Source organism: Amborella trichopoda, chromosome 13 (genome assembly GCF_054954075.1).
Source record: "Amborella trichopoda isolate Santa Cruz 75 chromosome 13, AtrichopodaSantaCruz75HAP2 v2.0, whole genome shotgun sequence".
NCBI classification, from domain to species: Eukaryota; Viridiplantae; Streptophyta; class Magnoliopsida; order Amborellales; family Amborellaceae; genus Amborella; species Amborella trichopoda.
The window spans coordinates 24933433-25005521 of NC_142348.1; the positions used below are offsets into that span (position 1 = coordinate 24933433).

The 72089-nt window shown below is 35.4% G+C and overlaps 1 protein-coding gene and 1 pseudogene across 20 annotated transcripts; one reads left to right on the forward strand and one right to left on the reverse strand.

Annotated features, from left to right (window-relative positions):
* Window positions 1-319: 319 nt before the first annotated feature.
* Window positions 320-25563, forward strand: LOC105420645 (uncharacterized). Of its 20 annotated transcripts, none has more exons than XR_016047592.1 (12): window positions 320-545; window positions 4706-4815; window positions 4990-5032; window positions 8805-8894; window positions 14833-14927; window positions 15138-15191; window positions 15936-16079; window positions 24070-24127; window positions 24225-24339; window positions 24544-24613; window positions 24969-25040; window positions 25317-25563. XR_016047592.1 is itself a non-coding variant. In XM_088855909.1 (12 exons), exons 9-12 carry the CDS (start codon window positions 24242-24244, stop codon window positions 25425-25427), a joined length of 351 nt encoding a protein of 116 aa, XP_088712035.1. In that variant the 5' UTR covers window positions 436-545; window positions 4990-5032; window positions 5569-5626; window positions 8805-8894; window positions 14833-14927; window positions 15138-15191; window positions 15936-16079; window positions 24070-24127; window positions 24225-24241; the 3' UTR covers window positions 25428-25563. The 20 variants fall into 20 exon arrangements, 15 of the variants coding, with proteins under 15 accessions (XP_088712032.1, XP_088712031.1, XP_088712024.1 ...); XR_016047594.1 differs by having other exon boundaries at window positions 15952-16079; XM_088855909.1 differs by lacking the exon at window positions 4706-4815 and adding an exon at window positions 5569-5626 and having other exon boundaries at window positions 436-545.
* A 34039-nt stretch (window positions 25564-59602) lies between these two features.
* Window positions 59603-62577, reverse strand: LOC148779128 (pectinesterase/pectinesterase inhibitor PPE8B-like; annotated as a pseudogene).
* Window positions 62578-72089: the final 9512 nt, after the last annotated feature.

Sequence of the window (72089 nt, forward strand, 5' to 3'; positions counted from 1 at the left end):
TTGAAGGTGGGCTCTAATTTGATTGTTTAGAGCCTCGACTCTATACAAACTGCATCCAATTAAAAATTTGTAATAGATAAAGTTTTAAGTAGAGAAATACGAATAGAAAAAAAAAAGAAAGGAGAAATATATGAAAAATTTTAATACACTAATTAGTGATTTGCACTTATCGACTGATTTTTAGAACAAATCACTAATTAGAGCACAAATCTCATTAATCAGCCAATTAATCTAATTAATGAGCCGATTAGTGCACTAATCTCATTAATCAGCTGATTAATCTAATTAATGAGCCCATTAGTGCACTGAAAACATTCCCAACGGTCCAGATCGGGGGTTGACGGTTTTCGGACAACCTGTATGGTACGGTTCGGGACTAACATCTATGCGCCAAACAATCGCCATTTGTGATTTGCGGTTAGGGTCATTTCAGTCATCTTCCTCGTACTGTAAAACTAGTGAGTTGGAAAGGCCTGCAGATTTCCCTCCCATGGAGAGGAGAGAAAGATTACAGAGAGAAGCTGATGAGGCTCTCAAGCTTCTTGGTTCGATCCTTCCTCCTGATAAAATTTACTTTGAAATTTTGATTATTGGTTTTTGTTCCAGGGGTTCGTTTGAACCATGGACTGTGTTCTCCCAGACCCCTGTTTATGTTTTTGATTGTTGATGGCTATCTGTTTTTGGGGTTTTGGGTGTTCTATTCAACTCCTATTTATATGTTTTTGTGTATTATTCTGAATGTGGCCATGGGTGTTGAGCTCTTGCTGATTTTGTATTGGGTTTTTGCTGGGTTTGACTCGTGGGTGAATTTTCTATCACATTTTGTTCATTTATGGAAACTAGGTTTGAGTTATCAACATTATTTTGGGGCTTGAGTGTCATAAATGTCTGATTTATTTCCATTTATGGGAATGTAACAACAAATACGGTGAATCTCTTTTGCTCTTGTTTCTTCTTTTGTAAGTTTTTTTTGTAGATTTTTGGTCACATTTGAAGAGATTGGCCTCCATGGCGGTTAGATAAGTGTGCTATAGAACTAATGGGATGTTAATACTAACTGCACATACCACTTAGTCATTTTCTTTGAGAGAGAGGTGTGTTTTTTTTTCCTTATTTATTGGTTGATCATGGCAAAGAAGGTGTGCACTTACCTCAAGGAATAAATAAGGACTTAAAATGTTTATGAGATGACATAGTGGATTCTTTACCTTTGTGTTTGATCTGCATCAAACAAGATGGACTGGGTATCCCTGTAACTTATAATTGAAGAACTTGACTGGGCAAGGGATTTCTTCCTCTCTCTTAGCCAACGTAGCGCATTTAGTTTTCTCCATTGACAAAACAATGGCGATTCAAATACCTGCATGTATCAACAGTCCAGGGGTTATCATGTTAACTTCATTAGATCATGCAGATGAATGATTCACCTTGAGGTAATCTTGTGGAGTACTCATTTGCATGCATGGATCCCCTATATCTGAAGCACATAAATTTAGTGGTTGCCCTCTCAAAAACCTTTTGTCAATTACCAAAGATTCTTTGAAACTTCAATATTAAGACACGATGAGTGAAGTTTTTAGTTGACAGAATTTTCTTTTTCTCACTCTCAGTGACAAAATATTTATTCAAATGTGTCATACCTCTGTCGTTGTCTGCCAAACATGGATGGATCTCCTCAGCGGATATGTCATACCTCTGTCGTTGTCTGCCAAACATGGATTGATCTCCTCAGGGGATATGTCATACCTCTGTCGTTGTCTGCCAAACATGGATGGATCTCATCAGGGGATACTGTAACTCATGGAAAGAAGATACTTCCCAATTTCCTTATATGAGCCATTGTTTTTTCCTTTATCCGTTGTGGTTTTGTCGACCTATTTGGCAGCAACAAACATGCAAAGTAATGTGGAATTTGATTTAAATTCTCTTTTAAGTGATTTAAAGTAATGGGGAATTAGATTTAAATTCTCTTTTAAGTTATTTTCTAGGCAAGCATGCATCCAATTCAATTCCTTTGCGAAGATCATGTGAAGTTTCTGCATCTTTAAGACCTGTAGATTTCATTTCGCCGAATCTAAGAGTTCATAATGCAGATGCTATGCCTATGCTGGTTTCATCATTTGGTGCCTATTTAATCCTCCCTATTGTGGAAGTTCAGATGATTGTTCCTATTGTTATTACATTTTCCTTGTCAAGAATTACTTATATCTAAAACTTCTTCAGTTCTCAAGTTTGCTACTTGGAATCATTGACTAGAAATGCCAGTCTTCCTTCATATTCATGCACTTTTTCAAGTGACTCTACCTTGTCTACAGATAATGGTTGTTATATCATATTTGTGAATTTTCTTACTTCTTTGAAATCTTTATAGCAATTACCCTTATTTTGGTTCAATATCCACATCATTGAAAAGTTTATTAGTTCATCATAAACATGTCATTTTATTTCTGCATTGTTTGTTATATTTCATGATCTCATAATATAAAAGTCCAATATCTCATTTTTTGCTGATTTTTTGAAGTATGGTGGCTGAAATTCCTGATCCGCAAACCTTGCCATTTACTGCCCATATATTTGTTACACCATCCGTCACCAAGTTAACCTTCATATTTGTATGAGCTACCCTTGGGATGTCAAAATTTTAGTTAAAGTTTAAATGAAATAAATTCTCCATGGGATCATTCCATCCTTTTGTAGCCTTATGTTATTCTTAGACAGCTCTCTTCAAACTATAGGAGGAAACTTTGAAACTTCAATGTGCTTCTAAACACGTGCTGGAGAGATGATGCTACAGGCCCGGGGGTTCGGAGAATTATTTATTTATCTCTGATGAACTTCCCTCCAATTTGCTAGTGATCCAGATTTCATTTATGATCCAATAATATGAGTATTCCTGCAGTTACAAAAAAAGAAAAAGAAAAGAAAAGAAAAGAAAAGAAAAGAGTGTCTATTAGACATGGGGATGTCAATATTTTGTATTCTAGCTGCGGGCTGGTTCCACTCAAGCTGTGTCAGTTCCTATTCCATTAACCCAAGAAAACAAACCTTTAGCCAAAGGTCCCAATATTAAGGGATTTGATGCCTTTCATATGCGGTATTTTAATAATATAACTTATGAGTCCCGCTGGGTCTACTCCATCACCTCTCTCTCATTACATTGTATATTTAAGAAGATACTTCTTTTTTGCAAACATTACACCATATGATTGGGCCTCTTGTGTTTGCATGGCATGGAGTACCTCTCATTCTTAGACATGATTTTATTAATAGCCGGTGAGCCCCTGACAATATGAAGGCTGCAAGAACATCAAAAGCTTTTATGCTTAGTTTGGAGGAGAATGTGGCAGCTGCTTTTAGTTAAAACATGAATTGCTGTCTATCGTTAAAGAATTGACTGCATTGATTTATGCTTGAATAATGTTGTGTCTAGTTTATTTTGAGAATTTTTAACCCAATGAAAGTACTCGACTTTCATGCATAAATTACAGAACTCTTGTCTTGCAATTTTGCCTTTCCTACTTTTTTTTATTTTAATATCATAAAGGTTAAAATATTGTTTCAAACTGGAATGAATTGAAATCTAGGGATATCACACAATATAAAATAAGAGAAACAACTACTGTAATAGCAGGGGTAAGATCAAGAGTTCATTCAAGAGAGAGTCCCCCTCGAACTACCTCCAGCCAATGAGCCTACCATGTAATTGGCATTTTTTGTACATGTTTGAATTGGATACAGACTTGATTCCCCATTGTTGATTATATCTTTCACGTTTTAGCAAGTACTACATCATCATCTAATAACACTGAGCATGTCCCATCCCATCTACTATCAAAGGTCTCGGAGGTGTGAAAGAAAATTTGAGGCCTGTCAAAAATTTCTTACTTAAACCTCCTTTACATCTTAACAAGAAACATGCCTTGTAAGGGTCATGAGAGTCTTACTGAGGTTCTTTGGGCCCCCTGCATTATGAGGCTCAAGATTCCTACAGAGATCTACAAATTCATGCTATAATAATTCCTTAGATGGCTTTCTCAGAAAGCCCTTGGTCTAAGATTAGCAGTGGAAGTAATCATTTGTTCTGTGGGACTCAATCCTTTGATTCTTAGGTTTCTTTTGAAAGAGAGGCCACCAATCCTATGGTGTCTCCTCTCCATGCTAGCTATCCAATGCCTCATGAACAGTGGTTAGTTTATGTAAGCATGGGAAATGGATGTTCAACGCCTCCTCTACGAAAATCCATCTGAATAATGACTCAGCCTCAATCATGTTTCTTGATTCTGATTCCTGTTGCACTCTATGTTTACGCAACATATTTGGCCCCTATTCACCTCCCAACTCATTCTTCTTTCTATGTTATCTAGCCTTATACTCCCTTAGCAACTTGAGCCACAAGGCCTAAGGCTATCGTTAGGACCATGTGTTTCAAAAACTAGCTATCTATAATAATTGTACGGATATAACTGTCATTCCATATTTCCATTTAATTACGAGAATGTGACAAGCTTTACCTAACATGTTGTTTGCGTCCTAGAATTGTTCTGTACTGCATGGAGCACTTTATCTCAACCTATTAGTTTTTGGCTAAATCTCCCAAATATTAAAAAAAAGAAAAGAAAAGAAAAGAAAAAGAGTGATATGGAAGAACATTTATGGTCTCGTGTATATTGGACTCTTGATACATTATGTTATACCTCTTTTGCAGAAAAAAGAGTCTCTTCATTAGAGCGAGCTACTTATGAGTATCTAAGAGGGAAGATATTGGATGTATTTCCTGAACATTGTAAGGAAGTAGAAGATCATCTGTCAACAGCTGTACGTTATTATTATTTTTTCTTTTTTATTGATATTGTAAATAATGAAGAAAGCTGTATGGTATTGTAAATAATGAAGAAAGCTGTATGGTTGTTAAAGAGAAGTTTTGGCTGTATGTCTGCTTAAAATTCTGTTCATGGAGCTTTTGTAATTTTGTTTTTTTTGTTGCTCCAGATTACATTGAATTCTTTTATCCAAGATGCATGGCTCTGCTTAGGTAAGTGCCTCTGGAAGAAGGCGAATTGGCTGCTGCTCTGAGTTGTCTCTTGCTAGCTCTAAAGAGGGTTATTCCTTCCTCTTCCCCCCCCCCTTCCCTTTTCTTTTTTTTTCTCTTTGACTTACTTCTCTGGGTTTGGGTTGGGTGCAAATGGGCTTGGCTAGTCCGATGGGCGTAGAAGGCCCGGGTGAATTGTTTGGGCCTCTTCTCTGGGCTGTGCCGGGCCTTCAATTTAAGGCCTATTAGCTTAATAATCTGGGCCCAGGCCGTAGTTCAACAAGCCCTTACTATGTGAATTTCCATTTTAATAGGGTGTGAATTGGCCTGTCCAGTCGGATGGGCTCTGAAGGCCCTGATTCCTGGTTCGGGCCCCTTCACATGGCTTGTCGGGCCAGGTGGGGCCTGAATTTAAGGTCCCTTAGTTTAATGGGCTGGTCCAGGTCTGCCGATCTTGAACCCTGGTTTGGGGAACATTTTTGTTGTGTTTTGACCAGTCTTGCTTCATGCGATCACAGTTTTCTTTCTCTTTCTTCCAGGGTCGGGAAAAGAGGATATTGTGTCTTCTGTCAATGCTTGAAAGAAAAATAGCTGAAGGCAAGGAGCCTATTCCCGTCCTCATGATGCATAATTGCTTGAGCTTTTGGTCTTGTGGATAATATTGGCCCATTTCCTCTATTTATGAAGAAATTTGGGCATCTCGTTGGTGTGATTCCAACAAGTTCCAAAAATTTGATTGAGTTCCCAACTTCTTATTACCCTTGACATGGGGAGGTAATTTGTGTTGGATTCTTGATCTGGACTTTCTGTTGAGAGTTCTATATGGAAAGTTATTTTCTGCGTACTTGCATGCATAGCCGAGTTTTATTGCTTGCCGTAGGGACCAGCTGATTTTTGTAAATTTGGCTTGAACCATGATCTAGATTGATCCATAGACACTTGGGAGTTCTAAGTGCTTTAAAATGTCTGCAAGGAATTTCAGTAAGTCAAGTATGAAATTAGTTGAGAAGAAAATGAGATTAAAAACTGGTCCAAACAGCGTTGTTATTTTTTACAAAAAGGGATACCCTTACAAGATATTTGATTTGAATTCACCTAGCATAAAACAACGCGTGTGCTTTTTCTCTTTCAAGGAGGAAAAGTTTTATGTATGTTGTTTCAAGTTCAAATATAAATGAGGATCTACAACTGACATCATGGCCAACTGCTGTCTATTTGAATGTAATAAAACCTCTCAAATTGGCATTGCAAGATCTAACATTCACAATGCACTAATAAGCAACATTTCTTTATCTCTTCAAATTCAATTGGGCAAGTTATCTGTGAGCTATTAATGATTTGGCCCACTGGAAGGGTAATAACTCTTCATATGAACTTTTCTTATGAGATGGCAGTACCCATCAATAAATTCCCCATAGTGGACAATATCTGGAGGGTGCTAGAGTATACTTGTTGTAACGAGCTTTGAGCATATTTACAGTTGAGAAAAAAACATGTTCATGATTTCAAGCAGATATTAGGTTCCCAAAAAAATCATTATTTGACATAATTTTTTAGCATAAAATTGTATGAGGTAGACCTTATACTTTTTATGTGAGAAGTTGAGAGTGCAACTGGTATATCTTCTACATATTATTAGAAAATGGCTCTGCTCAAATCCAATGATCAAATAAATATATGGAGTGTCTGCTTGTGATTTGTATGTAACTAGCTTCAATTGTTGCATTTCTAAATATCTTTGTGCATGAGTTGCACTGTTGCAGTTATTTGTTTGACTTCTAGTCAATCCTAAACATTTCATGGAATCTTTAGTAAAACTTAGATGTATCTTCAAGAGCCTTGCCTTCTTCCCCTTTAGGTAACCAAAAGGATGATTTGCTTGACTCTATTACATTGGATTCTTCTGTTTGGGTGCTGTAACCCTGTTATATTCATGTCAACGTATATACACTAACACAGATACTTCTCGATTCTTTTTCTTTCCACTAACCAGTGGGCACATTATCGTAGAGATTCGATCTTATTTTAGTTTTGACACGAATAAACTATGAAAATATCTATGGATATGAAAATATCTATGGATATGTAAAAATATCAATGGATAATCCATGTTCCACATGGCCAAGGAAACTTTTGAATTCTGACTAGGTGGAATCTTTCTCGATCAGAATAGTGGAATGGAAGGCATGACAAGGAGAGGGATATACTCCTTTTCAAATCCCCCCATCATTTTATTGTTGTGAACTAATCTCTTCAATGTTCGATTCTATTCTATGTTACAAAATCTAGAAATATCTATGGATTCAGCCAAGTAAGGTATAATTGTCTTTTCGTTGCTACAGATTATGAAATGGGATATTAGTAATGCATGGTTGGATTTATTGTCTCTTGATAATATAGCTGTGTTGTTTTCATGGCTTCAAGAATCCGACACGCCATACCTGTCTGGCATTGATGCACATACCTGTGTCCATGCAACTTGCTTTGACTCAATTCATTTCATAGTGTCCCTTGTGCTTCTTTCCCTTGTGCTTCTTTCCCGATTGCAAGCTATCTTTGCCCTTTGAGTCATATGACCATACCTCTTGTGGCAGCTGGTGTATCAAGGTGGATGTGGATGTTGTTGGAACTATCCATTGGTTCTCTCGTGCCGCTCACAGTTAATGTATTTCCCTCTCTAACCTTGATAGAGGTGAGGAACTTACCAACTCGTGCCAGTACTGGCACTCCATAGGTTCCTAGCCCATGTGAACAACACTCTGCCCCACAACATAAGAAAAAGTCACTAACCCTGCCCCACAAAATAAGAAAAAATCACTAACTTATGCTGATATATTATGAAAACCTTCCCTTGTTGTCACTTGATTTCCCCCCCTTCTCCTCACGAGTACAGCGGATTTGGAATTTCGTCCAACACATCTGCTACCCTCCAAATGCTCCTAAAAGATCCCAGGAGAAGCCTTACCCCAAAGTTTCGGGACTAACAAAAAAATATCTCCTCCTTCGGCAGCCAACTCAAAAAACAACTGGAGAACTCTCTGCACCTCCACTCCTATTCAGTGATCTCCCATCCCACATTCTAGAAATAACTCTCTGCCAACCCTTAAGACACTAGAACTGCACAAACTTGAAAGTCAAAATCTTTCATCCTGAATTGTTGGACCATAACTGCATTCATTTATTTTAACTTGCAGAATCTTTAGCTTCCATCCTGTCCTCAACCTTTATTGGCACCCTGTCATTTTTATGATATGATTTGACTTAGGAATTTGGTATGTATGCAGGCAACATTTGGTATCTTAATATGTAATCTTACTGCTCTTTGGGTTAGGATTTGTGTATTAGTTACTGGAAACAGGTGATGCACTAGTTTGGTGTGATTTCAAACAGATTTGGTGAAAGGGAAACATATATATTCTGCATTTTTGATGAGATGTGGTTCGAACCTCTGATGATAAGTGATTTGAAACTTCTAATATTCAGAGCTGATCATGCTGTGGGTTACATCAATCACTTGAGGACATGATTTAGATTTTAGACACGAATGAATTACATTGAATGCTGTGTATTTGGGGGGTTGAATTTGACCCTGTACATATTGCCTTGCACATATACTTAGTGAAGGCTCTCTTTATATGTTGATATGAAATCTGTAAAGTTCCCTCTAAATTTACCCTTTTGACTCACGTGTGCACAACTTGAGATGGTTGGTTCTCTTGGATATAAGAATTTGTATGCTTCTCATGTTCATTTTTCTATTTCATTTTTCCTGCAGGAACTGAAAATCCATTGGGATTTGTTGAAATGAGCATTTGTCACACAAAAGAAGCAGTCATGTTGGATATCTAGGATGGAAGCTCCTGGCGTAGGATTCCTTTTTGGCCATCTTTAAACATTTCTTTGAAAATGTTAAAAAGGATCGTTTAAATTGGATTGATTAAACTGCATTTAATGTTTTTCTTTATACATCTTCTCTTACTATCATTTCATGGTGCCCTAATGTATGTGCGAGTCTTGCCTGAGAAATTTTTGAAGTGTAGCCTTCCTATGCTATTTGTCTAGATAATGTCCACCTTTTTTATCCAGGAATTCATCAATGCATATTTATGTGGGATGTCTGCTAATCCTTATACTTCCATATATCCCTTTATCTCAGTAGTTGCACCTTTGAACAATCCTAACTAAGATCTGGAACCGATCTTATGATTATGATGTAACCTGCCTGGTTACTGCTACCAACTTAAACTTGCATACATGTTTTGCTATGTAAGAAAATGGGTTTTCTTGGACACAGTATATGCTAGTGCATGAGAAAATTGTATTTAGTGACAGCTCCCTTCAGTTCCCCTTAGAGTGATTTACACATTTCCCTCAGAAGAGCTCAAGACTCATTTCTGTAGTTAGAGGGCATCCAGGATTTGAAGTTGTTTTCTTATATGCCTTTGTTCTAGCCTTCCTTGGTACATTCAGGTCTCTCAAATGATTTTAGAAGTAAGAACATCAAGTTCTTTTGTCTCTCCTTTTGACCTTGACTTTTACGTCTGCAGTTGTGTGGGATTAGCCTTTTGGTAGATTGATATGTCCAGCTTTTTGCAAGTATCTCATAAGCCCTTAGATTCTTTTATTCCTTTAACAAACATCAGTTGACTATCTCCTTTGATTTTTGTGTTCTGAGTAGAGTCTACATATCCTATTTTCTGTTCACCAAAAGCTAGAGTTAGACTATGTTTGATAACAGGAAATTGCAGATCTAGAAACTGGAAGCTCTAGTTTCCTGTGTCACTGCCTTGTTTGTTAACAAGAAGTGCTACGGGAAACTGAGTTTAGGAAGTTTTAGTTTCTAAAAAAATGTAAATCTATTGTTTCCAAACGCCGCATTGAAGTATGCTTAACCTGGTTTTTTAGGAAGTTTTCCTCTTATTTTTTTTATGCTTCCTGAATCATTTTTCTATCTCCCTAATTCGTTTTTTGTAAAGAGGTTAACAATTCTATAATATTAAAGACAGAGAAGTACGGTAGGTAAAAAATGAGGCCTTTTACAAGCCGGGAGCTCTTTACAAAAAATTTCATCCCCAAGAAGGGGAGCTTTGTACAAAAATAAAGGGTCCCCCCTAAGGGGAACCCTATAAAAAAACAACAGTATAGAGGTCTATGTAAGTACATAACAAGGTCCCATGGAGAAACTTGAGAGAGGAACGAGGGGGTGTCTAAACAACCGACACAGCCTCCTTCGTGAGAGAATCAGCTTTGTGGTTTTTTTCTTGCCATATATGCCTCCAAGAGATGTCGATACCCCAGCAAATGTGCGCTATCTCGTCAAATATATGAGCAAGCGTCCAAGGCTGAGGAGAAAGGCCAAGGGCGCCCATCGAATAATATTCTTGGAATCCCTCTCAACCACTAAAGAAGAGCTCCATAGGGGGTTAAAAAGCCTTATGCCCTCCAGGAGAGTGAGGCCCACTGTCGAATTGGAATTTGTGTGGCCTATGTACTTGGAGAAGGAGACGAGGATATGGCCCGCATGATCCCTAATGAGACCACCAATCCCTGAAGGGCCAGGATTACCTAGAGAGCATCCATCAAAGTTCAATTTAGTCTGCCTTGGGATAAGTGGAATCCAAAGGGAGGCACGGGGAATACGAGTTTTTCTTGAATGGAGTAAGGTTTCTCAGTCTTGGAAGAAGGCGGATTGGGGTAATCCTTTAAACATTTTGTGATCAGTCGCTCAGAAGATAACCGGGGATTGAATTTTGTCAAACATTTGACCTAGCGAGGACCTTTCACCATGGAATATTCTGCTGTTGCATTCATTCCACAAGGTCCAGAGGCTAGTAGCAACCGAGGCCTTCCATAGGAGAATACCAGCTTTGGGGCCACGGGAAGCGGTGGAGGGAGCGAAACAGAAGTGGACTGAGTTGGGGCGTAACCCATTGGCATTTGAAGAGTTGGAGAAGGGCCCCCCGTTTCATCATGCACCTATTTGGGACAGAGAAAAAGATGGGCGTTGCTTTCTTAATCTGCTCAGCACATCACGCACCTATTTGGGATGGGCAGACCCCTCCTTTGTAGCTGGTCAACAGTAAGGGCGCTTTTGGAAAAGAGCCAACCAAAACCATAACTTTTCTCTCTCTAACATGTCTTTCAAATCATGCGCTGTCTCTTTAATTCCTTTATTTATATTATTCTCTGAATGTGCCATATCTCTTTTTGGCACCTTTCCTGCTCTAAATCTTCTCTGTAATTTTACCCATTCTCTCACTTTCTCTCTAACCATGCCCTTTCTCTTTATAACACGTCTCTCCAACTGCGCCCTCTCACTATATTCTCTCCTTTTCTAACTCTATCAAACTCCTTTCTCCTACTAACCATGCCCATTCTCTCTCTAATAGTGCCCTTTCAAACTCTAACCGTGTCCTTTCTCTCTTTAAGTTATCGCTCTTTATTTGTGCCATTTCTTTCTAACTTCGTTTTGTCTCTAAATGTGCCGTTTCTCTCTCGAGCTCCTTTCAATCTCTATCCTTATTCTCTTTAAGTCCTATTACTAACTGTTCCCCCTCTCTATAACTCCATTCTCTCTCTAAATGTTCCCATTCTCTATTTAAGCGTATCCCTTCTCTCTCTAAGTCCCCTCTCTCTCTCTCTCTCTCTCTCTCTCTCTCTCTCTCTCTTCTTTCCCCCCTCTTTGTGAATCCGTGAAGCTTTATTAGTTCAATGTGAAGCTTGATTTCTATATTCGAGAACTTCCAGCAAGTGATCAATCAAGTTTCAGAACTTCCAGATATCAACTTCTAGTTACTACCGAATCCCTAGCAATTAGTTACCAAACTTCCCCTTAGAGAAAATGGCAGGTGCCTAAAAGTTGCAGTTACACAATGTACACACTTGCAGTAGTCTCATATACATTAATATCTCATTACAAGTAATGGTTTCAAGCTAAAGTTTTGTATACATTAACAATACTTTTGGCCTTTATAATGTTAAACATTTCATTAAAACCCATTTTACCATTGTCAAGAACAAGCTCCTTCAAGGTCCATTATTTTGTGGGGATAACAATTTCGAGCAATGTTATCAATATAGTATTGCGCACTGAGCTGGTGCGGGGCTTGGTCTAGTCAAAACTGGTTTAACCGAATGTTAAAAATATAAAGAAAAATATAAATTAAGAATTTAAAAATGTGTAATATCATCACCTTCATCATAATCTGAGTCTGATTCCAACTATTTGGGGTTGGTTAACATGATAGAGATGTGGCAAAAGTTTTCCACCGGCTGCCAACCTAACACAATCCTCATTCTTTCTCATTTGGGCTTGGGACCGATAGTGGTTGAGTAAATATATGTAATATATTAGAAAGAAAGGTTGCCCACTTTGTTTGGTAAGTCGAAACAGGCCAGACGGACATGCTACAACTGGTTAAATACTGGTTTTGACCAAACTTGATTTTTATTTTGGACCAGACTGGCCTAGGCATCGGTCGACTGTCTAACCGATCGGACTACCAGTCCGATCCGGTCTTGATAGCTATAGTTCCAAGCTTAGAGAGAAGTCCTAGCACCATGTGCCATTGGACTCTCCCTCGATCGTTCTAGGGTCTCAAGTCCACACAAAGGTCGGTTCAATGTAGAGCCTATCTAGACTAACGACCAATACTCCCTCTCTATCGAGTGATTCGGCAAGTACGTGAACAAGTGTTTTCAAAGTATATCCCAATATACAACCCTCCTTTCCTTGAGTCCTTAGGCTCATAGAGTGAGTTCACCAAATGGTTATATAACTTCCAGGAGGTCCTTTATCTTTCTTGTCAATCTTGGAGACAAGAGACACTTGGTCCTCCTTGTCCCATATAAGAGACATATGCCCTCCCCTTGCTTCATGCAAGTGGCTCCTGGCCAACATATCTGGCCTCTTGTCATACTAATAGCCACTGACATAGTGACTTCTTTTTCCGAAGGGATTGTTAGTTCTTGACTAGTCACCTTCGATAGAGATATTCACTTTTGAGGACTAAGGGATGACACACTCAAGTACTTGGGTCGAGGGTTGATTCTTTTTCTTTTGGCAGAGAGGAGAATAGGCAAAATAAACTAGTGGTTTCGGGTTACTTTTAGGTATGTTCAGGGGTCTACTTCAACGAGACTGCACATACTAGCACTTCCAAATGGTAAGGAGTTATTTTGGTCAAGCATCCATCGTTCTTGGTGAAGATAATTTGGTGAGGCTACTTTTGTCACCTAATTGGGTGAAGTTAACTCGGGCTGTCTTCTTTGACCTTTTGGTACTCTGTCTTTGATAATGTATAACGTTTTGCTCTTTTATCGGTTCATTATTGTGACCACTTGTTGGAAAGGTCTCTTACAACTCAACAACACCCAAACCAGCTTCCATCGGATTTACCTGCTGATTTAGCCAGAATCTTCAAAGTTTTAGTGTGGTCAGGGATCAAACATTCATAGTCTCTCCCGAATAATCTCTACAGGTTACGGATTCTAAGGTGGCTAATGGTCCGAACTCTTCACGATTGCTCATGAAACCTAGTCATTTGAAAATTGTATCCTTCACAGGGAGAACTGATGTGCTTTTTATGATCACAAGCCATGTCATTCAGACTTGCACCTATCTTGTTTTCAGCCAAGTTGTCTTGTGGGCTTACCCAAGGCTCCTTAGGGTTCAGCTCAAAGATGATCTCCTCTTGGCTATAGGTGATTGCTTTTCCATGTTCAAAGACATGATGGCCATTTGTCTTTTCACTAGCTTAAGCAAGTCATGAAGGACATAATATCCACCCTTCCACTATTGGCTGGATATTGGCTTTATGAATCCACCGGCCTTGGAATACATGGCAACTTTTTGTGGATGACACATAAGTGGCTCTTCTGGTAGACATTGAATTGTTCTAAAACCCGTTGCTATTCGCATTTCTTGGATTGTCTTGATTTATCACGACTCCAAGAGCATTTGTATTTCTTTTTACATTGATTTGGTTTCCTTTGAGGAACCAGGCTTGAGATTGAGTAGTTAGCGGTTGACCTTTGTTTGCAACAGCTATATCTCAAGTTTGATTCCTACCACCGAACTGCCCAAAAAGAAAAAATGGTTTCCTTTGACTTGCCCTGTCTCTCTAATGTTTGCCTACTCCTTCATCCTTTTAACATGCTTCCCATGTTTGAACATGCAAATGCAACTGCATCTACTTCCTTTTATGTTTTATTCTGTATCTATTTCTTGAATGTTATAAATTTGTTATTGCAAGGTCTTGCCTTTTTCTTTGTATTGGAACTTCGAAAATGTTATCGGAGTCCTTGATGGGGTTTCTCTTAATTTAGTCTGTACTCTATTCTTGTTCTTGATCAGTCAATATAGAAAATATTAAATTGTTGTTTAGTTGTTTTCTTGAAATAAGGCATTATTGTTTTCTTTAATTGAGGCAAGAGTTATTTAACTCAAGAGTGATCAATACCCCTAGTGGGAGGAATAAATTTCTCATTACCGCTTCTACCTTTCTCCTATTATTCATGGAGGCATCATCTCTTTATATGATATTCGTTGCGCATTCTACATTTTCTGGCTCATCTCCAATTACTTGCATTTTGCAAACAAAATATTGGACATATATTTCTTTTTATACCTAGATAATAAACATTTCCATTGAAATCATGGAATTTTTTTCGTTAGTTCTTAATGTGTTCTATTTGTTTTGGGAACTACCTTGCTGGGTGTAGTGGTGTTTTTTATTTATAGTTGCATATTCTCTTTGCAAACTTCGCTTATAATTCTGCTAAATTCTCTCTCTTTATAGCAGACATCCTAGGCAATTCATACTTTGTCAGCTTTTCTGTTGGTGGATCCCAGGATGAGGAAAAACTGAAGTATGCATTGAAAGCTTACGCAAATGATGTAAGTTTACACAATTTTTGGCCATGGGGTTATAAGGTAACAGATTATGTGGTTGATTTGCTGCTTGGTCTTTACTTCCCTGTCGTTATAATTGATTAGGCTGCAAAGATGGACTCAAGGGTTGAATTTGCAGAAATGCATGTTCTGCCATTTGTTTGGAATTTAAAATAAGTTAATTTTTTCATTATGTTTTTTTGGGGGAAATTTCAGGAGAAGGATGAAAGCTTGAAGATCAATTCAGATCTTCACTTCAACAAGGCCATTGTGAGACCTTAGCTCTGCCCACCTTTTTGAAGTTTTCTAATAGTTGTTATTTTTGTTAAGAAAGTTTTCACAGTGTTGTCATTGTAGAAAAACTAACCAATGTTACTTCCTGGCCAATTCTGTCATCTATGTTTCCACTTTTGGGGCTTCTTTTTTCAACTTAATTGATACACTTTGTTTCAAGATTTTATAAATTTCTTATCTCTTTTATAGTTCTTACACGTCTCGTATAGACTGTACAATGATTTTGGGGATCTCATTTTTCGTTTATTTCTGAGTTATAAGATGAATTGAACAACTACTATCTTTCCCATAAACATAAGTAAAAATAATCCGAATATTAGAATTATGGTGTTGTTTAGTTTTTTTTAATTGGTAACTAACCATGCTTTTTGAGTTGGAGGTGTGTTTTATATATAATTGGGAATTTATTCAAATGCCCATGGGACATGAACTATTTAAATGTCTACCCATATCTTTTGATTGAATTTCAAAATATGCATGAAAAGACACATGATCATAAGTTGGAATAGCTGCAAATTTAAAATGTTAAATAGTTGAGCCTTTTATGAGTATGTTAATAAATTTCCTTGTATAATTAAACTTTATTGCGATAAAACGTCAACTTTATTTTTTTCGATTTGTTTATTCTATTCAAGTGACTGGACTTCATCATCTTAATTCAATCTGTCTCATCTCTTTTATTTTTTTTAAGTTGATATCTCATAAGAAGGTTTTATTCAGTTGAACAAGTTAACAGAGAAGTATGATGCTGCTCTCCGTGGATTTGAAGCTGCTGCTTTACAGAATCCTAGTCTCAACACTGACAAGATTATTGAAAAGATTATCAAGATTCTTGACAAGCTGAATGATTCTGTAACTAACAAGGTGATATATTTTTCCTTTGCTTTTATACTCTTGGACCAGGAACTATGGGATGTAACATGTTTTTATTTTACTTTGTATGTTTGACATGCAATATGAAAAAAATGATACATGGAAAAATTAGCTTAAGGTTAAGCTTAGTTATCAAAAGAAAGAGCAATACAGAAGAAATGATACATGAAACATATTAAGCGTAACTATCAAATACTACATTCCGTCCACAACTTCAATGAGAGAACGATTCACTTCTTTCTGCCAAAATTACAAAATCCTAACATCACAGTTACTGCACAAAATCAACCTTAATGATTTTGTTCCTGTTCCTAATGCGTTGGTATAGTAATGGTAGGTGTTGGCAGCAAGCATGAAGGAAATGACATTTTTGATTTGTTTCTTGCCTTCTAAGTAAACTATTTGATGTTGGGTTTAGTAGGTAAAGCATAAGCTGAGATTACAATGGATTGTTCCCTAGATGATAAAAAACGAAAACAGGATTGCTTCGAGATTCATTAGTACCTAAGGTTTAGTATGTCCTTAAGCATGACAGTATTTTATCTTAGTGGGTGGGTCACGATGACAAAGAACTTGTATACTTTTTGCTCAGGCATCAGTCTAAAAGAGTCTGCTTGTGAACTTACGGGGAAAATCATCATCATTATCATCATTTCAGCTTTTTTCCAATTAATTAGGAATGACTACATGAATTTTGGTTTTCTATTCTGCTCTATTAAAAGCCATATCCTTGGTGAGGCTCTAAGTCCCCATACCTTTTGGACTACTTCCAACCACTTCTTTTTGGGCCTACCCTTTGCCCTTTCCAGTCCTTCCAATTGAACTAATTCACATCTCCTAACAAGTATTGTACGTGGTCGGCACCACACATGGCTAGCCTACCTAAATCACTCTCTCTCATTTTATCGCCTATTGGTGCCACGCTTAAATTCTCTCGAATAGATTCATTGCGAATTCTATCCCTTCCTCTCTTTCCACTCATCCATCTCAACATCCTCATCTTCGCTACACTCATTCTATGGGTATATCGTTTTTTGTCCGCCCAACATTCTGCCCCATAGAGCAAAGCTGGTCTCACCGCTATCCTATGGAATTTTCCCTTCAGCCTCATTGATATGCAACGATCACATAAAATTCCAGTTGCACATCTCTACTTTGTTCACCTAGCTCTAATTCTGTGTGCGACATCTTCCTTGATCTTTCAATTTTCCTTGAGGTGTGGTCTCAATTTTCGATCTCTCAATATCGAAAGTGTGGTCTTTTTTGTACTTACTGATTGACAATTTTTACTACTTCCTCGTCTTTACTCCTATTATTACTAAATTTGTACTCCATATATTTTGTCTTACTCCGACTAATTTTAAACTTTCCCTTAACCCATCCCATGTTCGGGTAAAAAGGCATGGTTGTGTTAGGTAGGCAGCCAACGTAAATTTTTTCCAAAACCCATCATGAATCCTGATAAACTTATGGGGAAAATGTATTTCTTAATTGAGATTTAGATAATAACTTTTACATGCTAATGCCCATTTTTGTGGCTTTGATTTCCAATTCTAAGAAGTCTTCTTTAAAACAGTCTTATCGTCTGAAGCAATATGTGAGTGCTCCTCGTTTAATGTACTACAAGCATTATTGTCATAGTTTGTGTGGATGATATTGTAGCGATGCTACTACTTGCTTTGACATGAAAGATTTTACCCTTCTTGGGTACGTTTATGTATTAATTGTTTGATTCCCCTATCTGCTTTCGACAAAAGTCTTCCTAAGATTCAGCTAACCCATTTTTTAGATTGCAAAATAATCTACCTGAGTTGATTGTGGAAAGATTATCTTTCCTCCGATGCTTCTGATTGTTCCCCATGCTACTTTCGTTATGTGACTAGTTTCTATTGCATTTTTTTCATCAGTTATGTGAAAGACATCATGATGTTGTTCATGTAGTGACTTGATGGTTTCTCTTTTGAGTCTTAATCTTTTAATGTGCAAATATGTAAAATAAAATAGCTGGAAACACCATGGAAATGCTTAGTAATGAGGGAGCAAGAAGTGACAATCTTCCACTAGCAACCCTATGGTAATCACCATTAGTCTTTTGGTCAATGATGCCTAAATACAGGTTCCTGCATTCACATTATTCCATACACTCGTCCTGGACCTGGATGTGATCTTTTATTCTTCTCACCCATTTCTCTTTGGGATATAGTGTATTGTTGCTGGGCAAGTTAGTGATAGTCTGTATCTTTTTATTAATCACTATTCTTCTCTGCGTTTTCCATACAAAACTAGATTGTAATTTAGTTTTATGAGGATGAAGTACATTGAGGCTGTTTGACACTTTGTTTGGCATTGAATGTGGCTAAAGAATATGCTGTCCACACAAATCTATACATTAGTTCCAATTGGGCGTGGTTACTAAACTAATCCTCTGTTGTGATGCTTTTTGAAGCATGCTGTTGCTGACCAGTGCGTGAGGCTATTATGATGTATGTTACCCACTTCAATGGAACATTGCATGGATAAAGATGCATATCCTGTGAAACAGGAGGGAATGGGAAACTATATCATGTGAAACATGACCAACATTGCTTGATTTCCTTCAGTAAGGGATGTGTTCTACCTAATTGCGTTAGATGTCATGGCCTTAGTGAAGCTCGTGCTTGGACTATGCGGCGCTTGCTCTTTGGTCCGTAAGGACGAATCAACTTTCCCAACCATGGCACAAGTGTGCACTAACAAGCACAATAAGATGACCAACACTAGTGTGCGCCACCCACACACTAGCACAACCAACACAAGTTCACATTATGCACAAGAGAGAGCAGCCACGCTCACATACAAGAGAGGGACATAGTAAAATAGCAAGAGCTTTGTATTCCACTAATGCTCAGTAGCTTACAAGGTCTGAAGTATGTTACAAATGAGTGATCTTCCTCTTTATATACACTAGGCCTTATAACCAATGGGTAAAATTAATACACATGGCACCAATCCAACGGACAGAAATCTTCTCGCCTCTACATTTTTTTAGAATACTATTTTCAGGCCTTCCTTTATAAAAGATCGAGGAACCTTTTAGACCTTCCATGAACCCACTAGAATCCACTAGATTTCTTTATAATGTTCCAGGCCAATGTGACAAAAAAAAACGTCTATGTACATAGTGTACAAGCCTTGTAGGGACGAAGCGTCGCTTAACTTTTGGGGTGTAATATTCTCCCCACCTAATCTGGCAACGCTCTAGTTGTGCTTCTTCCATAACACAAGGTTTCTAGATCTTTCCTAAGGAAAGATCTAGAAATAGTATTCTAAAACAATATAAAGCCTAGAAGGTTGTTGGCCATTGAATTGTTGCCATGTATATTAATGTTAGCCATTGGTTGTTAGGCCACGTGTCTATATAAGGGAGAAGACCTTTCATTTGTAACATACCTCAGACTTTGTAAGCTATTTCGTATTAGTGGAATACAAAACTATTCCTATTCTACTATATCCCTCTCTTGTGTATGTATATCACTACTCTCTTTTGGGTGTGGTGTGTACTTGTGTTAGTTGTACTAGTATGTGGGTGGTGTACACTAGTGTTGGTCATCTTATTGTGCTTGTTGGTGCCACTTGTACTGTGGTTAGGAAGGTTGATTCGTCCTTAACAGACCAATGAGCGAATGTTGCACAGTCGAAACGTGAGCTTCACTAAGGTCGTGATAGATGGTATTAGAGTAGGCTTGAAGCGTGGTGGTATTAACGGATTTGGCCATGTACCTAGGATTGTATACACCACCTTGAGAAACAGTAGAAGCAACTTACCTGAGGGATCCAGGATGGTGACTTGGAGCAGAATCTAACTGTCTTGGAGGCCGAGATCAGACGCATTTCGTTGAAGGCGCAAAGCTCATACCAAGACCCAAGATGAGCACTTGGAACACATCCTTGGGGCCTGGTCACGAACCCAAACACATGATGGTGGCATGCAGAACTAACCATGCGTACAACGAGTGGGACGTGGTGGCAGCAATGGAAGTGGCCACGGACTCAGACACATGGTGGTAGCACAAGGATTGATCGTGTGTGTAAGCTAATGAGACTTGGTGGCAAGCTGTGGATCTGACCAAGTGAAAGGACATGAGCGTTGGTTGGAGCTGCGATTTATGGGAACCTTGCGAAGGCCAAAGATGGGAAGCTTTCATAGGCAATACTTCTCAATCTAGGGTTTAGAGAGCATCAAAAAACAATTAGGATTTTATTAGAACCTTGTAGAAACAAATTTAGGGCATGCCAAGAAAAGCACTCTTCATTTCTTGGGTTGGGCGTGCCTCACTCTCTCACCAAATCCTATCTAGGGTTATTTTATATAGCGTGCCACCCTTATATTTTCTTTAGGGTGGTGTGTCCCCTTAGAGAGTAAGAGGAGAGAGAAAAGGCAACAAAAGATGAGAGAAGAGTTTCTTGTTTGGGTGTGTGGAGTGAGAGAGAGAGAGGAGAGAGAGGCTTAATTGTTTGTAGAATTGGAAGAGGTTCACCTCTTTTTATAGCTTATATGTCCCTCTTTAGGTATGCCTATCAAATGGCATAGCTTGACTAATAGGAATTTAGGAAATCTGTGAGGTGATAGAGAATAAATCTGGGCCATCCTTCCCTTAGATCAGCCATCATGATTTAGGTAGGAACATAGGAACTTTATCCCCTTAATTTTTGACCTATATCCACTTCTAGTCCAATTGGGATTTAAAGCTATCTAAATCCTTCTAGAACTTCTTAATATCTTTTTCAAAATTTGTAGGAATTCAACGATAATATAATCTTGGTCAAAACTAACTCCCAAAAAATAGGGCACATAATCGTTTCTTTTAAAAGATTAGCTTTTTCAACTTAAAACATCTTTTAATTAAAACATAACTTAAAATTAAGGAAGGGGGGCGCTCCACCCCTATGGGTGGCATGTGGGCCCCATGGGGTGTGGCACACATGTGGGTCTGGATCTGAGAGCCCCACATGTACCATTCCTTTGTCACATAATTATGAAAATACACTTTCTAAGGATTTTGCAGCAGAAATAAATTTAAAAATTCTTAAAAATTTATGAAACTCACATAAATATTTGTAATACTAAAAATAAAATATCTAGAAGTGGATCGGTACCAATCACCATGATTCACAACTGTCTTCTCAAACCGACCCAACGAGACTATAACCCATAGTTTCATGCAGGGGCTCATAATTGGCTTGTCAAAGCCGACCAATAAATAGTAGAACTACAGTCGTCGAATGTGGATCATAGTTCCCCCTCTTAAGAGCAAGTCAAACACATGTCACTACAGTGCAAGTGGGATTCTCTATGCGCATGTACACATGTCTCTTTATAGGGATACTTCCCTGAAATGTGGCCATCATATGTACATGCCATGCGGAAGTTTGTTGAAGATTTGACCCTCTCTCTCACAGGCCTGCAACCACACTGTTCTCCTAGCCTACAAACCATCCTTGGACATGTCTCCTACCTCAACAAGGGATGACCCTCTGTAATTCTTTTTGGTAGTGCCTTGTGCTCATGGGTAAGTAATTTGGACATGAATAGGGCTATAAACTGCCGAACCCTAGTCAGGTAACAAGACACACTCCCACTGAAATGTATAATCCACTATAAATGTCTTTTTACATGCTCTCACAACGTTTAAAGGCCACAAACCCCAACAACCATGGCGGCTCCAATCGGGTTCCTGCTAGGGGTTGGTATTGTATAGAAGTAATATCCCATCTAATCTATAATCTCAGACGTTTTCTATCCTTTCTCTTTCGTTGTCATTATCTGAGCCTTTTTCCAACTACTTGGGGTCGGTTAAATAGTTGATAAATAACCTCATCTTTCTTTGAGGTGATAAATAACCTACTAACCTCAGTGGATAGAGTATTGCTTTCATATGGCCGGAGTAATTGGTTCAAATCTAATAGTAGGTTGAACTTATTAGGTACCACAGTCAATGGTATCATATGATGTCAACAAAAGTCTTCCTAGGATTCAGCTCATTCATTTTTGAGATAGCAAAAATAATCTACTCGAGTGAAACTCTTTCCGCAGATGCTTCTGCTTGTTCCTAATGCTTCCTTCTTTATGCGACTAGTTTGTATTGAACATTTTTTCTGTGAAAGGCACCATGATGTTGTTCATGTACTGACATAGTGTTTCTTGGAGTCCTAGTCTTAAAATATGCTTTGCATTTGCAAAATGCAATTGCTGGAAATACTATGGGAGTGCCTTCTGATGAGGGAGCAGGAAGAAACAATATTTCATTGGCAGTCATATTGTAATCACCATTTGTTTCTTGATTTGGGAAGTCTAGTGTTGCCTCAATATAGTACACAGACTTGCCTTGGACTTGGATCTGATAATATCACCCATTTCTCTCTAGAATATACTTGTATAATTGTTGGGCAACTTAATGGTAATCTCCATTTTTTTATACACTGTTGTCCTCTGCAATTTCCATACAAGACTAGACTTTAATCTGGTTTTTTATGAGAGGATGAAGCACATTGAGGCTGATTGACGTTTAACTTGGCAATGGGTGTATGGCTAAAGACGATGCTATTTGCATACATCTAGTGTTCGAAAAATCAGTGATCCGATCCAAAATCAGGTGATCCGAATCGGGTATCGCCCAGGCCGTCCTAGATCCAAGGAAAAAACGGGATTCGGCTGATTTTTAGCCTTTAAATCGCCATGCTGATGTCACATATCATTGGGTCTGGCATGTTCGTACCATTTTATTATTAAAAGACCTTTAAATCGCCATGTTGACGTCACAAATTGTTGGGTTTGGTGCGTTCGCCATTTTTTTTATTAAAAAATTCGTACAAATTCCCACCTACCATTTGCTTGTGGACCTTGCACGTAGCCCTACTCCCAAGCAACTGATTGGTATTGATGTTGTTGCAATATATTTTATATGCCTTTTTGTCCCACATCTCTTTGATGTGGGACAATTCTCATAGCCCAACCCAAAAAATGATGCCGTTGTTGCATTGAATGAGCATATAGATTAATACTATTAGGTAGGGATGGGTGAGCCATCAATAAGAGGGGTGTGCGCCCGGCACTAAATGACATGATAAAAAAAGGAATAAAATTATTAAAAATAATAATTGGGTGATAGGGCCCACCACCCTATCTTTCACCAAAAAAATTTAAATTTACTTACCAAAAAATCAAAATAAAGAGATTAGTACTATGAGGCTATTATCTCATGGGATTATTTTATTATATGATTAATATTAAGTTATTAGCTAGTTAGGATTAAAAAAAATTAGTACTAGCTCATAGGATTTTAATAAAAGCAAAAAATAATACTAATATTAGTTGAGAATATTAAAAAAATATTAGTTTATCGGATATTTTAAGAGAGGAAAATAATACTAATTTATACCACTTAAGAATTTTTTTTAAGTTGCTTTATCAATTATCCCACATTGCAAGTATGAATTTATTTATTTATTTATTAATTTATTAAAATATAATTGAAAATTTATATTTCTAAATTCTATATTTCTAGCTATACTAATTATTGCATATTAGATTTATTTATTTGTGAGGGTCATACCCTTGTTTTTTGAATTACGTTTATTATAATATTGTAATTAATAATTATACAATTAGAATAATAACCAAGTCTTATATTTTATTTATTTTAATTATATAGACATCCATACAGAAATACAACATCTCAGTATTCACCTATTCTTACAAAGTAATGAAAATACAGAATGCACCACTTCTAAATTCTTTTATAATATGACTTCCCATCATATTCCTGGTCTCACTTTACCAGTGGCAGCATTTCATTCTTATGTTTCTTTTGAGTTGTTCTTTCTTTTTTACTCGTCCACAGCTAAAATTAAGCTCATCTACAAAGACCCTTAGCTTTGTTGGCTCCAAAATACTTTTATTAGATACATTGGCATCTTCTGAGCTTAAAGTGCTGAAATTCAGGGCCATCTCAAGCCACGATGGATTGCCTCAATAGTAGAAGCGCTGCGTAAGACTACCGGTGAGCATCCTATTGTTCTACTCGGTTATGCATGATTTATTTACACTTTTTCTTTCATTTTGGCCTTGGACTCCTTTTTGATGATAACTTCTTCTAGTGAATATCCCATACAAGATGGCTACATTAAACCTCTTGAGGGATGGGAGGAATAATGGCATGGCAGTATTGGGAAAAGTGATGGTCTTCATTCGGTTTCCCTTTACTTCCCTCCCGTAAGTTCTTACTCTGTTTTTCTTTCTAGTGTCATATGTTTTATTGCGTGTTGAAGGAAGAACTTGGAAACTGCAATACATGCATTTAATCAAATTAATATTACGAGGACATTCCAAATTTTCATAGCCTATTTTGCTTTGAGGTAAGTTACCGTTTTGAAAGAACACATCAAATAATGTCATGATTGCTATGTTCTTTTACAGATACTTTTTGCTGTGTGATTCGGATGGGACATTCTTCATTATCCCATTGTATGCACTATCTAGCAACGGGGTGAGGCTAGATTCAACGAATGCTATATTTCACATTTATGAGGCATGTATTGCACGAAAAATGAAAGAAAAATAAGGAATATTTATAATTTGAAAAAAGTTTGGAAAAAATTAATGCCAAACAGATGATGAATATGAAATAGACAATAACGGTAGAAAGCAGTATAAGATGTAACAAAGCGTATATTTTAAAATGTTAGGAATCATATTTTATATGAAACTGATTTGGGAATCTTGAATTAACTAACAATAAAAGATAAAAATAAGGTTAATTTGAGAAAACAGCTATTATTGGTGGGTAACTACACAGATTTATCTGGTGTCAATAGTACTAATGGGATTCTTGTCTCTTCTAGGTTATGAATGGAGCCACCGTGAGACTGCTCGATCCTAATTGTAGAGTAATTGATTTTTCTTGGAAGGGCAAGGTATGGCCTAATTTTGCTTTCCTTTTGGTGGAATGCTGATATAATCCTGGAACATTAGGGTTCGAAGAGGACAATATATTGTGTTCTAAATGAAAGAAATCATTCAATATGATATAAGATGGAATTTATGGTGATTATTGGCAATAAGGGAGTCCAACATGGGATAAGGAAATCTTGAATCTCCATGATATGTAGCTCTTGTTAATTACTGTAGTTGCTACATAATTTTCATCTAAACAACAGTTTGCTATCCTTTTGGTGTCCAATGCAAAACAGAAATACGACTTCAAAAGCATACGGGTGGATAGGTTGGGGAATATTCTTGTGAATGGAAGCCCACCACATTCTGACCATAAGCAGCCAATGGCCTTCCATGCACATGCATGAGTTACAGTAATTTCTCAGGAGTTTGTGCATTGTGAATGTGAGCTACATGAAGAATTAGTCAATTTTTGGTGTACATAAGAAGATACCATGGCAATTGTCACTTTGGAATCACCATAAATGCAATATTTCACAAGAATTAGTGACTGGTTATGGATATATTTTTTAGTTCTATACTGTTAATCATGCACGGGGTATTGATATTGGTAATGTTGTATCACACTAGTTAATGAACTTGGTATCGGGATGGGAACCACCCAAAAGAGAAAATGATGGGAATTTGAAACCAACTTTGTTGAACATCCCTTGTCCGTTAATGGATTGGCTATGCTAATAGAATGGTATCCAGCAACTTTTTCAAAATAAAGAATTGAGCTCGGGGTTTGATTGGTTAGCGGTTGACGTTTAGTAGTACTACATCTCAAGTCCGATTCCTACTGCTGAATTACCCAAAGGCATTTTCTTAATAACTCATCTGTGAGATGAGTGAAACCAGTTTTTTTGTCAAGAGTTCTGAGCTTTCAAAGGCATTTTCTTAATAACCGCAGGAGAAAGTAAACAGACATTCTTCTTTAGAGTGTCCATCCAAACGGGGCCGTAATATAATTCAAGTCTGCCTAGCCATTCTGGTTACAGGATCCAAAGACAAACCGTTGGTCACTCATGTTGTAAGCTATTGAAAAAAAGTTTATCGTCTTTGGTTAGAAATAAAACATTATTTCTGCAATGGCAGGTTATTGGTACATAACGCTATTTATTGCTATTCTTTTTATTGTCAATTGCATTGCTGTTTGTTAAATTACCCTCCTTGCTACTTTGTTCTTATGACAACGAGAACTCTTAGCTATTATCATGATGAATAACATTATTTTGAATGGTCAGTACAAAAAAGGCCGTACTTTTGATATTTTGGGTCGATAATTCAAAAAAATGAAGAGATTGAGGAAGATATCGCATACATAATTAGAGTTGGGTGGGCGATGTGGAGATGTAAAATTGAAATTTTATGTGATCATCGCATACCAATGAAGCTGAAGGGCAAATTCTATGGGACAGCTGTGAGACGACTTTTGTTCTATGGGCTTGAGTGTTGGGTGAATAAAAAACAATAGTCCCATAGAATGAGTGTAGTGGAGATGATGATAGTGAGATGAATAAGTGACAAGACAATAAGGGATAGAATTCGAAATGAATCAATTCGGGAAAATTTAGGTATGTCACCAATAGGCGATAATACGAGAGATAATAGATTTACGTGAGTTGGCTATGTGTGGCATCTACCAAGTACAACACCTGTTAAGAGGTGCGAGTTAGTTCAAGCGAAAGGACTTAAAAAGAGAAAGTGTAGGTTCAAAAGGACATGGTTGGAAGTAGTTCAGAAAGATATCGGGACTTATGGCCTCACCAAGATTTGCGTAGTCGGTTCCAATTAATTAAAAAAAATTATAATGATGATTTTAAATCAAAGTGTCAATATCTCACAATCTCAGCTGTGTACAAATTGATTTCACTTTTAGTGGTCTTCTCTACTTTCTTTTATCTCTTGATTTTACTTTTATTCCTCTCGAGTAAAAGCTTGGATATATCGAGTACGTGTGATTGGGCTAAGTTTGGACGGACCACCAAACGCGTTGAATTTTATTTTGAGAAAATATCATTGTAATGGTTAAATCATCTCAAAAACCCATTGAAAAGGTCAATTCAACCAATTACAAATACAATGATTGCTTTGGAAAGATTATTTCATTCAAATACCTCCATTTTGTTAAAATTAACCTGGGACTTTATGAACTGGATCTTTTGATGATGGAAGCCAAATGATAAAAATGCTATCGATTGTTCTAGTCTACATACCCAAAACATGCTTATTTATTTAAGGGCACGCTTTTTATGAGCCCTATAACTCATCACGTTAAAAAAAATAAAATAAAATTTTGGACCAAAATTTTTAGGTATATATATTCTCTATCATAGAGATCATTAATACGTAAGAAAACTAATTCTCAAAACTTAAACTGATGATTTTTTAGAAATGCTTTTAAACCGTTGGTTTTTATTTTTTCTTGGAGGGACAACCACTCTACAAGATGGGTGTTTCATGCCTTAGGGGAAGGAAATGTAGTCATGCATCTCCCGAGTCCCAACTTGCACAACACTTTTCCATTATTAAATTCTCTTTTTCTAAGTTTAGAGAAAATGGGGGTTTATATATTGGAAATAGTTTATATAAGTGCGAGGCTCTAAACAACCAAATTAGAACGCACCTCAAAAATTTCACTAGAAAGGTTGTTTTGATTCCTAAATATCCTCAAATTGATCATCTCGACATCAAGATGCATGGACATGAGAAAAAAATAGATTTCAAGTTTTGGAAATAGTGTATCTTATAATGCATTTTTGGACCATAACTTTTCAAGATTTTGAAGTTTTCATAAATTTAGTCAATCGACACTATTTTTCGTTTGTCCAAACAAGGTTTTAAGGTCCTTGTGTTATATATGGTATAAAAGCCAAGACAATAGAGAATTGGGTTGGGGTTGGGGTTGGGATTGTGGTGGTAGCACCACTTGTGCGCCAGCTAAGGCTTAGGCTTCAATTCTCACCTTACGCATTTAGAAACCACTAACAATTTGATAAAACAGGTAGGGGCTCGCCATCCCCATTGAATTACCTAAAAAAAAAAAAAAAGCCAAGAAAGTACATAACATTAGTGGTGGACCAAACTAGGAGGCTTATCTTTCTCAAATTGGCGGATGTAAGAAACAATGTTGCTGCTAAAATTTCATGAATAGAAACAGGACCTAAGATCATTTTTTTGGTATAAAAGCCAAGTACATTTCTGCTTGACTCAAAAAATGATTAACGTGGACTATCAAGGTGGTTACTTTAATAAAATCATTTAACTATAGTACCTCTTCAAGTATTCTTTTAAAAAATTACCCAAAGTACCCTTACTTCAGGCTATTAAGCTAAGGCCAATAATATATAAGGGTGTGGTTTGTATAGAGTCCAGGCTCTAAGCAATCAAAATAAAACACACCTTCAGATAGTATTGAAAGATGTGGTTTCAATATTGAAAATATTTGTGATAGTCTTAAAATATATTTTCATTTTGAATTATAAATTTCAAGTTTAAAATTCCATTTTCTTCATCTGCCCATTCAAATGGGATAAGCGTCCTAGTTTGTCCTCCACCACTCAAAGGAGAGCACATTTTAATTTCAAAATGCTGCCAAAATATAAGACCAAAAAAAGAAAAACATGTTTTCCCTCTATTTTGACAAAAATGAGTACACTCTTTTTATTGCTCGAAAAGGAAGCAAGAGATCATCCATTGTCCAAACGATTCAATTGGCGATGAGCTGATTTCTTGATAGACAAGGCAGAATTAAAAAGCGAGAGAGCAGCTTATCTCCACCGTGCACTTACGACAAGAGGCGATGGATATAGCCAGTGTGTATCCTATGTTATACCAGTGACAAGTATAGATAAACGAATAAAAGGGGGAAAATTACATAAACCTCTATAGACGCACTTTTTGCACACGCTACCCTATTTTTTTTTTTAATCATACCATTGACTTATTTACTGTCGGACAATTATGACCGTACGATGAAGTTTGGAGGGTGATGAGGGTAGACGAAATCACTGTTCATTTTTACGGAAGAGTTTTCATATATATATATATATATATATATATATATATATATATATATATATATATATATATATATATGTGTGTGTGTGTGTGTGAAAAAGCTGGCATAGACCCACTACTCTACAGCTATATATGAGCTCAACGGCCTGGGCAGATCTAATGATCACGATTTTATTTTGTATTTGAATTTTAAAATTATTATTTTTTTATAAATCCAAATCAATGGAAAGTTTGAATGTGTGTTATTTAAAAATAGGTGAATTTAATAAAAATATCAAAAAATAAATTGAAAAAAATATATTGATCAAAATACCCGTAAAACTTGTTAGGGGTATTTTGATCAATTAATATTTTATAAATTATTTTTTAATATTTTTATTAAATACGTATTGACGAGAAGAATAAATGTTTAAAATTTCATGTGATTTGGATTTGTAGAAAAAAATTAAAATTAAAATACGAAATGAGGTTGTGATCGTCAGATCGACCTAGATTGAGTTTTATAAAATTATCATGGTGCTTATATTTCATTGCATAAATCTTATAAAAGAATTTCAAGAAAGCTGTGTTTGACATTGTTGGAGTACAATGCCAGTGTAGAATTCTTTTGGGCTCCATTTCTAGCTGATCTGGACATGGAACTGGTTCTTGGCCAGCCCAAAAGAGCTCTCAAACCCTCTGAATTTGGAGGAAATGGCCAAGCATGGAGTGGAGAGGAGTAGACATACTCACCTTCAATTTTGCTCATCTCTGGAGACATCAAATAGTAAATCTCCAAAACCTTCAACTATTTTTTCAAATGTATGAGAATGGGCCATATGAAGGCCTAGACAAGATGTTTATACATAAAAGGGCATGGAAATTCGCAAGCTGGATTGACTCGAATTTGGATCCCCAAAAAACCAGAGTCTTCTTCAGGAGCACTCCTCCTATTCACACAGAGTACGAAAAAAACACAATAACTCACATTATACTTTTCTATACTGGTCAATAAACAGAAGAAATTTATCTTGCCATCCATCTCGGTTTAACTATCTAGCTATCTATGATGGCTATCACCTTTCTTTGCCATTTTTTTGTTTTTAATTGAACTGTGGTCATGTAATTGAATACCATATTAAAAAGGAGTAATGACGATGAATCATGGTTACCGGGAGCGTCCAACTAGGGTGGCGCTCCCTCTCCGGAACCTAGCTCGGGTGCTCCGCAGCCGGGATCTCAATCGGAATTCGTTCCCTGCTTTTTGGGAGCTCGCTCCAATTTTTAGGATTCTCATTCCCCTCTACAACGGAGCTCGCTCCCGATACTATACGGAACATGTTCCTTAAATTTTAGGATCTCATTCCTGAATAAATTAGATTCCCGCTCCCAGAGTTTTAGGAGCGCGATCCTTACATTTTCGAAACTCCATTCCTATTTTACTGAAACATCCTAAAAGAAATTTCTTAAATAAAAGTAATTTTTAAAATAAAATAATTATATTTTTGGCCAAATTTTCATAAAAGTGGAGTTCTGTGATGGGAGTGCGGACTAATCATGCGTAGAACGTGATCCTTTCTTGAATGGAGCTCGATCCTTTCTAAATAGGAACACGATCATTCTTAGATGGGCGCACGATCCGTCGATGGGAGCATGATCCTAATGAATATGGGAACACGATCCCATTTGACATGAAAAGCATTATCGATAAATAGGGATCTCGATCTCGATGATTGGGAATGCACTCCTTGTTCATACGAGATCTCGATTCGTTATTTTTACCCTCACCGGAACTCGTTCCCCGAGCTTTGCGCAGATGTCGCTCCGACGCTCCCGCTCCCGGAACCAGAGCCGTTCCCACTCCAGCTCCTGGTAACTATGAGATGAAACCAAAAGTTTTTGCCAGCTCCTGGTAACTATGAGATGAAACCAAAAGTTTTTGCAGCCTAAGTCAATGGGATGAACCTAATGGGAATCGGTGCGTGAACGAAACTAAACTAATTGCACATGGTGCATTCTTGAGCCTGATCCCTCCTGAAGTGACCATCATCGAGATTGTTTTGAGAGAGATAAAATTTTCAGTCCATTTCTTCAATCTCACGAGTTTTTCATATTATAGGAAGGATGCTCACCCTTCTATATAGACCTCGGGTGATGGACAAATGAGATATGATAGTGGTTGCCCTGCGGATTGCAGCCATTAGCGTGTCTCTGGGCTGCCTGATATATGGAATGAGCTGCTCGAGTTTCTTCTTTTCTTCTGAGTTTCCTGTGAATCTCTTTCTCTCTCTATCTCTCTCTCTCTCTGTGGTAGATGTACTAACTTGCAGCTAAGGGTGACTTGAGTTGCCATGCATTTGAAATGAGCTGCTTGCTTTTCTGCTGCTCTCTTGAGCTTTTGCACGCCCCTCTCTCCCTCCCTCCCTTATACTTGGCATGGTTCTACAATGACCATGCTCCCCTCAGAAAGAAAGAAATTTGAAAGAAGTTTTGATCATAATACATTGACCATGCTCCCCTCAGAAAGAAAGAAATTTGAAAGAAGTTTTGATCATAATACATTGTTTGTATTCTTCTTTGTTGTTCCCATTTTTTGTATTCTCCCTTTGGGATTTTCATTTTTTATGTGGTAGTTTTCTTGTTATGGTTCATCTCCCTCTGTTGTTTTTTTTTTGACAAGAGTAATTAATTTTATTGAATCAAAAGGTACAATACCCCCATACATTACTAAAACCAAACATGAGAGATTGCTAAGGAATCACGAGATGCCCCTTTCTTTGTTAGATTATCCGCCATAGAATTTGCTTCTTTATAAACATAGTTGGAAGAGACTATTCTGCCTGCAATTAATTCCTTGATTTGCAACCATAAACATCTTATTCTGCCAGCAATTAATTCCTTGATTTGCAACCATAGACATCTTAATCTACAAGGAATTAATTTGCAACCATAAACATCTTAATCTTCAAAGTGGGGTAGCCTTATAGTTGCACCAATCAATAATATTTTTTAAATCTCCTTCAATGATAAATGAACTCCCCAATTCTTTATCCTTCCAAAATTTTAGACCTTGAAGAAGTGAGTGAAGTTGGCAGTGGCTTCTCCACATGGTGCTACATAACAAAAAACCAAATCCCCACTAGAATCCCTACAAACACCACCCAATCATGCCCCACCCCATTTCCGAAAGAAGAGCCATCAAATCATTTTCGTAATCTCTTATATGTTTAGCTATGATTAGTTCTTCGTAAACTCTGATATGTGTAGCTATGATTAGTTCTAGATGGATGAGTCATTCTCTATACAATTTGATGAAAGCAAAAAGCCAATGGTTTAAAAACCGGATCGGTGACCCGGATCGGGCTTTTCAAAAACCGATCCGAATCGGCGAATCGGCGATCCGGATCGGCGAATCGGCGATCCGGATCGAAATCGGGTGAATCGGTCAGAATAAAGCTTCAAAAAAATCCGAAAAAATTATTAAAATTCATTATAAATATTGGTTTTTAGGAATTCAATAAAAAATGAGGGTACTCCATTAAGAATTTTCATGTTTTTGAATGAATATGCGAATATTGATATGTTCATTCCCTGCATGAACCGCCATTCAGCATTTAATTTACAGTATTTCGTGCTCATCCCTACACTGTTGCTGTTGGGACTCGATATGTGAATAATATGGCTGGGATAGGGTGACCTCAGAATCATCATCTCTCTCGTTTTCTCTTTGAATAATATGGATTAAAAAAAAAAAAAAACAAATTTTCAAAAAAATTGATCATGGATTAAAAAAAAAATCACAAATTTTCAAAAAATTCTATCATGGATTACAAAAAAAAATTCGATCATGGATTAAACAAAAAAAATCACAAATTTTCAAAAAATTCAATCATGGATTACATAAAATTCGATCATGGATTACAAAAAAAAACAAACAAAAAAAACAAAAAATTCAATCGTGGATTACAAAAAAAGAAAAAAATAGTTCGATCATGGATTACAAAAAATTCAATCATGGATTACAAAAAACTCTATCATGGGTTACAAAAAAAGCAAAAAACAAAAAATTCAATCATGGATTAAAAAAAAACAAACAAACATTTCGATCATGGATTACAAAAAAAAAACAAACATTTCGATCATATATTACAAAACATTCGATCATGGATTACAAAAAATTCTATCATGGGTTACAAAAAAAAAAAAAAAAACAAAAAAATCGATCATGGATTACAAAAAATTCTATTATGGGTTACAAAAAACCAAAAAATTCGATCATGGATTACAAAAAAATCTATCATGGATTACCAAAAAAAAAAAAAAAAAAAAAAAAAAAAAAAAAAAAAAAAAAAAAAAAAAAACCCGTACGGAATCGCCGATTCACTGTTCGGACTCGCCGATTCCGTACAGTGAATCGGCGATTCACTGTACAGAATCGTCCGGTTCTCTCTAGAACCGGACGATTTCCGATTTTTGGGCGATCCGGTTCCTTTTTCACTATTTCCGAGTCGAACCGGGCGAGTCCGGTTCGACTCGGCGTTTTTTAAAACGCTGCAAAAAGCTATAGGGCATGGCAACAAAGCTGATGGTGGCCATCTCATCACATATTGGAAGGTTCAGTTTTGTGTTACTGAATTATTAATACGATTCAAAAAACCACCTCATGCAATCTCAATTTTGAATGTTCAATTTTGGCTAATGAATCCATATAAATGGTCCCAATGGTTGTTTGTAAGCAAATTTTGGATCCGCAACTTCATTAAAAAGTAGTAAAAATGGTCCCAATGTACACCCCTCAATTCAGCAACATATTGTTTTGGGAAGCATGGTGAGAGTACGGAGAATATATTTTGAGCGATTTGAATGCATGTAGATTATCCAGTGATTTAAAAATCGGTGACCCGATCCAGAATCTGGTGATTTGGATCGGGAATCGCCATGACCTCCCCGGATCCGGTAAAAGACCGGGATTCAAGCGAGTAAAAATAGTAGACTCGTCGATTTTTTCACGAAACCATCGATTCCGATGACTCTTCACCGAGTCAAGCGAAAAAAAAAGGAAGAACACTTTTTTTTTGAATATTTTTATTAAAATTTTGGGACAAAAGTTACCAATTCCGTCAATTCTTCTGATTTGATCTACTAATTCCCCCGATCCGACACGGGTATAGGAGTGATCAAATTAGATATTTATGAATTTCTAAAAATAATATAAATTTTAATTAATTTATGTTTTGCATGTGAGGCCCAATAAGCATATGGGCATACCATTGCAATGCGGGTCAGGCCCATGAGTACCACCTAAGGTGGCACGCCCCACTCCAATGAGCTTTCCATTTTTGTGAGATCAAGCTTTGACTTGAAGATAAAGTTATGTGATGTTTTAGAAATCATTTGCCTTGAGGAAGCTTTGAATGGTTTTTAGGAAAGCATGAGAAGGCTTGTACATAGTTTTTTATATGCACAATATTATGATTGAAATTAATTATTTAATTTTTATTGATGGAAAACTGGTTTAGAAAATGAAGGATAAATGTTCTAGCACCTTCCATATGATATTGATGGCCTATCTATAGAATGAAGGGCTCAAATATCTCACCTCACAAGTCACTTAAAATCAATGGTACATATTCAATATCACAAGAAGAAGCAAGCTATGGAAAACCCTAATAAACTCTAAACATCTTTAAACACTATATATAGAGGACCCCCATACCCATAAATCTCTATACTTAAATCTCTCTTCTCTCTCTAAATATTTCTCTCTCTTATTAGTAAAAATAGCGGCATGCCCCAACCCTAGGAGTTCTCTCTCTCTAGAATTTAGTATGAGGCACCTCTTAGACCATTTCTCTCGCTCTCTCTAAGTAGATCTAAGGTGTTGGTACATATGGGTGGCCGTAGGGCCTTCAAACATATCATATTCTCTCTCTTTATCTTTATCATATATTTTAATATTTATCACTAAAAAAGAGCTTCATAGAGAGAGAAGATCCCTTATCCAACGGGTAGGAGATAACTACCTATCTCCTAGGAAAAGATGGCTACCTTGAGGAAAGCTGAACATTGGAGAACAACCTCCTCCCATCCCTCTTTAAGAACGGTTTCATGGCTATAAAGAAGGACACAAAAAAAACATAGAGTTCTCAATTGTTTTGGTAAAGCCTGATCTTTGCCATCCAGTCTTACGACATTGCCTTTGATTCCTGGGACTTTGGCGGGTTCATCTCTTCCCCTAAAAATTTCAAGATTGGTATCAAAACAAGGTTGTGAAAGAGTGGTGGGCCCATAACCCACAGGTCACTTAGGCACTTTAGCACGATGCACGCCCACATGTGTGAACCGCGATGGGTTTGCCAAGCTCAAGCTTGCCCATCACCCATACTGTGTGGGTGTGCCTTACTCATGCTACTTGTAGGCCCTCGCGACACCATGTGCTTAGGCGCACACCTTGATGCCCACCACCCATACATGTGGGTGTGCCTAGCTCGAACTTGCCGGTGGCGCTCACGGCACCGTGCCTAGGCGCACACCTCGGTGCCCACCACCCATACTGTGTAGGTGTCCCTAGCTCTGCTACCTGTAGGCCCTTGCGGCACCGTGCACACCTCGATGCCCACCACCCATACTGCGTGGGTGTCCCTAGCTCGGCTACTCGTAGGCCCTCGTGGCACCGTATGCCTAGGCGCACACCTTGGAGCCCTCCACCCATATCATGTAGTTGTGGCTAGCTCGTGCGTGATTTGAGAAAACTTGTTTTTATTGTAAGAAAATTGAGCACATCAAGTTTAATTATCTCCAGATGAAAAACAAAAATAAGAACTAGAATAACAACAATATTCAAAATAATCAAAATAAGAAATGGCTTGACCTGTGTAGTCCTAGAATCAATAGTTGTCAACCATGACCTGAGAAATTAGTTGTTCGACTCACCCTCCACTCGACATGTCTTGAAGACCAAGAACGAATTCACAGAGTTGAAAGATATTGCAGCCGGTAACCAGCATATTTATATGGGAAATGTCACCTACTTGGTGTCCATGCTTTCAAGCTGTGTTTACCAGGAGGAACGAATCTCCTATTGACTGATACTTTGTATGTGCCCAATATGATGAGCAATTTGATTTTTATTTCTAAGCTACATTGTAAAGGTTATGAAATAAGATCCAGGTCTGGTGGGGACACTATTGGGAAGCATTCTAGAGCTTTGATGCATGGTACTAAGGTTGACAATTTGTATCGACTGAATATTAATGAAAGTTGATCATTTTCTGGTTATTCAGAGGCATCTTTTGATGCTTTTGTGTATGTGGACGATTCATATTTATGACACTTAAGATTAGAACATATAAATAAAGATAAAATGAATCACATGGTTAAAAGTTACTTGCTCCCCTATCTAGGAGAAATTATGTTCAAAATATGCGAGCCATGTATTTTTGATAAATTAACTAAGAAGCCTTTCCCTAAAGGAAAAATGTCTAGTAAACTACTTAGTATTATTCACTCTAATATATGTGGTCCATTAAATGTAAAAACACATAGAGGTATGAAATATTTCATAACATTTATAGATGATTATTCACATTATGGATATGTATACCTAATTAGTAAACAAATTAGATACATTAGAAATATTTAAAGAATATAAAGCCGAGGTAGAAAATCAGTTAGGTAGACATATTAAAATTCTTCAAACAGATATGGGAGGTGAATATTGCTCCATCTTATTTATCGAATTTTGTAAAGAGCATGGTATAATTCACCAAACAACCATGCCATATACACCACAACAAAATGATGTAGCTGAAAGAAAAAATAAAACTTTAATGAACATGGTTAGGTCGATGATGAGCCATTCAAACTTATCACCTCCTTTTTGGGTGATGCTCTCAACTTTGTAATGTATATTATTAATTGTGTTCCAACTAAATCTATAGACTTTAGCCCATATGAATTATGGTCAAGTACGAAACCTGACCTTACTATCTTGAAAGTTTGAGGTTTTTGGGCACATGTGCTTATACCACCATAAAATAAAGATAAATTTCAAAGTAAAACTATAAAATACTCTTTTATAGGTTATTCAGAAAATTCTAAAGGCTATAGATTCTATAACCATGATACTAGATCATTAATAGAGAGCCGTAATGCTCATTTTTTAGAAAATATAAGTGATGAAAATAATTTAAGTAAACCTATTGATTTACATGAAATTGATAAAGATAAGGGTCTCCAAGACGCTATTTTATAGTCTCCATCTACAATTGGTGAAAATGATTCAGTTGAATCAAGTATACCAGACATGCCTAAAAGAACTAGAGCCCCACCTACGACTTTAGAAGAATTTTATATATTTATGAATGAAGATAATTATTCTTCAATGAGTGAAGATTCAATAGATGAACCTCGAAGCTACAGTGAAGCTATTAGCTCATATGAATTAGATGAGTGGACTTAAGCCACAAATGATGAACTTGATTCCATTAAAAGAAATCATGACCTCCCTAAAGATAGAAAGTCATTTGTTACAAATGGGTCATAAAGAAAAAGCTTAATGCAAATGGATCCATTCATAAGTATAATGTTAGGTTGGTAGCTAAAGGATTACCTAAAAGGAGGGCATAGATTATGTAGAAACTTATTCTCCAGCCGTTAAATTTTTATTCATTAGGATTATCCTAGTAGTAGTTGCATTATGATCAAGAATTATTCTAGATGGATGTCAAAACAACTTTATTAAATTGAGAATTAATATATATATATATATATATATGATGTGGAATGCGATGTCGCGTATATGGTTCTCGTGCGCCAATGGGTAAGATTTTTCCTATCTAATCGGACGGCTTAAAATTGATGGGTCTGAAATTTAAACCCACTGCCTCTCATTGTCTACCGCGTATGTCTCTCTCCCTCTCTCTCTCTAAGCACACCATCTCTCCCCCTGTAATGCTGAAAGTCCTCTCTCTCTCTCTAATGCCGAAACCTTGAAACTCCCTCTCTCTCTCTCTCTCTAACACTAAAACCCCCAAAATCTTTTTCGCCAATGCTAAAAATCCCTCTCGCTCTCTACAGCGGATTAGATTTTTGGCAGCATATGGGATTGTAAAATCAAGCGCACTTTGTAGCAACAACACGCATTAGCTGAAGATTTCGATATTTCGCCCATTTCAGGTATGGAAAAGCTTGCTGCTTCATCCTCGTTTTTTTCTTTTTTTTTGCAGAGTTAATGAAATGTCATTGTCTCAGTGGATTTTGATATTTCTCCATCCATTGTCTCAGTACATTTTGATGCTTGCATTATAAGCAAGAAACCGTGTATATGAGATGCCAACATTTAGGGATTTTGGTTTTACAGACATTGAATGTGTTACACAAAGCATTTTTTTTTTTTTTTTTTTATTGCTGTTTTTTTTTTAAGCTCCTTCATCCATATTGAACATGAAGCATTTTGCAGTAATGAAGATGTGGTCATCTTCCTTTATGTTTTTTTTTAGAGCTAACGAAATGCCATTGAGCAATTTTTTTTTTTTGGATTGCTGTTTTTTTTATTAAGCTCCTTCATCCATATTGAATATGAAGCATTTTGCAGTATTTGAAGATGTGGTCGTCTTCTTTTTTGTTTTTTACCATGGTCATTTTACATTTTATTGATGCTTCTTATAGATGCCATTTTACCATGGTTGCTTATGGATGAGTGATGCCATTTTACTACTGCTTGCTTATGCTTGTTTATGATCTCTACAAATTAATCGATCACAAATTTTTTGGCTACATTTGGGGGTTTCGGTTTTTCAATGGTTGAATATCTTACACCGAGCAACAAAACTATGATCATAGAAATTTCTTTAGAAATTGGTATCTCACAGAATTTTTGGCCACATTTGGGGGTCTCGGTTTTTCAGTGCTTGAATGTCTTGCACAGAGCAACAAAACTATGATCATAGAAATTTCTTTAGAAATTTGTATTTCACATAATTTTTGGCCACCTTTGGGGGTTTCGGTTTTTCAGTGCATGAATGTCTTAAACAGAACAACAAAACTATGGGCGTAAAAAATCTATAGCAATTGGTGTATCACATAATTTTTTACCACATTTGGGGGTTTCAGTTTTTCAGTAATTGAATATGTTACACAGAGCAACAAAACTATGATCATAGATCTAGTTTTGGGGTTTTTCATGCAGGGCGGTGGTCGGCGTCGAGACGGGATAACGACCCACTGGCACACACCACTCGCCGAATAAGGCCATCCTCAGTGAAAATCTTCTTTGGTTTTTTGCGGACAATATCGGCCGAGGAGAGAGGCGGCGCGGTGCTAGTCCGGATGGAAGAAATCGAACATGGGAATAAGAAGCAAGCTCGCCTTCCTTGTTTCTCATTTTGATATTAGTAGATAGTATGTAACAAGTATACTCCCATCAGATTTGAGTATGTAACCAATTTCAATGATGACTGATACAAAAGTTATTTGCTTTTTGAGTAGTTTTTAATTATTGGATATTTTCTTTCAATTTATTTATGTTTGGCCATTGGTGCATGTTAGAAGCCAGTCAAAGTTAGGTTTCTGTGTTTGTTTCATCACATATCCTGACGAATCGTTCAAATTGTGATACTATACACTGTTTATCAATATGAATATTTTTTCTCTTTCTTTTCTTACTTGCCTTGATGCCAATGAGTGCAATAGGAACATATTAGTTTAGTTGAAAACTTTGTTGCATGCTAGACTGGGTTGTTTAAAACCTGAGGATTGAGAAGAAAGTTCTTAATTTGTTTAGGCTGTTTAAAAACTAAAGAATTCAGGGCTCTATTACCTAACTTCTTAAATCGTTACATTTTTAAAACACTTTTGCTTGTTCTGAGTTTCAAAACTTAAGATATTTTTCATCAAAAAATCTTATTCTAGACTTGAACCTAGAACACGCATGGGACATTTCAGTAGTTTGGCCTTAGTTAGGTCACTCAAGCCAAAAGATATAAATACTATATGTTTGTTTTAGGTTTTAGATTCAAAACAAGATATTTCTTTTCTTTAAATATTTGAGTTTTAGAACTCAGAACAAAAAGTATTTAGGTTGTTTAGCTCAAGTGACAGAAGTGGCAAAATTACAACATATTCATTTGTTCTAGGTTCCATAGGGATTGTTTAAGCATTTATCTATAAAACAGTTGCGAACGTACCAATTTTCATCTTGCTTTAAGTCATGCTTCTTGAGATTTCAAAAGCTGAACATTTGCGTTAACTAGCATGAGATGTTATAACAGAAGCCACCATCATACTCATGTCTTTTCCCACTCATTAAACAGAGCTTTTAGTGGATTCTTTTTCCTTTGCATTCTTTTCAGTTTATAAAAACAATTAAGCTCGCAAACGATGCGCATGATTTTCTTGTAGCCACATATTCAATGTGGATTTCCCATTTGATGGGTGCTCCTACCACACTTTCACCGAAAGAAAATGGAGTCAATGGCGATCAATAGAGGAAATGGTTTTTTATTTTGCTGACTACTGAGATTTCTAACAGAATATCATCATCAACATATCTTGAAACTTTGTTCCTTTTGAGGAGCATAAATGTAAGAGATACTTCTATGGATCTAGCTACCTTAGAGATTCCTGAGATTTGTTGTTGAATATAAATTGAACAGTTCCAAGTCATGCAAGCCTTATTCAAGCTGCATAACATCATATAGAAAACAAAAATGATAGATATCAATATCGTGACAAACCTCCAATCTTACAAGACAAAGGGGAAACCTTTTCCCAAAAAGGTACAAATTCACCGGCAAAAGAAACAAGAAAAATCCTCTACTTTTGCCCTCTGCAGATAAAGCTTTTGTCCCACAAGCTGAAGTTGAATACCAAAAACTAGAATTATAACAATCATTAAGGGTGTGTAAAAAAAGGCAGCAATCATGGGTGGCTCCCAAACCATTAGTAGCATCAAGAGGTCTTCGTAGACTGAAAACCATCTCCTTTGTCTTCCCAAAATAAACCTGCGATCAAACAACCAATTTTACACCATCTCTCTCTTTCTCTCTCTCTCTCTCTCTCACACACACACACACGCACACACGAAAATGAGAGAATACCTGATCGAGTGAGTTTCTTAGCTTACCCTCCATTTCTTTTATCATCCTCCCCATGTTACAAAGATGACCATTTGAAACAGCAAGATCCAAATCATCTGCATCGATTGCAAAGAATTAATGACCCGAAGAGGATAAAAAAGAACTGCTCACATTCTTAACCGATATAAACATCACTTCAGAAAACAAAAAATACAAATAACTAGCTATACATCAATGGCACTTTAAGAGTTTGTAAGATAACTTTCAAAGGAAATCATTCCACCATTTAAGTATATCAAGAATAGAAAACCAAGTCATACATGACATGTTGGCTTACTAACATATATTTCTTGGAAACATGTAGGATAACTAGATGGAGACCCCAACCTTGATCATAACAGTTAATTATTGAAAATAAAAAATAACTAATACAATGAAAATTCAAAAGAATCTAAAGGGATCGATTGGTACTTTTTACGAACGAATGATGGACAATTTCTTCTGTTATGCCCACTGCCCTGACAAACTGTACATTCATAGACTTTTCCATTGGCTTCCATCCCTCTGATCGAGCTTTTTTTCTTGCATTTGTCGGCTGTCCTTTTGCCCGTGCTCATAGAGGATCAAGGACTTTTTGGCAGTTGTAACTTCCATTGGTGTCAATAGAACTAGAAGCTCCCTCCTCATCATTGACATGGGTCATGGTGTCAACTTGTGGACGTCGCTTACAACTGAATTTACCATCAACCTTTATAATATTATCGTGTATTAAAGATATTACAAAATCATAAACCTCCATGCTTTTTGACGCACGCTCAACAAGGTATTGAACAGTCTGCAAGACATTGTTATATGCAATGGAGTGTAGTAGTGCAGATGTATCAAAAAGTTGTTTGCCACTTTCATCAACAAAACAACCCCTCTTTACGTCTTCTAACTAACGCCTCATTATGTATGTTGGAGGGATTTCAAAAGTATTTTTCATCATAAAAATCATCAACACATGCCTGCAAAGAAGGCTCATCATCTCACATAAGTGACAATTGTTGCTCATCCTCTCATAAAACAGATCTATGCTCATAGTTTTGTTGCTTTGTGTAACACATTCAATATCTATAAAACCAAAACCCTCAAATGTGGCAAAAAAAAAAAATGTTGACATTTCATATACACGGTTTTTTGCTGATAAAACAAGCATCAAATACGTTTCAAATCAAAATCCAATGAGACGATGGCATTTCATTAACTTTAAAAAAAAATAAAGGAAGATGACCACATTTTCATTTACTACAAAATGCTTCATATTCAATATGGATGGAGCTTAAAACAAAACAGCAATAAAAAAAAAAAAAAATGCTCTGTGTAACACATTTAATATCTGTAAAACCAAAACCCCAAATGTGGCCAAAAAACAATGTTGGCATTTCATATATACGGTTTTAAGCTGATAATGCAAGCATCAAATACATTTCAAATTAAAATCCACAGAGACAATGACATTTCATTAACTCTAAAAATAATAATAAAGGAAGATGACCACATCTTCATTTGCTGCAAAATGCTTCATGTTCAATATGGATGAAGGAGCTTAAAAAACAACGACAATAAAAGCAAAAAAAAAAGTGCTCTGTGTAACACATTCAATGTCTGTAAAACTAAAACCCCCAAATGTTGGCATTTTATATACGCGGTTTCTTGCTGATAACGTAAGCATCAAAATGCACTGAGACAATGGATACAGACAAGAAATGGCGAAAAGTTTGGGGAAATATCAAAATCCATTGAGACATTAACTCTGCAAAAAAAAGAAAAAAAACGAGGATGAAGCAGCAAGCTTTTCCCTGAAATAGGGGAAATATCGAAATCCTCAACTAATGCGTATTTCTGCTGCAAAGTGCGCTTGATTTTACAGTCCCATCTGCTTTCAGAAATCTGATCCGCGGTAGAGAGCAAGAAGAATTTTCAACGTCGGAGAAATTTTTTTTGGGGGTTTCAGTGTTATATATATATATATATATATATATATATATATATATATATATATATAGAGAGAGAGAGAGAGAGAGAGAGAGAGAGAGAGTTTTAGGGTTTCAACGTTGGAGAGAGAGAGAGAACTTTTAGCATTACAGGGGAAGAAATGATGTGCTTAGAGAGAGAGAGAGGGAGAGAGACATACGCGATAGACAATGAGCGGCAGTGTGTTTAAATTTTAGACCCATCAATTTTGAGCCGTCCGATTAGATGGGAAAAATCTTACCCATTGGTGCACGAGAACCATATACGCGACATCGCGTTCCACATCATTTCCCTATATATATATATATATATATATATATATATATATATATATATATATATATATATATATATATATATATATATATATATATATATAACAACCAGAAGGATATGTAATTAAAAGCCAAGAAGATAAAGTATACAAATCTAAAAAATCTTTATATAGTCTAAAACATTCTTCTAAGCAGTGGTACTTTATTTTTCAGATTGCAATCACTAATATTAGTTTTGTAGCCAATACGTTAGACCATTGTGTATATATCTGGAATAGTGGGAGCAACTTTGTTATATTATCACTGTATGTAGATGATATGTTGATAGTTCGTAATGATATCGACATGATTAATCATCCCAAGTCATGGCTAAATTCCCATTTTGAGATGAAAGATATGTGATAAGCCTCATATATATTGGGCATTAAAATAACAAGAGATAAAAGTTCGAGACTTCTATGTTTATTTTAAGAAAATTATTTAGATACATAGATTGGAAGTCCATAGTCCATAAATTATTTTTAAGAAAATTATTTAAATTGGAAGTCCATAGATACACCCATTTGTAAAGGCTTGAAATTATCAATGAAAATGTGTCCATTAAATGATAATAATAAAGATGAAATGGAAAGAATTTCATATATTCAAGTTATAAGATATATAAATTATGCTATGTTGTGTACAAGATTTGATTTGAGTCATGCATATGGTCATGGGGTAGATTTTAGAGTAATCATGGGATGACTCATTGGCAAGCCATAAAAAGGATACTAAAATATATTCAGAAAACTAAAAATTACAAGTTGTGTTTTCAAGTTGATAATTTAGAGGTTATTGAGTACTCTAATGTAAACATTGCAGGAGACCCAGATGATAGAAAATCAACCTCAAGCCTTGTATTCCTCTTTCGAGGTGGCTGTGTTTCTTGGTCTAGCAAGAGACAAGGTTGTGTAGTTTGGTATATTACGGAAGCCGAGTATGTTACTTGTAGCATTGCTATAACGTATATCGTCTGGATTAAACGCTTCATAAATGATTTGAAGCTGGATATAGCCGACAGACTTGTTAATTTTTTTTTGTGATAATCAAGCAGCCGTCTCATCAATTAGAAATTGAGCTTATAGTTCTAAGGATAAACACATTGAAATTGATTATCATTACATTTATGATATTATTGAAAAGAATTAAATAACTATAGTTATTTATCATCTTCAAATATGATTGCAGACCATTTAATAAAGGGATTGAGTGCAGAAATATTATCAAAGCATGTAGCTTTGATGCGACTTAAGAATATTTGAGTTAGAAACTCCCAAATGATATATTTTTCTTTGATGTCCTGGTCATGAGAGGAAAAATCGCATTAGTGTGAAAAACCCAATGACATGACTTTGGATTTTTTTTGTTACGAGATGTATAACCGCACTAACGTGAAAAGCCTCATGACAAGAATATGATCATAAATGTTGAATTCACTAAATCGTATTATTTCAATGTATTTGGCCCTCATAGCCAAGTCGGAGATGTTGATATGTATGGGTGGCCATATGACCCTCAAACATGTCATATTTCTCTCTCTTTATCTTTATTATATGTTTTAATATTTATCACTAACAAATATCTTCAAAGAGAGAGAAGATCCCTTTATCCAACAGTTAGAAGACAACTACCCACATCTCAGGAAAAGATGGTCACGTTTCTCAGAGATTTTAAGAGGAAGCCGAACGTTGGAGAATGACCTGATCTCAGGAAAATAAGAGTTTCATGGCTATGGAGAGGAACACAGAGAAAACATTGAGTTCTCAATTGTTTTAGTAAAACCTGATCTTTGCGATCCATAATTTTACAACATTGCATTTGATTCCTGGGACTTTAGTGGAATCATTTCTTCCCATCAAAATTTCAACATAAGGGGCACACCCCACCTAGTTGGTATTGATCTCTATCTCTCATATTGTGTTATGTTGATCCTAAGGGTTGGGTAGAAGCAGGTAGATGCTATCTCTCTTAAACTACGTTTTATGGGTTGTACCTAAGTTTGAGATTTGTGATCAAGAGGAGTTCAAAGTTCCATTAGAGGGTTTGACCTAAACTTGCTTTCCCTGTTGAGATTGAAGGTTGATCATTGACCTCGAGCCATCGCATGGTGGTGACTCGGTGTAGGGTGTAATAAGTCCGGTTCATATAATCTTCAGCATTCTCTTTTTGTTTCTTGCAATATGATTAAATATTGTCTTTATATTCCTAAGCATAAGAATTGTGGTTATTTTATTTGTTTAAAGAAAATTTGTTTAGTGGCATCAAGGTTTTTAAGATGTTAGATTTGGTAGCTTTATTTTCTTTGAGGCAAGAGTTCATTGTAATAAAACTATTTGTAAGTGATCGTTGCCAAAAGAAAAGAAAAACAAAAAAAAGGGGTAAAAAAGAAAAAAAAAAAAAAAATATCATTCGACAAGATCACATTAGTCTTTCTTTTAATTACCACATAGTTAAGTAGAGACGACGCAAGATTGAGTGTATCTCCAAATTTGAAAAATAAGAAAAAGAAAATCCACTTAAGAAGAACCTTTCCTCTAGTGAGTTAGTTAGTATGCTCCTATAAGAGCATGTGATTTTCTTTATTGTTTGATTAACAGAGGCATGTCTTTTTCTTTTGGTAGGTAAGACGTGAAATAAATAAGGAAAATGAAAACTCAAAGAGAATATGTCCTCAACCTGTATGGAACTCTATTTTTGTTGATCTAAAGCATCTGTCCTCAACCATAATTATGACTACCTTATATTAAAGGTAAATGGTCTCATCATATAAAATCCCTTTAAGTATTAGGAGGGACATGTGAACTTCTCATATTTCTATTTCAAGAAGTAAATTGACATGGGGAAGTATGAGCCGTGTCCCCTCAAGTATAGCTTCAAAATTTTGGAGAGAGAGAGAGGCACTAACCAAACTGTATTAGTATTGAAATTTTTAGGGGTATTTTTATTATTTTATTTTTCGATAAGTTATTTTGACATTAAATTTTGGGCGTCCAATCCTCTATTAAACTCGAACTTGTAAAAAATATAAAAACAATATTCCTAATAAAATAAAATGACAAAAATACCTCTAAAAGTTTTAATGGTATTTTGATCATTATATTTTATTGAAAAATTATTTTTAATATTTTTTGGAGGTACGCCCCAATGAGAAGATGTCGCGTACAAAATTTCATATTCATACAATTTGTATAAAATAAAGTAAAAATAAAATACTTTGAGGCATCCGATTGAATAGAGTGGCCCACTTTATCAAAATTGGACGGTTGGATGATAGGGGAAGCATAGATCTCCTATGTAGTATGGGAATTATAGAAACCTTTCCCTAATTAAAAACCACTGTACCAGTATTCAACACATATCCTATTGCAAGTAGGCCTACACATGTTCGACAAACACCTCTTCATTGTCTACTACCATGATCATTCCGTCATCACTTCTAACACCAATAAAAGCAACAACAACCTGAAAAAAGATGATTCCCATCACCACGTCCTGAACCACTTAAAGGCAATGACTATACAAAAACAATCAACAAGCATAGACAAGTCTACCGATCCCAAATCAGCTAGAAATGGAGCCCAAAAGAATTCTACACTGGCATGGCATTGTAGTCCTGCAAAGTCGAACACAGTTGTATTGAAATTTTTTTATAAGATTTATGCAATGAAATATAAGCACCATGAAAATTATATAACCGTAGGTTGAATTTGAAATATCCATCACTTTTTTACACCCTATAAAATTATGCGAAAGTATCACACCTTGAAAACATTAAAAAATGGTTTAAGAAAAAGTACAGTATAGTGTGGAGATGATGTTTTGACATATTAAAAGGTCTATATTAAATTTTGTCATTTATATTAACAATGAAAAAGCGTTTTGTGCATAAGGGACCCACGTGCACATAAGCATGTTTTGCCGCTGATATATCCAACTTAAAGTGGATGTGGAAAACTGACGGTCTCACCACAACCTAAAATATATGGTGTTAAAAAAACATTAGAAACATTATTTTTGTCTTAAAATTAATTTATTTCAATATTCATTTTCACCATGGTGGAGATTCTCAATCTCTAATTTTTTGAATCCAAAATCCATTTCTAATATGGATTTTGGAGCGAGAACTTATATAAATAAATTAGTAGGTAGACTCATCAAAACCTTATTCTGTTAGCAATTATTCACTATTTATATATTGTGTAAAACAGTAAAGCATGAATTTTTGAATTATTTAATAATTCAGTATGAGAAATCTAGAAATTGCTAAAAATCTATTTTTAATAGACAAGTTGAATGGTATGGCAACATTAATTATTTATACAACTTTTTAGATTTCTTAAAAATAAAGAAAGTATTAATAAATGTAATTCAAAACCATCATGGGTTCATAATCTAATAGAACCAAAGACTTAAAAACATGGATTCTTTTTAGGGAAGGGTTTATTATATAGAGCCGAGGCTCTAAACAATCAAATTTGGGCCTACCTCAAAAATTCCGCTAGAAGAGGTTGTTTTGATGCCCAAATATCCTCAAATTGATAATCTCGACCTCAACATACATGGACATGAGAAAAAAAATGGATTTCAATTGGAAATAGTGTATTTTGTTACGTATTTTTGGACCATCAATTTTCAAGATTTTATAGATCTATTGCTCGACACAATTTTTTAACCTTTAAACTTTATAAATAAAGATAAAAATATATTTTAAGGCTATCACAAAGATTTCCAGTATTGAAACCACATTTCTCTTTACGATTTGAAGGTAGGCTCTAATTTGATTGTTTTGAGCCTAGACTCTATGCAAACCGCACCTTTGTTTTTATATTACCCAAAAGATTTCGTACTATGGTGGGAGTATACTATCCATTTACTCCCTCGGTTATAACGCATGCTAGGAATATCTTTTAGATATTGAATTTTTGGGCTATAATCTTTCAAGGCATAAACTTACCTCAATAAAAAATTTTCTAAACTAAACTCTCTATATACTAGAAAAAATAATGCCTCAAGATTGATAGAGACCATCCAATATTTGAAGAGCTAGATGTAAGTTCTCTGAAACTCAAAATTCAAATTTTTTTCTTTTGTAAATAGTCATTTAGTATTTTTTATATGGTTTCCAAAATTTTAAACTAAAATATTATTTCTAAATAGGTGTTTTGTGTGAGGGAGTAGATGCATAATATGCTCCTGCGGCAGCATAGTATATGTGCTCTTTATATTTAATTTATCATGTTATACTTTAACTTTAAGAAATCACAATAAAATATTTTGGAAATTCATCATACTTAATTTTTAGAAGCATAAAAAAATACTAAAAAATAATAGATTTATTCAAGCAATTAAAAAAAAGAAGAGAATATAGTTTCAAATTTCCTAATTTAGTAGAAAAGTCAGCATAATGTACAAAAGAATTTAAAAATTTGTCATGATAAACTCGGAAACTGGTTATAAATTATTTTCAGTCAACGAAAATTTTGTTTGGAAATATTTGACTTTTTTTTATTTTGAAAGTTCTTAAAAGAAAGAAAATGAGTGGTAAATGAAATTTTTAAAAGAGCTTCAAATTCATAATTTAAAAATATAAAACATTTTAATATTGGATTATGATTTTAGTAGCGAAGATAGCGCACTTTGCTTTAGACATTGTAAAATACATAATTTAAATGAGTGAAAACATTAGTTTTTATTCACGATACTAGTAAAAATATCAATCAAGTAATACAATTATGGATTGTATGCACCAATGATTTAAAAAGTGGATCGGTGACCCGGAACGAGCACTTAAAAATCCGATCCGGATTGACAAATCAGCGATCCAGATCGAGAATCGACTGAATCGATCGAATTAAAGCGCCAAAAAAATTCGAAAAAATTATTAAAATTCATTATAAATGTTGTTTTTTAAGAATCCAATAAGAAATGCGGGTATTACATTATTAACTTTCAGTTTTTTCATCAATTTGTGAATATTGAGATGCTCTTTCCATGTATAAACTTAAGTATTAAATTTGCATCACATAAAAAACAAAAGCATAGCATTATCATAGATAAAATATATAATTATACATGGACTATAATAAAGAATAGACTAAATCAATGAACTAATGGCCATTAAAATCTCGTTTTGGCGAAAAACCCTAATCCGCTAAAAACCCAAATTATTACAACCAAACTAACTATAATCCAAAATTATTATAACCTAACTAATTATAATATTATATACTGAAATTATAATTATTAGTTTACATTTTATAATTATTTTATTAGATAAATAATAACAAATTAAAAATATTTTATAATATTATTTAATTTAAAATGTATTATTGACAACTGTAACAAAAATAGTACATTACATGATTTATAATGTAAAAATTAATAAATAAAATAAAATATTTGGTTATCAATGTAAAAATTAATAAAATGCGTACAAATTTTGGAAATAACATTTCAAATTTTCAAAAATATGTTTTTTTAGGTTTCTATAATAAATTTAGTGAAAGAGATTGTTAGTTGAAAGATGGAGATTTTAAATAGAATAAACTTTTTATTTTTTATTTTTTATGCCTTTCATATTATTTACAAAAATAATTATACCATTATATACAACAAAAATTAACTGCTATACAAAAAATTAACTTTTTTATTTTTTATTTTTTTATGCCTTTTATATTATGTAGGACATCAAGTGAAAAAGCAAGAGACATAACCACCACACCACCTCACGACATGTGGTTATAATTTGCTGATTAATAGAATATATTTAAATTTTCTTTTCATTTAATGATGTTTGGGAATTATCCCACATCAAAAGATGAGTATTCAACTTTGGTATATAAATACCTATGTAATATGAGTTAAAACATGCGTGTAAAAATATTGGGGCAACCTCACACTTGCGCATGTGCCGGTGCACACATGTCCATACGTGTGGCACGTGTGGGAGTGTGTACGGTTCGTGTCACACGTACACACGTGTGTGAGTGGTGTGTGTGGCACGCGTGACGCTTATACATGTGTGTGAGTGGTGTGTGTGGCACGCGTGATGCTTAAACACGTGTGAAGGCTAGAACTGGGAGGGAATAGCTAGAAGAACTGGGAGGGAACCGGCGGTTCTGCTCTGGAACCGGGGGAGATTCCAGGTTTTGCGCTGGAACGGGCAGGGCCTGTGCCGATTCTCAGCGATTTTTAAATCATTGGTATGCACCATTGACATTTGTTTTTCATAACACTTTTAAAAAACTTGAAAAAGGAGAAAAAGTCATAATCGAAGTGTTTGGGGGCGTTTTGAAGAGAAATAGAATCATCGAGGGCTAGATGCTATGGTTGTGGGCTCATAAGAAATAAACCCAAAACTGGAACATATAAAACGAGACACAAAAGAAAGGAATTGATATAGTTTCTACGAGGGAAAAGTAATCTGAATCCAAAAAACAATATTAAATTTTAATATATAGTTACACACTCCACAATAAAATTAACAGTAACATTCCCACAAGTGGAGAACCAGACACTAATCTAATGTTCACAAAAATACTCAACACCACACTCTCTTTAATTCTCGGAGCCATGGTTTTAAACAATGGATCCATGACCTGGATCGTCGGTTTCGATCCAAATCACATATTTTTGGAACCCTGCTCAAAGCCTCGCTATGAAGGGCACCCCGGCAGCCTTGAGCCATTGCGTTGTTATGAACTCAGCTGCCATGAACCTCCACACCGCCTCCCTCCTCAACTCCCCATCCACTTTCAATCCCCCCACCTCAACCTTCGTTTGTGTCTGCCCTCGGCCCCTAGTTTTTGTATTCCACACACTTCACTATATCTTGGATTGGCTCCATCTTCCATGAATGTCACCCTTCCTTGCTTGTAACATCCCCCAATATGAATGCAGGATGTTGGGTTTATGTGGCCTTTAAAGGCCTTATGAGTACTCGTAAAATGAAATGATATAGTGGAACATGAACTTAGTGAGAGTGTGGTCCCTCGTGGGCCATACTAAGCAAACGATGTTTGCGGATACCAGACTGTGCTTGACTATTTAGGCCAGTCGGTTGGGAAAAACCCATGTTACTTGGGCGTAAAGAACAAACTGAGAAGGGTTCTAATAGGTTCATCCTTGATGAGGTTGGAGAATATGTCCGGATGAGTGAGCCGAGGGACTGTGTGACCCTTGTGTGTGATGGTGGCCTATAGAGACGGGGGCCAAAGCCTCATCCATGTGCCACCACACGGCATGCATATCGATAGATCGTTCAGGAAAGCCAGAAATCCACCTTTTAGTGTGAAGCGTATGCATGTGCGAGAGATATCCCTATGCGCCATAGAGCTGTGGTCACATTTGGTCTTGGTGACCTAGACTCGTCTCTAGGGGAGGATCTGAAATCCACAGACTGGGATTGCGATCCCTTGGCTCATCGAATGGACTTTAGTGACCTGCTAATGAGCCCCTGCTTGGACTGTGGGTCATGGGAAACACTGGGTCGGTCTGATAACGCAAATGTGGTATGTAGTCCACAGTTGAAGGTGGATTGCCCAATGATTATTGATTCTTAAACCATATGGATTATTTTCCCATCATATTAATTTAATTGTGTTCATTTTATTATTGAAATGATTTTAGTTTTATTATTTGAATTTTTATGAATCTCTCAATATTTTATTTGTGATTTTTGGACTTATAAAAATATAGTTATTGTTCTTACAAAGTTAAAAAAATTCAAATATATATTTTAAATTGTTTTATTCAATTTTTAAAATAATATTTTTTTCCGTGGGAGCCCATAGTGCACATGGGCCCACCATGTGGCACATGGGAGGGGGCTCACATGTCCCTCCACCCTCTTTGGATTCCCTTGTTTGCTTTTAAGATAATGTTAGTTTCATTTGTGGCATGTGGTTAAATCTTGGAAGGGATATATTGACCATGGCTTTATTTATTTTGTAACAAGTTTGTTTTAAAGAGACATGGTCAATTTGAATTGATATGGATCTTATCTTATTTATATTTGGTAGGAGTTATCTACTTGATATTATTTGACATATCCTTATGGAATATATGACATGGATCGTGCAATTTTCTAGAATGCATGATATTTATTTTGTTTAAATATATTTATGAGAGAATGATATAGGAAATGGGGATAATGGTTTAGGAAATGAGTATAATGGTTCATGCACCTTCCATAATGTTGATGACCCATCTATGGAATGAATGACTCAGATCTCTCACCCCACAAGTCACCCTTGATTGACGGTCTATGTTCAATCTCACAAGAAGAGGCAAGCCAAAGAAAACTCTAATAAACCCTAATCTTATTCAAAGCCTATAAATTGAGATTGTCTCTACCCAAAAATCTCTTACCTTATCTCTTGTACCTAATTCCCATCTTTCTCTCTCATATCCCAAAAACGGATATGCACCACTCTCTTATGTTTGATCTCTCTCTCACATTATGAAAGAACCTAAGGGTTTAGGTTATGGAGTTCTTTTCTCCTATCTCTCAAATATAGATTTATGGCTAAGGGTTTTAGGGTTTAGCAAAAAGAGAATCCATCTCTCTCAAACTGGGTTGCTAAGAGAATTCACATAGGGTTTGAGTTTGTGATCAAAAGGGTTTATATTCCATTGGTGGGGTTTGGCCAAAGTTTGCTTTTTCAGTTCTAGATTGAAGCTAGACTGTTGATCCCGCTCCATCGAATGGTGGTGACTCGGTGTGGGATGTAATAAGCTTGATTGAGGTAATATTCGATACTATTCCTTTTGTTTCTTGCAATCTTATCTTTTCTTTTAAAGTATAGTGCATAGTTGTTTCAATGGCATCAAGTTGTTAAGATCTTAGTTTCATTGTTATGTTGATTTTATTTTGAAATTTATCTTATTATAAAAAAAGACCACCTGTAAGTGATCTTTTGCCAAAAGAAAGGGGTGGAAAAAAAAAAAAAAAAAAAAAAAAAAAAAAAAAAAAAAAAAAAAAATATATATATATATATATATATATATATATATATATATATATTCCTCGGTAAAAGATCACATAGGTCTTTCTTTCATTGGTATCAGAGCTATTGATACTTGATGTTATTAGTTATCTTTTCTCTTTATTGAGTTTAGATGAAGCTTGGGAATGAGATATAAGAAAGCTAATGACCTTTGGGGTCAAGAAATACATCCACGGTTAAAAATTATTGAAATATTTCAACACCGAAAAGGCACTCTGTATAATGAGTATTTTGGGCTATTTTGGAGTAGTGATATAAATACGATAATGATGTATTTTTCTATTACATACTTCAGTGGTATATTTTGTCTTTAAGAGTAGGATCTATCTAAAAATATTTCAGTGGGAGATCCTAAGGGTATTGAGTTATGGACTCAATAATGAAGGGTGTCAGTTCTGACCATGCAAAATTTAGGAACTGTCCATTGAGTTCCGTGATTTTTCTCACCAATTATATAATTTTATTTCTAGTTGAAATTGGACTATGACTTATAAAATTGAGTCTACTTTTAAACAAAAAATGTTTTATCAAGAAAGTCCTTGTGGTTTGAAAGATATGATCAATTTATTGAAGGATGCGCAAGTGCTGCTTTCTGTAACGAAAACTATTTTTATGACTTCGAGGTCATGATTTTATTTCTATACTAAACAAAATGTTTTATGGTCCACACTAAATTTTTAGACTTCCACTCTGAGTTTATTTTCTAATAAAATTTATTCGAAAGAAAAATATCTATGGGAAGAGAGGAATAAAAATTTTAGATTGAAGAGATGTCATCCTGAATTTTCTGCAATTTGGTATGTTATTCATTGAAGACATGAATATCTATATTTATCAAGCCTACTTAACAGAGTGATATAAAGTTTGTGAAAATATATGTGTTACTAGTATATGTCTAATTTCAAACAAAATTGGTTTGAAAGAGAAACTCCTTGATGGTAGAGAGAAAATACAATTTTACTAGATAATGTTCATCATGAAATTCTGTAGTATGATTTATTTTGTGACGTGAATGTCACTTATTTATTTATCTGAAGAAAAGTATTATTTGGGATTCAAACTATGATGTTATGATTTGGTTTTGGGTCTAGCTTTCAACATAAAAGATTTCAAGAAGGAATTCTTTGAGAATTGAGAGAAACATTTTTATTGAGAGGTGCTCAATCTGATTTTCTGTTGAAAATTACATTGTGACCTAAATGTCACTGAAACGAAAACTCACTATATGGTATAATTTAGGGAAAGAACTGTGCATTATTTTATATTTTTGAGTCTATTTCAATACTCAAAAGGATTCGAAGACAAACTTTTTATGAGTTGACAGATGTCATATTTTTATTATGGGATGCTCATGTTCTATGCTGCAATAAATTAAAAGTTGTGGCATATTAAGGCACATCCTTGAATTCCCAATTATGGAGACCTTTAATACTCATTTTAAAAGGCTTTATAGTGTGCCATGAGTATGATTTATTATAGTACAACTTCAGAGAGATGTAATACAGAGTTGATAAGATAAGACAATATATGTGAAGAGTATTCGATCTAAAAATAGCAGAAAGAAGAAGAAACACAATACCTATAAAAGCATATTGGTTTATTCGTAATGAAGGGATATATAGAGAGACTTGGTGGAAGCATAGCAACGCTAAAGATTAGTGGAAGAATCGAAATTGTAATATTTGAAATAATGAGATGAAGAAGATATTTTCTTCACGGTGTAAGACAAGAGAATCTAAGTGCCGAAGAGATGGACACTTTGTGACATATGAAACTGATGACTAATATATTCTCCATCAGTTGCGTGTACTTCTAAGATCACAAAAGCTTGTCAAACAAGTAAAAACGCTGAATCAAGAAAGCCCAGGTACCACACTATATGGTTTTGAGGTATGGAATCTATCCCACATTATATGGTAAGGTCATATAGGGAAAGATGATTCAATAAATTTGTTTAATGTGCTTTGGCTATATTTTGGCTAATTATTTTATGAATATGTATAGAGCGTATGGACATTAAGTGAAAAGTGCTAACAAATTTGAAAGTGTCGATTTTGAATACCTTGTGTTTTTATGCCTCCTTGTGCTTGAGTATGAACTACTTAAGGTAGTGATACATATGGAGATGTGATTTGATCAAGGACTTTGAGCCCTAAGGATGAAACACGAGAGATGGGTGTGACTCATTCAAATGTCTAAGCACAAAGGGAGTGTTCTAATGGAACTTGGTCTTGGTGACCATCCTCTCAATAATGCCTATAATATGATGTATTGCATGTGATGATGATCTCTTGATAAATTCTCTATAATTGCCAAAAAAGAATTATTTTATCAAAGCTTTAATAGACATTATTTAGTCATGCTTTATTTTGGATAAAATTATAAGATGGTATATATGATTTGTTTTTATGGTCATGAACTTGACTTAGTGGGAAATTAAAGGTGAATGTGGTAAAATGATTTAAGAAGAATAAACATATATTTTAAAATTAAATTGGATGATTTGGAAAAAGCTTAAGTCTATGAATATGGTTTTGAGAAAACCACATAGTCTTGCAAGGTCCATTAAGTCTTTATGAAAATCATTTTAAACTGTCATACTATTATATAACTATTGCTTGTGGATGCATATATATATATATATATATATATATATATATATATATATATATATATATACCAAGTCAATTTTTTTTATTAAAAAGAAAACATTGTGTCTTGAAGGTATTTATAAATGTGGGAGAAAAACTATCATGTATTTTTTTTTTAAATACCTATATGTTTTGACTCATGTTTCTAGTTATTTAGAATCCTCGATTACCTAAGACTTTGAACCATAGGGATTGTTGTAGGAATGCCATCATGCTGAGCTTCCCTAACACATGTTGTGTTGATTAGATAACTTGGTTTGTATGAATTTACTACCAAGATATCTAGTGTGGTTGAACCTTTGTGGTTCATGAAAGTTTTTGCGTATTGTGAAACCAACATGTATTGAATTACATATTGCATAAGACTTGATATGCTACCTCATGATATATGCATAAAAATATTGAGAATGTATATGTTGTATATGCAATAATTGAGTGGGAGCTGCTACAGTCCCATGTTTTTTTAGTTTAATATTCAAATATACAGGTGCAAGCTATCTCACAGATCCAGATGATGCGAAGTCTACATTTGGATATGTGTTCATGCTTGGAGGGGGTGCAGTTTCTTGAAAATCAAAGAAACAAGATGTGACGAAATTGTCCACCATGAAGGCAAATTATGTGGCGTGTTGTTTGGTGATCGAGGAGGCCATATGGATTAAGAAATTTCTTAATCGACTTGACTTTCACCTCGTGCGTTGTGAGACAGTAAGAATTTTCTGCGACAGCACGGTGACGATATGCGTGTCAAAGGAGCTAAGAATCCATAAGAACTCCAAGCATATAAAACCATGTTTTTATCACCTGAAGAATGTAGTGAAATTGAGAAAGATCGAGATTCAGATAAATTAAATATTCTTGTAGGAGCACTTGCTAGTATTTGACATGCCAAATGAAACAACACACTATAATGTTGTTCCCCCATGGAACCCAAATGTTTGGTGCTGGTTGTATGGCTACAAAATGGAGCAACTTATTTGAAGAACTCTTTTGAGCCCATGAACATACGACCCCATGCGATGAGGGTAAGTGATGGCCGTTTGCGATAACAGGTTCATGATTCGTGATGCGATGTGAAAGATGAGCTACAACTATTTTTTAGATGAGATCCGAGGAGCAAAAAGAAAAATGTGTTGCCTCTAAAATGTGAAAGGATTGATACCGAAAGCCATGATTAATGTATTGAGAGAATAATAAAAATACTTGAGAGAGATTGTAATGGGGAGAGAGAGATGAGAATGAGAGAAAGAGAGAATGTAAAACCTTCAAAGGCCAAGTGAGAGATGTTGGGTTTATGTGGCCTTTAAAGGCCTTATGAGTGCTTGTAAAATGAAATGATAAAGTGGAACATGAAATCAGTGGGAGTGTGGTCCCTCGCGGGCCATACTAAGCAAACAATGTTTGTAAATACTGGACTATGCTTGACGATCTAGGCCAGTCGATTGGAAAAAACCCATGTTACCTGGGTATAAAGAACAAACCGAGAAGGGTTTTAATGGGTTAGCCCTTGATGAGGTCGGAGAATATGCCTGGATGAGTGAGCCGAGGGATTATGTGACCCTTGCGTGTGATGGTGGCCTATAGAGACAGGGGCCAAAGCCTCATCCATGTACCATCACACGGCATACATATCGATAGATTGTTCAGAAAAGCCAGAAATCCACCTTTTAGGGTGAAGGTGTGCATATGCGAGAGATACCCCTATGCGTCATAGAGCTGTGGTCGCATCAGGTCGTGGTGAGTTTGACTCGTCTCTAGGGGAGGACCTGAAATCTACAGATTGGGACTGCGACCCCTTGGCTCATCGCCCGGACTTTGGTGACCCATTAATGAGCCCCTGCTTGGATTGTGGGTCATGGGAAACACTGGGTCGGTCTGATAAAGCAAGTGTGGTCTGTAGTCTACAGTTGAAGGTGGAGTGCCCCATGATTGTTTATTCCTAAACCATATGGATCCTTTTCCCATCTTATTAATGTAATTGTGTTCATTTTATTATTGAAATGATTTTAGTTTTGTTATTTGAATTTTTATGAATCTCTCAATATTTTATTTGTGATTTTTGGACTTATAAAAATACCGTTATTGTTCTTACAAAGTTATAAAAATTCAAATATATATTTTAAATTGTTTTATTTAATTTTAAAAATAATATTTTTTTCCATGGGGGCCCATAATGCTCATGGGCCCATCATGTGGCATGTGGGTGGGGGCCCACATGTGCCATAAAAGGGTGGCACGACCCACCCTCTTTGGATTCTCTTATTTGCTTTTAAGATAAGATTAGTTTGATTTGGGGCATGTGGTCAAATCTTGAAAGGGATATATTGACCATGACTTTATCTATTTTGTAGCAAGTTTGTTTTAAAGAGATATTCTTAATTTGAATTGATATGGATCTTATCTTATTTATATTTGGTAGTATTTATCTACTTGATATTATTTGGCATATCCGTATGGAATATGTGACATGGATTGTATAATTTTATAGAATACATGATATTTATTTTATTTAAATATATTGATGGGAAAATGGTTTAAGAGAGGGGGATAATGGTTCATGCACCTTCCATAATGTTGATGGCCCATCTATACAATGGATGGCTCAGATCTCTCACCCCACAAGTCACCCTTGATCGACGGTCTATGTTCAATCTCGCAAGAAGAGGCAAGCCAAATAAAACCTTAAAAAACCTTAACCTTATTCAAAGCCTATAAAATGGGATTGTCTCTACCCAAAAATCTCTACACCTTATCTCTTGTACCTAATTCCCATCTTTCTCTCTCATATTCCAAAAAGGGGGCACACACCACTCTCTCATGTTTGATCTCTCTCTCTCACATTGTGAAAGAACATAAGGGTTTAGGTTATGGAGTTCTTCTCTCCTATCTCTCAAATATGGATTTACGGCAAAGGATTTTAGAGTTTAGCAAAACGAGAATCCATCTCTCTCAAACTAAGTTGCTAAGAGAATTTACCTAGTGTTTGAGTTTGTGATCAAAGGGGTTCATGTTCCATTAGTGTCGTTTGGCCAAAATTTGCTTTCCCGGTTTGAGATTGAAGCTAGCCGTTGATCCCGCGCCATCGGATGGTGGTGACTCGTTGTGGGGTATAATAAGCCCGGTTGAGGTAATCTCCGACACTCTTCCTTTTATTTTTTGCAATCTTATCTTTTATTCTCATGCATAGTGCATAGTTATTTAAATGACATCAAGTTGTTAAGATCTTGGTTTTATTGTTATGTTGATTTTATTTTGAAATTTATCTTATTATAATAAAGACCACCTGTAAGTGATCTTTTGCCAAAAGAAAGGGGTGAAAAAAAAAAAAAACTGTATTCCTCAGTAAAAGATCACATAGCTCTTTCTTTCACATGATCACCACCCTAGCTTCCCAAATAAGTTGAGAAATTTCCCTTCACTGGCTCTAGGTCTCGAGTGGCTTGAATGGTAGAATTTTGAACGATAAATGTCATATCCTATATGGGTTCAAACCTGCCATGAACAGTTATCATGTTATGTTGTTTGGGCATCATCTTGCATAGAAAAATTTGACAGTTCTTGAATATTGCGGTCATGTTACCAAAGATGAAGTCAACAGTGCCATAGATGTAACAATCTCTATAGAACTGGTGGAGGGAGTGGGCGTAGAGGGTGTCCTAGTAGGACGAGATATTGAGCCTTAAGAAAAGAGAGAAGTTCGATTAGACATGGAGGGCTACTGCTTGGTGCTTGGCAAGCCCGGTGGTGTTGACAATGATGAGGTCGTAGGCCATGAAGTCGTCATCGAATACAGCTGCAATGCAGATCATGAAATGTAAACTCAAGAACGCCTTGTGACTAAGGAGTTGCGTTCATTAATATAAAAAGTAAATAGAGAGATGAAAACAGAAGGGGAAAGAGAGGCACAATATACATGTTTGGTCGGGCTTGATTTTTCCACACGTGGGGGGCGAGATAAAATCCTCTCTCAAACAACCGCGGAGAGTCCTTGCGCGCTGCACGTTTGTGAGTGTGCATACGAGTGTTTTCTTGTGTGCGGAGAGGAACCAACAAAGAGAGAGATTTTACGACGAGGGTACGTTTTAGGCGCTTACCTCATCATTTGGAGTTCGAGACACACCTAGGCAGTTCACCTTATTAAAACAATTACGCAGCCCTTCTGCTGTCTGCCAGCGTGGTTTGGACATGAACTCCCCTCAGGCTTTAACATGTCACTTCGTTCCCTTTCACTGGAAACTGCAATGCCGATTCGTCGGTACTCCTCTATAAAAGTTCATTTAAATGAGACGCTAGCTATCAAGAAATAGGATGTGGGGAGAAATGGTGACAAGATTCTCCTTATGCGTGCAAACGCTATGCGCTCGGGCGATCAGAGCAACCGAAAGGTTAGAACTCTCTTGACTATTCATTCAGGAAGACTCCTCCCGAGTGAATGATGGAGAGAGCGTATGCGTCTTTCACATCTCAACTTAACTGTACGGAGAGGAAGTTAGAGCGATGGTCTGAGGGTAGAACTCTTAAGCTAACTCTGAAAGGTATTGAGCCAAGTATATGTTGGATAACGGGATGCTATGCCGGATAGCAGGTTTGCTGCGTTTACGCTAGAGATGCAAGGGGAAAGAGATGGGACCACGTGTTTGCCGTGGGCACGAGTTACTGCGCGGGGCAAGCAACGAGTGAAGAGAGAAAAGAAAGAAAGAAGAGGGAGAGAGAGAGAGAGAGAACGAAGCCACACAACTAAGGTGGATTAACGGTAGTTTCCCTCTTTGAAAAGTTCTCTCTCTTTGGCGCTGCATCTAAGGGTTAGGAGCAAAAGACAAGTAGAAACGAGCTTAATGCTTCTATTTCGTTAATGAATGATCCGGCATTTTTACAATTGACCTAAGTTTGTTTATATAGAGGACCCACCGAACAGAGGTGGATGTTTAATAACAATTAAAAGAAATTACAATAAAATCTCGAATTTAAGAATAGTGACCAAAATGCCCCTTAAACTTTTTGTGCTAATGACAAAACCATCCCTCTTTAAGGGGCCTTTCGCCATTGCCAGATCTTGGAAGCTTTTTCGAATGCTTATGGTGGTGGTTCAGACAATCCATCATCGTAGTCTTGATGTTTGCTTGATTTTGAAGAGTTGGATGTCTTTTAGATCGTCTTGAGACAGATTTTTTCGAGGGGTAGAAATCCGGCTAGATCTTGAATTTTGGCCATCAATACAATGCGATCCATGGTGTTCCAAGTTTTGATTGGAAATTAAAGAGGAGACTTCCACAGTTGTTTAGCACCAATTTTTGTTCGTTTTGGTTCTTGCTTGAAGTACTTTCTAAATTCCAGAGATCGCCGGAAAAAGGGATTCTGACGATCAGACGATCTTTCTTCAACCTTCGAATTTGTCATTTATTCGACCTTAGATTGAGTGTAACAGTTATACCAGCTTGTAGCCCTTCGTGATACGGTCACATCGAACTGGATATTCGATGATCCGATGTACGAATCTCGAGTTATTGCTTCAAGAAGTTTGAGATATTTTTTCTTCAAAAACTCTGATTTCCTTGGTTTGGGCCTCATCTTCTCTCCAGAAAAGCTTTGATCTTGGGTCATGTCACGACGCGTGCCATATGTCAAAATGACCGGGTCATCGAAAACTAGCTTGCATCAGAATTTGAGCTAATGAGCGTTGTGTGGGCATTTGCAGGTCATCCCGCGATGTGAAGAATCACAACCTCCATGATTGGGGTCTGGTATGATGAGGCCGCACTGCAATATTGTAAAACCTACTCATTTTATGGTAATTTAGGCCCAAAATGTTCCTAGGAGGTCCTATTGAGCCCAAATTTGATCCCTGAGGGTTTTTCGACGTTCTAGATGCAATGACAGTGGTCTGGTATTTTTTTTAATCCCCTAGCATAGGGCTGTAGTTGTAAGGTCTCTTTATAGCGTGGTAGTCTACAGGCAGGACTAGGTCGTCACTGGCTCTCTCCTTATTTTTTCAGCGGGATGTAAGTGTGTCAAAAGTGATGCACAACAATGACTCTTAACTGAAAAGCACAAAGAGAGGGGGAATATACACGAGCATAAAACATAGAGATAGAGAGAGAGGGAGAAACGTACATAGTGTTGAAGAGTTGAAGGTGGAGAACCCATCCACAACATTGATGTTCCCTGTGATCACCGTCTTCTCCATCCCCTCCCCCGTCAATATAATATTTGTCTTCTCTCTCCCCATCTCCATATTCTCCCTGTAAACCCCTTCTCTCACTAAAATTACCCAGTTCTCTCCCTCTCTCGTCCAATTTGGGGCCTCTCTCACCGTGTCTGTTATCGTTGTATAATCCACACTCCCATCCTTTACTACCAGCATATTAGCACTGACTTCGTCGAGCCATGATAATAAATCTTTCTCAGGTTGTTCGAAAAATTTTCTTGTGGATTTCCTGTACGTCCTCATCATGTTCTTGACCATAGAGAGAGTTACTAAGCATAAAGATTATGGGCACAAGTACTTGGCCAGCCCTTCTCCTGAGATCTTCCGTGAATCTTGCTCGAGAAAGCTCGGTCAGACACTTATCTTGATTGGTCATGGCTACACTGACAAAGGTTTTCAGGTTTGCTGGAGTTGACTGGAAAATATGGTACTTGTTGGTTGAGAAGTGGCTTCTGACAACTTGACATGGTTTCTAGGCAAGGCATGGTGGAGTAGATGCTAAGCAGAGTGAAGCTGGAATAAGATATGGTCAACAAGACGGAGGCAATCTCTGTAAACTCCTATTTGCTGGGAATTCATGTTTTCTCGATTTTTTTCGTAGGAAAGTCAGATTTCGACTTTGGAGATCATCAAAAGAGTTAATGGCCTCTTTTAGGGTTAATCCGACAATCTCACTCTTATGTTTTTAGTAAATAGTGCTTTAGACTTTGAAGCTAGGGTCTTGAAGCAAAATTTCGGATAAAGGGTGCCATTACATGACGGCCATAGAACGACCAGTGGGTCACAGGAAATTTCATTATGTGGACTTGAGAAAAGCTTATGGATCATTTTCTCGGCAAAGACGAGGGCAACGATTATCATAATTATGAGCAAACGTACAATGAAGGCAATTGATTTAAGGATCTTTATTCTTGATATCTTGTTGTTGTCAGAATCTGGAATTCTTGATAAGGCAACAAATTGCTAATTTGCAAGGACGCCGTGCACAAATCAAAGGTGTCGCAACCCACACACAGGCAATGTATGCCAATACCTCACTAGCTACTAGAATGAGTGTGCTAGTAAAGCAATGGCAGCAATGAATAAACAAATGGCACAAACCAGGTTCTTGATGAAATTGGTGTTGATATTGCTTTTCAGTTGGACTCAAAAAAGAGGGCACAAACAAGGCGTTATTCCTTGAAGTGACATTATGGAGATGTTGCTTCAATGGTTTGATCTTTCTCTCTCTTCACAAGAATTCTCACATTTAATTAACATGGTAAGGCAAACTTAGCATAACTTTATGGTTTCTGATCATGGGCTCCACCTAAATGTTGATGGTAACACCTTGGAATGAGACCCTACTCCCTATTCTGCTCTTAGTTGGCGATAAAGAAGCTAAAGGGCATATTCTGATAATGAAAGGAGTGATGGTGTATCATACAGTGCTTATGGGGCAAACTCAGATGCATCATTAGATGGGCAAAGCTTTGTTGATAGGGAAGTATTTCTCCGCCATGACGATACTGACATTGACCCAATACATGCAGGCCTGGACCAGTGGGATTCTAATGTGGAAGATGAAGATGGTGAATGCGCAAGATGGAGAGAGAGTGGGTGCTCTCCATATATACTCTCTTCTCTCTCTCTTCAACCAGCAGGGAGGACACCGAGAAGGCAGCCGGAACTTTGCGCCTGATAGTGGCTGATTTTAGGTTCGAAGCTTCTTCTTTTTGTGGTATGGCTATGAATCCTCCAGAAAAATCATTGTGTACTGATTCATTGTCAAGAATATACAGAGTCCCCTATACATATAAGGCTAATCAGTTATTGATAATAATGAATTTATCTAGTCTTATCAAGAGAGTGATTATTGATAATAATGAACTAATCTAGTATTATCAAGAGATAACTTAAAATTAAAAACTATCATCAACTATCTATATCTCCTCGACTATCTCTATCTCTACAACCTTTGCCACTCTCTCTCCATCCAAGTATTTTTATTACTACTGAACATGTATAGTATTCTCAATGCATTTAGATATGGGTGTGTTTTCTATAAGGTTGCAACCTTAAACAATCCAATTAAGGTGGACCTCCAAATTTTATCATAACATATAATTTTGGTATTAAAAATTCTTAAGATTATCTGAAAATCTATTTTTATATCTACTTAGAAAATTTTAAACTCCAAAAATGGTTAAAATCAAGTAGATCTATAAATATATGAAAATCTTGAAAATGGACAGTCCAGATAATGTGTTGCAAGATGCACTATTTCTGGGACACAAAATCGTTCTTTTTTTTCATATTCATACATCTCAATGTCGAGATGATCAATTATAGAGTTTTTCAACATTAAAACAATAATTTCCAATGGAATTTTGATGTGCATCTGTGATTCTACATTTTAAGATTGCTACCTTATATAAATTTTTTCCTTCAGATACGTATAAAAAGGAAGCCAAAACGTCTATGATTCCCAAGAAACAAAAATTCAGTAAACACTAACAATTGAATGAATAAAACAGAAGAATCCTGAAGTTTGATTGTGTAAAAATCAACAAAAACAAAGTAGAAACCATTGAATCAATTGTAGGAACTAACAACAATTCAGATTAAAAAAAAAAAGGAAAAGAAAAGGAAATGAAGATGGTACAAAAAAAACATAAATGGAAAAAACAAATATTCAGATTTCGTCTACTAATCCATGGGTTTTATAAGATGAACGTACCTCAAAGAGAGGAATGCAGATTCTCCTATGCCCTTTCTCTCTAACTATTGGTTTGGTCTTCTCTCTAACATGTAATGGCCTTCTATGTATTTATATACTTTTTATGAACTTGTAAGACTTATTGGGAATAAAATCAAAACAACAAAATCAAGAAACCTTTAAGGTTTCTTGACCCTACTTATCTTATGCTTTTATTTTGGATGCGATTGAGTGTTAAGAGAGAGAGAGAGGCATGTACATATAAAAAGAGAGAGATCTAGAGGGAGAGAGAGCGCACCAAAACCCAACCATCTAACTTTGAATTTGGACTTACACGGAACCCTGACCAACGTCCTACTACATCTCTATTCCTAATATTCTTCCCTTTAAAATTATGATTTGATCAATCATAATAACTAATTCTTATATAGGAGAATAAAAATTTATTAAAAAAATACAAAGTTATCCAAGTAATAACAAAAAAAGAAGAAGAAAAGACTATATTCTCATGATTCATATATTTTGTAAATCACAAAATGAAATTGTTATGAGAAGTTGGAAATTGGTTTTCAGTAGAAAAAATTGGTATAATTTTTTGAAATATTTAAAATTTATGACAAGAAATTCGGATAAAATAAAATATTTTTAAAACATGAAATATTGTTGAAAAACTAATTTTATCTTTATATATTTATAAAACTCCATAGAAAATAGGTAAGCTAGTCACTAATGAAATAAAAAATCAGTAAAAATACAAACAAACAAAAAAAATTCAATGTTCTTTTAAAGATTATAATAAGAAAAGATAATTTAAAAATATTGGAAAAGGAAAAAAGGGTGGAAAAAAATTGTTAAGTTGGAAAATAAAGTACAAAAATATTTGAAAAATTCCAAATAAAATTTCCATGGAAATAAACAACCACTAAGGGGCCGTATTAATATCCCAACTAAGGGGCCATATTTTATCATCGCAACAATTTCAGATTTTGGAAATCTTAATTTTATTTAAAAATGAATTTTTGGACTTTCAAAATCCGATAATTGTAGTATAGCATCATTAAGGAACATTTTCTGATATCAAAAATCCGAAATTTACTTTAAAGGAAAAAAGAGTGGGAAAAAAATTGTTAAGTTGGAAAATAAAGTACAAAAATATTTGAAAAACTCCTAATAAAATTTCCATGGAAATAAACAACTAAGGGGCCGTATTAATATCCCAACTATGGGGCCGTATTTTATCTGATGTGTCCCAACAATTTCAGATTTTGCAAATCTTAATTTTATTTAAAAATAAATTTTTGGATTTCAAAATCCGATAATTGTAGTATAGCATCATCAAAGAACATTTTCTGATATAAAAAATCTGAAATTTACTTTAAAGTTAAATTTTTAGATTATCAGGATCCAAAAATTACATTTTCCCACTGGATCATGTACTTTTTGTTAAATTTGTATATTGAAAACCTCAATTTTTTTTGAGGGAAAAAAAAAAAAAACAAAAGCTCTTTTAAAATTTTTTATTTTTCAAAAAAACATTAACATCCCAAAATTTTTATTTGCCCAAAAAAAATTGTCACAACAATTTTGGATTTTAAAAATCTTGAATTTATTTTAAAACTGAATTTTTGGATTTTCAAAATCCGATAATTGTATTATAGCATCATCACTGAACATTTTCTGATTTCAAAAATTTGAAATTTACTTTAAAATTGAATTTTCAAGTTTTCATCATCCAAAAATTACATTTTCCTGCTACATCATGTACTTTTTGTTAAATTCGTATAATGAAAATCCAAATTTTTTTTGAGGGAAAAATAAAAAAATGAATGCTCCTTTGGAATTTTATACTTTTCGTGTTTCATAACCTTAAATTTTTCCCAAATGAGTGTTCTTGTCTTAATGCATCAAATTCATTGGGTGTCTTACAAGGTCATATACAAGTTCGGCTCGTTAGGCATATCATGATGCAAGGAGAAAATTTAAAATCACTAATAAAATAACAAAAAATTAAAATTAAAACAATTCATTGACTTGATGAACATTTCATACCTCTTGAAATGATTAAGTTTCAAGTCTTCGGGCAAGGTTTCTATAGTGTTTGCAAGGAAAGAGGATCGTTGATAGCCAAATTGTGGAGAGAGAATCTTTGAAGTTTAATTGGGAATATCGTGCCCCAGTCTTATTGCTGCAATTTATAATGAAGTAGATTTATAATTAAAATTAATTATAAAGTAACAAAAAATTAAAATGATTAATAAGATAGTTCTTGGACTCATAAAGATTACATACCTATAAAAACAGTTCTCCTTTCTCTATAGGAACCAAAAGAAAGTGTTTCTTGGAGGAGAAAAAACATGAGAACTGATGTTTCTTAGAAAAAGAAAGAAGTGGGAGTAGCCCTTGCCCTTGTTATTGGTCATATTTATATTGAATCCTCTTCAAAGATTCCTAAATCTGAATAATTAGGACTTTAATTCTTCGTAAATTTGGAATACATTTGCTATTAGGATTGGACTTTTTTAAAATTTGTTTTATTACGATTTCAAATTCTTATTTTACCTCATATCAAATTCTAAATCCAATATGATTAATCCCAATCTCTACTTATTACCAATCAACAATTTTCAAATCCATAACAGTCTAAACTACAGGATGTTCTTTGAATGGCTTCTCTCTCTTATTCATATGGTACTCTCTCTCTCGATGAGAATCTATTTTTATTGGATGGATTTTATTTTGGTTCTTTTTGTGTATTCAATTACACTCTTGCAACTACCCATTTTAAAATTTAAGAGATAAAAATAATTACGACCTCATATACAAAAGATAAATAGTATCTTTCTCTTTTTTTAGTAGTTTTTTTTTTTTTTTTTGACATCCTTAAATTCCAACCAGAAGGGTATGCTTTGTTGTCCGTCTCTCTACATGTGGATGAGTTGATTTGTCACACTCTTTTCACTTTGCACTTAGGTGTAGGGTTGATTCTTTTTGTTGAATAGCGTAGTGTTTCATCCAATAAACCCACAAAAAAATAAAAACAAAATAACAAGGTCCAATACATAAGAATTAAGAAAAGGAAAAAGATTATATAAGGTTGCAACCTTAAAATGTAAAATTATAGATGCACCTAAAAAATCTATCGGAAAAAGTTGTTTTAATGTTGAAAAATCATCTAATTGATCATCTCGACATCGAAATGTATGAATATGAAAAAAAAAGTTTTCGAGTCCCTGAAATAATGCATCTTGCAATACATGATCTAGATTGTTTCGTTTTAAGATTTTCATATGTTTATAGATCTACCTGATTTTAATCATTTTTGGAGTTTAAAACTTTATAATTACATATGAAAATAAATTTTAGGGAAAATTACAAAAAACCTCCAAAGCCACACTTTCTATGCAACGTACCCCCAACCTAACTTTTTCTCTCACTTTTTTTCCTAAACAAACTTTCTATGTAAATACCCTCCCAAAAGGGAAAAGTTCATTTTTTTTTACAGAAATGCCCTTCTCGTATACAAAAATAATTTGGGCCAGATTTGACGTTGCCTTCTGGATCCAATAGCACATTGCCATAGTGCACCATTTGGACCCAATAGCACATTGCCATCGCCCACCATCACATTGCAAGACCCATTATTCCAAAAACTTAAGTGCGAGACCGCCCTAAGACAACTATCGAACCAAAACTGAGTACTGCGCGACTGTCCTTTACACAATGCAGGAGCCGTGAGATCAAGTAACATCTACTACCGTACCGTCCTTTGCAATTGCAGGACGCCTTTTTGTAATTGTCGGAACCCTTTGCAACTGCCGACCGCTTTTGCAACTGCCGGACTACCCTTTTGCAACTTCCGGACCGCTCTTTTGCAACTATCGAACCGCCGTTTGAACCTGTCGGACCGCCCTTTGCAACTGCCTGCGGAGACATGCATGGGTAAAGTAAAAGTAGGTGATGGTAGTTTAGGTACTTTTTTACTTTTTATTTGGTTGGAGGGGGGTATTTGCGTATAAAAAGTGTATTTTGGGAAAAAAAAGTGAGAGAAAACGTTAGATTGGGGTAAGTTGCATCAAAAGTGTAATCTTGGTTTTTTTTTTTTTCTGTAATTTTCCCTAGATTTTAAAATAATCTTAATAAGGTTTTACACTAAAATTACATGTTGTAATAAAATTTAGAGGTGTGCCTTAATTGGATTATTTAAGGTTACAACTTTATGAAAACTACATCCTTAAAAAAATCAAGAAATATAACACACACATAAATAAATTCAAGACGAAAAAGAAACCACACAACCAAATCCAAAATAAAATACAACTTTGCAACCATTATAGAGAAGTTAAAAGCAAAAAGAAAAAGAAAACAAAAAAAAGAAAAACAATATAATGATCTCTCTCGTATATCAATGAAAGCATGAAGGAAACATACAAAAAACAAAAAAAACAAAAAAAATATGCTCGAGATTCTAAACATACCTATAAAAAAAATCCTTGGGAGCAATGGAGTTACTCTTTCTCTCTTCTTTTTCTATTTTTCTCTAACCAAGTTTTGAAACTAGATGATTTCTTTATTAAATGCAGGGTCATTATACGCATTTATATAAGCTGTCTAAACTTCTAAGGATAAAAATATAAAAAATTCCAAACTCAAATAAATAATCCTCTCTCTCTCATCGCTATTTCTATAGTTTCTTGATCCTACTGTCTTTATAATTCGATATGCGTATTTGTAGGGTTTATTTGGCTTCTTGATGCTACGTGGCTTTTTATTTCAAATGAGAGAGAGTTTGGAGAGAGAGAGAGCTCTAGTAGGAATCCTCCTATCTCAAGTTAATAGGAGGTTTGTAAGTATTGGGTGTTCCTGCAGGACCCAATTGTGAATTTGGTTCTACAGGCAAAACACAATGAACATTTTATTTTATCAACTCTTCAAAACATATTTGATTATCCTTGTGATCATTTTTCACCAAGATAGAATTGATAAGATGATATCAAAATCAAGTAAGAAAGAATTTAAAATTTGCAAGGAAAAATCTAACCCATGAATAATCATAGGTTCTTTTTAGTGAACTACACGGTTCTTACGAGTATATGGACCATTGTTTGTAAAATTGCCCGATCTAACAGCTAACCGTCCGATTTTGGGCGGATAGGGTGATGAACAGGTATTTAAAAAAAAAAATGCATATAAATTCTCAAAAATAAAGAATTTGATTTGTAATGTATTTTTAAAATATTATTTACATTATAGTAAATATTAAAAATTGTTTTGATTATTAATACTCACATTTATATTTTTCCATCTTTTCTAGAAAATTTTAAAAATAGCTATTGAAAAATATAAAATGGGTTAAAATCCATTTTTTCATTAATTTTCAACTTCATTTGAATGTATTTTGTTTTATTCATTTTTTATATGCTTTTTATATTTTAGTAGATTTTTTTTTTGAATTTTTTTTTTATTTTTTTTCAACACTTTTTTTACCACCCGGGACTTGTCCAGTTAGAGTGGTTGAATCGGTTTACCAGTTAGGTCGGTTAAACCGCTTCGAGGCCCATGTTCAATTAATTGTTCCACTTCGATTTTGCAAACACTGATACAGACTCACATGTACAAACACGGTCCCCTGAATAATTTATTTTTGAAATAGAATTTGATCCTAATTTTTAGAGAATATTTAATCTTTAACATGAAAGATTATTAATCTTAAAAATTAAAAAAATTTAAAAACTATAAATGGTATTGTTTAGAGAAAGTATTTGAACCGTTGATTTGACTTTTTCTTTGGAGGACTATTATTTATGGGACTGAGTTTTGGTGGACGGTATATATGGTTGGTACGTGTGTGTAGCCATGGGCCGTTAAACGTGCAATATCGTGCAATATTGTTATCTCTTATAATTTAATGCTTATCACTAAAAAGAGAGGCTTCTTAGAGAGAGAAAGTGTTGTTATCTAATTGCTAGAAAGTAACCACCCACTTCTTACGATTACAGGGCCACGTTTTTTCAGAGATTTCAGGGGAAGCCGAACGTTGGAGAGCGACCTCTTCCATCCATCTTTAAGAAGGGTTTCATGGCCATGGAGAGAGAGACAGAAATTTACAAAGTTCTCACAGTTCTAGTAAAAGCCTAATCTTTGCGAACAATAGTCTCAAGATACTGCCACTAATCCTAGGAGTGGGTCCTTCTCTTCCCTCAAGTTTTTCAACATTGGTATCAGAGCAGGTTGTGGAAGCATGGTGGGCTCATAACCTATAGGTCCCAATTTTTTTTTGGTATTTTATATCTTTTTTCTTTTCCTGAGTTTAATTTATAATAACTTTGATATTGTGCTTGTCATTCACGTATATGTTGCTGTAAAGTTTTTCTAACCTTAAATTTAATAGTCTGAATATTTATTTTTTTTTATGAATTTCTCTCTCTTAATTTACTGCTCCTCATTTGTGATTCAATGTTTGTTTTTACTGGTATTGTTGGTTCTGGAATATTTTCGCTCCATAAATTCTTTTGCCATATCGGATATGTCCTCTGTTTAATCTTTTGTAGAGAAAAGTTAAAGAGAAAGACACTAGAAGAATCATCAAAGGAATAGGAAGCGAGAGAATAAGTTTAAGGTTATTGCATAAGAGTATTCTTGACTTAACATACGCCTCAATATTAGGTTCTCTCTAAGCCTCAATATTATCCTCTCTCTCTAGAGTAGGAACAAGTTGTGTAGTTATTTTCTCTCTCTATAAGATCAAGTTGCTCATACTATACGTACTTAAACCCACGGTCAAGTAACAGAAAATAAGGCAAATAATTCTTCTCTCTATTTTCTAATAAAATTAATAATAATAATAATAATAATAATAATAATAACAATAATAATAATAATAATAATAATAATAATAATAATAATAATAAGAATAATAATAATAATAATAATAATAATAATAATAATAATAATAATAATAATAATAATAATAATAATAATAATAATAATATAATAATAATAATAATAATAATAATAATAATAATAATAGTAATTTGTAAAGACTATCCAAAAAAAAAAAATT

What these genes read in the sequence shown, in the direction of transcription:
- LOC105420645 (XM_088855898.1), top strand. Translation starts at nt 386, where the DNA reads ATGCGCCAAACAATCGCCATTTGTGATTTGCGGTTAGGGTCATTTCAG. An exon ending in TTTCCCTTTACTTCCCTCCC is followed by an intron (nt 24,340 to 24,543) that starts GTAAGTTCTTAC and finishes GTTCTTTTACAG; the next exon opens with ATACTTTTTGCTGTGTGATT. An exon ending in ATTTTTCTTGGAAGGGCAAG is followed by an intron (nt 25,041 to 25,316) that starts GTATGGCCTAAT and finishes AATGCAAAACAG; the next exon opens with AAATACGACTTCAAAAGCAT.